A 60948-nucleotide genomic window follows, 5' to 3' on the forward strand; every position below is an offset into this window, starting at 1 on the left:
CAGGAACTGGCCATATGGAATGCTGTTTTTCAGAGGTCTAGGATGCGATGAAGTTGCATGTAATACTGAGTTAACTGCTGTTTGTTTTCTGAAAACCTCTGTATCACCATCATCACCTTTATAAATTCTGGTGTCTAAAAAATCAATACTAGTCCGGCTATATTTGCAGGTTAATGTGATGTTTAATGTATTATCTTTCAGATGTCGAGAAAAGGACAACAAGTCGGTCTCCACACCTTTCCAGATGACGAGGATGTTGTCGATAAAACGCATCCATGTTGACACATTTTCAATCAGAGGGGTAGTGTTGGTCAAAAAGAGGGTTCTTTCCCAAGAGCCCAAAAATAAATTTGCATATGAGGGCGCAAAAGCATCCCCCATGGCAATCCCTTGAAGTTGAAGGTACAGTGTTTCCTTGAAGATGAAAAAATTATGCGTTAAGGCATATTCAAGTACCACCAAAAGAAACTCAACAGGGTTACTCTGAAAAACGGAAAATATCACGTGGCTGGCCCAGGATCCCGTGGCCCGGGGGGCCCCCGGGGAGGGCGCCGGAGTCGTTTTCACCGACCTCCTTCCGGCCTCGCCACAAGCTTTTGCTGGCCGCCGCGGCCATCCCGTCGCCCCGGTTGGCGCGGGACCATCTCATCTGCCGGGCCCAGCCAAACGATACGCTGCCCCTCGCGCTCCCCTGCGGCAAAGCAAAATTTTCGGACTTTGGGAGCGTAGACCGCTTGTGGTCTGTCGAGCTGCCCACTGACAGCAGATGGCGCCCAGCGACCAGACATCAAGAAGGGTGCTGTGCTGCCCTGCGGCAAACAACCAGCAGATGGCGGTCATCGACCACACTCTCGGACTCCATCCAAGCATATGATGGGGCAGGGACAGCGTTAGGGTCAGGCAGCCCAGGCAGCTGCCTAGGGCCCCCGCTCCCCCAGAGGCCCCCAGTTAGCGGCAAATCACGCAGCCGCTATGGGGCCCGTGAGGCATGGGGGCCCGCCTGCCTCCAACGCTAACTCTCCCTGCCGCGGCATTGAACTATGACGCCGATACAGTAAAAAGCAATGATGGAGGAGAGAGCGTCAGCTGACGCTCCCTCTCCCATCATTCCCCGCTCTGCCTCTGACACTGCAGGTGTGCGATTACGTCATATCATCACGCACTCACTGTGTACCAGGCTGAGACAGGAGGCGGGAGCAGCGTGGGCACGAGGAGAGGTGAGGAGTGTGTTGTTTTTTTAATGTAACAGTGAGTACTGGACTGTGGGGCCATTCTCGGGGGGAGGGAGAGATGCGGACTGTGCTATATACCATGCTGCTGTGCTGTATACCATGGTGCTGTGCTAAGAGAAAGAAAGCCAATGCATAAAAGCAGCAATATACCCAAAATACTGGTCAACAATATCATAATGAAATAATCACGAATAGATGCTGCAATCATAGGACTAAATATGGACTAGTCGCACATAGAGCATAAACAAGACAAAGGTGGTCTGTCAGGACCACAATTACGACCAACAAAGTCCATTAGTGAAAATATATAACTCTTTATTAGACAGGTATACAGAAACAACCATTGGTGGTGCCATAAAAACACAAGGACGCTCAGACCCCTAAGATGGTAAAAATTTCCCCATGCAACTGATGATAAACAAGGGATATGGCCATAGAAATTCATATAAATATCGAGACAATAATTCTGCTCAAGGCCGCTGGCCATAATTCATCAATAGGTGCCATAGTAAATATCCCCAGATGCTATGACTCTTATATGGTGCAAACAAAGTAGACAATATTACCTATAGAAAAATCCTGTGCAGGGGAAGAGGGGCAGCGCGTCCACTCGACCTGCGTTTTGGACCTCGTCCTTCATCAGGGGCAGTGACCATGGTGTTGTGCTGTATACCATGTGGGGCTGTGTTGTATACCATGGTGCTGCGCTGTATACCATAGTGCTGTATACCATGTGGGGCTGTGCTGTATACCATGTGGGGTTGTGCTGTATACCATGTTGGACTGTGCTGTATACCATGTGGGGCTGTGCTATATACCATGTGGTGCTTTGTAATATACCATGTGGGGCTGTGCTATATACCATGTGGGGCTGAGCTGTATACCATGTGGGGCTGTGCTGTATACCATGTGGGGCTGTGCTATGCTGTATACCATTTGGTGCTGTGCTGTATACCATATGGTGCTGGGCTATATACCATGTGGGGCTGTGCTGTATACCATGTGGGGCTGTGCTATATACCATGTGGTACTGTGCTATATACCATTTGGGGCTGAGCTACATACTTTGTGGGGTTGTTCTACATACCATGGGGCTGTGCTATATACCATGTGGCTGTGTTATATACTATGTGGGCTGTGTTATATAATATGTGGCTGTGTTATATACCATCGGAGGTACATTATACATTATATTCTATGGGGGAGGCTGTTATATAATATGGGGGGGCTACATTATATTCTATGGGGGCTGTATTATATTTATTATATTCTATGGGGGTGATTGCATCATACTCTATGACTGGGCTACATTATACTATATAAAGAGGCTGCATTGCATTCTATGGGGGGCTGCATTATATTCTATGGGGGCTAGATTATATTGTATGGGGGCTTCATTATACTTTATGAAGGGGCTACATTATATTCTATTGGGGCTGCATTATAGTATATGAGGAGGGCTACATTGTATTCTATGGAGGGGCTACATTATACTATATAAGGGGCTGCATTATATTCTATGGGGGCTGCATTATACTCTAAGGGGGCTGCCATATATTCTATTGAGGGGTTGAATTATACTATATGAAGGGGGGTACATTATATTCTATGGGGGGTTACATTATATTCTGTGGGGTGGCTGCATTATGCTCTAAGGGGTGGCTGCATTATGCTATAAGAGGGGGGCTGCATTATATTCTATGGGGGGTTACATTATATTGTATGGTGGGGCTGCATTATACTGTGAAGGGTGGCTGCATTATACTTTATGTGGGCTGCATTATACTGTATCGAGGACTATGGGGAATACATTATACTATATGAAGAACTATCAGGTGCATTATACTATGGGACATGAATTGTACAACATGGATGACTGGCGGTGTATTTTAATATATGGAGGGCTATGAGGAGTGTATTATACTATATGGAGGACTATGAGGAGTGTATTATACCATATGGAGGACTATGGGGATTGTATTATACTATATGGAGGACTGAGGAGTGTATTATACTTTATGGAGGACTATGGGGCACATTATATTACATGGAGGACTATGGGGTGTAAACTGTAGATGTGCTGCTGATATCATGATACTGTATGGGGACAGATTGATTCATTAGTGATCGTTCTGTCCCCATCATTCTTTTTCAGACGGTGGGAAGAGGCCGGGAAACAGGTGTTGAACGACTTCAATATTGTCGATCACACTCATTTAGCGTCCTGAACTCAGCGCATGTAAATACAATTGAAATGCTTCTGTGTGATGTGCAATATGTTAGCATTTGGAGCCCCATTTTAAACTTTGCCTAGGACCCCACTTTGCCTAAAACCGGCTCTGGATGGGGGGACCCCCATCAAGCAAGTATATGAGCTGCAAACAACCAGCAGATGGCAGTGCAGTCCCCAGGAAAGTGTGGCTTGGCCAGTTTAGTGCAAAAAACTTGCACCCCTCAAAAAATAAAGTTTACGTTTTGACACCCTAAATCGCCTGGTGAGCGTAAGATTGGGCGCTGACACTGACACTCAATGGGTTTTCTGCACATCCATGACCCCTTCCCTCCCCCCTGACACTGGGAGATCTGGGGGTGGCGTGTCCAGTGTGTTTTACATAAAAAACGCATATGCTGTTTTAAAAACGCATACCAACACACTTACAATTCGATCTGTGTTGAAAAAGTCACTTTGATCCCGTTTTTTAGGGTCTATTTTCGTCGCAGTGGAGTTTTAGGGTTTCTTTTGCAAGGCCGTGTTTTTGTGACCCATTCTTTCATCCCCAATAGATTTCTATGGGGCCGCAAAAAATCGTAGGAGTGCCGTACGTCGTATGGCCGTGAGGGCCATATTTACGGCTGTGAAAATATATCGAGCTTGCTCGATATTTTTCACGGCTTATGGACACTGCCTCCATTGAAAATGAATGGGGCCGCAAAAACAACGGAAGCTTGCCCAGTGTGTTAATTTTGCGGTACACCGTGAAGACCGTATTTGCGGAACGCTGTATTTTTACTAGGACATGCCCATGTACTTCCTGCTTATCATTATGAAGTTTATCACTCCATGCCTGCAGAGACAAAATAATACAAGATTGATCTGGAGAGAATCATCGTTCTCGTTCAGGTATGTAGGGGTGCTGAAAAGCCCCCCGACCCCCCCCTCTTTGTTGTAGAGGAGTGTAGGGGAGGCTGCAGTTATAGGGGACCGTGGGTACTGTTGTTTTTTGCTGTGATGGGGCAATACAGAGATGGGAGGGGGTGATAAAAGGTAGAGGGGTTGCATAGAGTTCAAAAGAAGGGTTGGCTGAGTGTGCAAAAGAGGGGTTGCAGAGTGCAAATGAAGGGTTGCATACCGTGCAAAATTAGGGTTGGCAGAGTGTGGAAAAGAGCGGTTGCATAGAGTGCAAATGAAGGGTTGGCTGAGTGTGCAAAAGAGGGGTTTGGCAGAGTGTGCAAAAGAGTGGTTGCGGATTAGTCATGTTTTGTAAATGCTGTTTTCTTTCCCAAAATATGCTATTGCTGATCACCCCCCTTTTTTGCTTCAGGATCATCCCTGCATTTGGGATTCCAGGTGTGAGAGCTATCACGACCGGGACATGAAAGAGTGGGCCTGGGAGGATGTGGCCCAATCCCTTATTCTAAACCGCTGGCAGCGCGCAGATGTCAAGGAGCAAGGCTTTATATGCAAGTACTCAGCACATCACATGATATACTTGTAGTTTACAATTTAAACAGTGCAAAATTGAGTTATGTTTTTTCTTCCACTACAGGGAAATCTATTAAGACCAAGTGGGGATCTGCCAGGGACCAATTAAAAAGAGAATTAAAGGCCAAAGCTGAGAGGGAGAGGTCTGGAGAAGCTGGTGGTAAAGAAAAGAAGCCCTACAGATTTACAAAACAGCTTCACTTTCTGCTTCCTGTCTTTGGCATGCGCTAGTAAGTATACATACATCTATATGTATCCTCCATGTTGATGTTTGTTGTCTAGCTACTTAAATTGTCTGTTCTCATTTTCAGAACTGAAGAAAGTCTACCGGCAGAGTCCACACAATCACAGCAGCAGCAGTCTAGCAGCAGTGGTGCAAGTACTTCTTTTGAGTCAAGCGAACCAAGCATCATTGCAGAAAAGAGTTCGGAATGTCCTGCAGAAAGGGTGGTCACTGTGGACATTCCGGCTCAGTCAAGCAAAAGTGGTTTGGATAAGTAAAAATCCATGTATGTATGCACATTTCGCCCCTATCATTTCGCCCCCAGGAGGATTCGCCCCCGCACATTTCGCCCCCAGCAGTTCGCCCCCAGCAGTTCGCCCCCGGATGTTTCGCCCCAAGCAGTTCTCCCCCGGATGTTTCGCCCCCAGCGGTTTGCCCCCCCGGATGTTTCGCCCCTGGATTTTTCGCCCCCAGCAGTTCACCCCCGGATGTTTCGCCCCAGCAGCTCGCCACTGGACGTTTCGCCCCCAGATTTTTCACCCCCGGCAGTTCACCCCCGAATCTTTTGCTCCAGCAGTTCGTCCCCAAGTGTTTCGCTCCCGGAAGTTTGCCCCTGGATGTTTCGCCCCCAGCAGTTCACCCCCGGTAGTTTGCCCCCGGATGTGTGTACCCTGTTTTGCCCCCAGAATTTTGTGTTTGGATGTTTCGCCAGTTTGTCCTTGTGGTTCATGAATTCCCGTCCGTCATCAATTCACATGTCACAAAAATACTGTACAGAGTGCTGCACTTTTGTGACATTTTAAATCAACTGTTTCCATCTGTAAACCTCACAACTGATTGCATTTTGCCCGCAATTTTAACAAGACATTTTCCAAAATGTTTCTAAAATGTTTTTGTGTTACAAAAACATACCACGAAAAAAATAAATGAATTAAAAAAATGCAGTGAGAATGAGGCCTGATGGGAACGTAAACCACTCTAAACTCAAAACATTTTGTGAACTTTTACCTGACTCAGCACTTACCTGCTTTTTTGCAAGTTTTGTTGCAGATGTAACAATTTTCATGTCAGGTGTCCTGCAAGTTACATTAGACTAGCTTTTATTCCATCTTTACATCAGAATATAGCAGTGTCTAAAATCTCTACAAAGAGAGAGGTGTACTAGCACAAAAAATCAGTCAGCTTCCACAGCAATTCACTTTCTACAAGTATGAATTCAGTTCTATCCAAATGTGGTAAGAAGTTGGTCTACGAGAATCACATTTACGCATTTTCCAAACGGCTGACGATATCCATTCCATCTGGGTGTGTGAAAAATGGTCGACTTGCAAGGGACGTGTTTGGACCAATGAAGCATCTGGTGAAGTGGTGAAAGTAACCAATCCCCACAACCACGCAGCACAAGCAGCAAGACCTGAAGCAATCCGACTTGTCAATGAGGCAGTCACCAGGGCAAGGACAACACAGGAGACACCACAACAGATTCTCCTAGAAGTCATTTAGGGAGCCCATTCTAATGTTGTAGCACTTCTCCCAAAGAAAGCAACACATGAAGAGAACAATACGATTATCAAGGCAACTTGGCAATATTCCAAGGTTGCCCCAAACCCTTGATCAACTTGTTATTCCCCAGGAGATCCAGGGGATCAATATTGATGGTATCCAGCAGCAGTTCCTTCTGCATGACTCTGGTAAGCATTTAACATTTCCATTATATAGAATTATTGCAAAGTTTATGTTGCACAAATGTGAAAAATTATCTATTACAAAGTGCTGATATAGAATACTATGTGTTTATTTTACCTTAAAGGGAAACTGAGGATAGTATAATGTAGGGTGAGGCCTACTGATTCCAACTTTGCCTCACTTGTTTAGTTGCAGTCTGATTCTCTGCTCAGCTTCAAAGTAGAAGTCCTGCCTTTGAGATTCAGTGGTCTGCCATGTTCATAAGCAGAGTGGTAACCTTGTCCACCAACCATGATTTGCAGGTATCCAGCCATTGTCAATCACAGCCAGAGGACAAGGTTGTCGCATCAAAATCGTATCACTAGATGTCAATTTTAGTGTAGAATGTTCTGCTATAAATTAGCTGCAGATTGTCTACTGCAACTACTTAGTGCATGTGAATGGACCTTAAGGATTCATTAACATGTCTTCTAACCTCTGCCCTGCCCCTTTAGCCATGCCCCGTGCCAACAGCCTGAAATGAAGTTCCAATGCTGAATTAGTGCTGGGAAGAGGGTACACCATGCCCCGGTAGGTGCCGGTCACTTACCGAAGCATGGCAGGGGGTAAATTAATATTCACCACCTGCTGCCACACGCTGCTTTGATACAGGACCTGGAATGATGTATGCAATCATGTGATCACTCACGTCTCAGGATCTGCATCGAAGCAGAGTGAGGAAAGCAGCGCAGCAGCAGCAGGCAGTGAGTATTAGTTTCTCCTTGCCATGCTCCAGGAGGAGACAGGCACCTACTAGAGCATGATAGGTCCAGGGGACCCACTGTTCAGGGGCGCATTACACCCCTTGATGGCAGGCCCCTGATGGCCCGGGGCAGTGGCGTCCCTTGCCTACATGGTAGGTACGCCGCTGCTGCACTGCATGTCATTTTTTTTTAACTGTGCATTTTTTCATGAGCATGTGGATGGGATTTAGACATTTACGCTGCATATGACCCCGACCTAATGAACCGTTGAGTTAGTATGCTTTTTTTCACAAATACTTCTTACATGTTTGCTCATTTTTCCTGATGTAAACCTTTTATTATCATGCATTCTGCATTTTGCTAGTTTCTGCTGCTGTTATTCTTTTCACGACTTTGAAAATGTGACATTTTTGAAGCTTGGAAGCATTTTTAAACAGGAATATATCATTTTCCACTGGGACAATACATGTCGTAGAAAAAACTATTGTTTAGCTCCTTCACACCAGATTTTGCTTCAGTTTAACGTTTCTGTTATAAAATCAGAAAATCTGAAGCAAAATGTGAGTTTTTAATGTGAGATATGAACAACGGATGCTTCTGATTAGGAAAATTTATTGTGAATTCATCCCAAAATTCTCTGTCACGTATCCGCCCTTTTTGCGCTGCACCGAGTGCACAAAAATGCAACACAGTGCGTTTGGCGCACGTCGGCGCAGCGCAGAAAGGGCGGATGCGCTGGCAAAAGTGTACCAGCGCACGACCAGCGTACCCAACGCTAAGTATAGCGTATACTGATCGCATGCAGCGTCATGCGATCAGAGGAGGAGCTGACCGGAGGAGGCACGGCCGGGGGCGGAGCTTAGTGGCAGCCCTGCTCTGCGCCCAGTAACGCTAGTGTGAAACTAGCCTATGTGTCCAAGAAAAAATATGCAACTCCAGGTAGAGAAAAGTTAATCCATGTGGCAGAAATGACCAGAGTACATATTAGAGATTTGAAAGCTAAGGTATAAGGAAGATATATAAAAGAAAAAGTGTTGCTACATTACCTTAAGTAGTGGCGGTACCCCATTGCGCGTTTCGCATTTGTTTTTTCAAGGAGAGTGTGTTTTTTAATATAATCAGGTAAAATTACCTTTGGGTATCTTTTATACAGGGTGTCGCTACCTCCTGGACTAGCGCGTCCGCCCCGACGCGCATTTTGGCTCCTTTCTCAAGGGGCCTGCTACCAACCAGGTGTCTCCATTATTTATATCTCCCAGCCGCAGCGTGGTATACCGCGCGACCGGAAGTGACGCTCACCACCCGGATGTGACACGTCACATCCAGGTGGTGAGCGTTACTTCCAGTCGCGCGGACCAGAAGTGACCAGGGTTATCTGATTATATTTGCTGAGTATTATTGTAATTATGGGGATGAGGGTTATTGCCAGGCAAGCGGCATTGTTTTATGGTTGACATCTAGATCATAATCTGTGATGAGGCCTATACAGCTTGCAATATAATTATGGCTATTTTAATATTTGTAGTAGTTTATTATTAGGGCTTTTTCAGTTCTGCCCCTTGTAGCTGCAATATATTGCTGGCAGTCCCTATGGCTATCCGTTTTCGTGGTAGCTGTCTCTTCCTGGATTTGCGCGTTTAATGAGTGACTGTGAGCAATGAGTGTATCTGTACTCTCCTACTTCCCCAGTTTTGGCAGTATGGTTTTAATGAATTTGTTTCAATAAAAATTATATTTTTATACACACAAATAATTGCCTTGTGATCATCCTTTTTCCTATGGTTCTATGAGGTACCGACAGACGCGGAGGGTCCTCTTCAATCCTCTTCCATGCACTTGCACATTGTGTGAATATGTCATCGTTCCCGAGGGAATCCCTTTCATTATCCTAGCTAGGGATTCCCTTGATCAAGAAGACTATCCACATAGGTAGGGACCTCAGCAAAGGGGAGAGAAGCGATTTTTATTTTCTGATGAGCAAACTCCAAACATTGCCTGTTTTGGGTCGGTGTGGTTGAACCCGAGCAGGCAATGTTCAATACGGAACCTGAACTTTCCAGATCGGGTTTGCTCATCACTAGATATAGTATGATATGTAATGGATGACAAAAAGAAGCCATTAAGTGTAACACCACTAGTACATGACAGTAAAATGATGGTCACTTGTCTTAGATCAGGGGTGTCAAACTCATATTCACCAAGGGCCACACCAATTTAATGGTTGTCCCCAAAGGGCCATTTGTTACTGAAAGAACAGATGCACACAATTGAGTGCCGTCCAGAACATGCATTTCTCTGCACAGAGCAGTGCATGCCCCTGTATAAGGCATGTCACGGTGGATCCGCTCTTTACCAAGCGCTGTCACATCTTCCCTGGATCTCACTGAAATCATGGAGAGCTATGGCTGCAGCTTCCCGTCACTTGTCCTTGTCGTTGGTGCTGAAAGTTGCTGATAAACAGCTGGTTCAATGCAGAATACAACTGGACCCTATTCTTGACCTAATCTGAGGAATGGGCATCAACAGAAAAAGGGATCCGGACGTGAGAATACCACTTTTATCTGCTGCTCCATTCTTTGGTGTACTGGCAGAGTGTTCTGTGAGGGCTAATCCCAAAACCCCCCTTCTGAAGACCTGATAAAGAGGTTCTGTAGAAGTTGGTTAACCACCACTTTAGTTCAGCAAAGCCAGTGTCTCAGTTCTGCAGAGATGGTTGGTGGGATTAACCCTGTAGTCAGTCAACAGTCCCCCTGCTTCCATACATAGCCTGCATTAAAGGGGTATTTTCATGCCGAACAGCAAAATAAGGCAGCATGCTTTCAGCAATCATGTTGTGGTAAGCATGCTGCCGATCTTCCCCTCCTGGTACTTACCTAGAGGTCTTCTGCTCATCTTTGCCTGATCTTCTCCTGACTGTGTGGGCTGGCGATCGCCATGCTGGATTCGAGTCCTCTCCTTCTTCCCAGCATCCCCTTCTTCTGCTTGATCTCATCGCGGCACTGCGCATGCACAGCAGTATTTTGGTGACAGGAGAGGCATCTTGCTCCCTGGATTGACTGATGAATGGGGCAGGAGTGACGTCATGTCAGTGAGCGGCCAGGAGACATTCGGCCTCACTGCTGCGGCATTCTTCATGCTTCATGGATCAGTGATCCAGGCAAGATGAAAAGACAGCCAGAAGCAGGAGAAGACGTCACGGGGAACCGCTTGACTGCATTCCGGGACCCAAGAGCTGCAGCTGCGACAGGTAAGTATGTCAGTTTTTTTGTGTTCTAGGGTGATAATACTCCTTTAAGGCCAGCCAATAGAGCTGCTGAAAAGGCAGCCACAAGAATCCCCAGCAATTGGGGTCCTGTATATTTTACCCCCAGGTATGTTCAGCCCTAGATGTTTTGTTCCCTGTATGTTGACCCCAAAAGCTGAGGGTGAAACAACTGGGGTCAAAATGCTAGGGGCAAAACATCAGATGGTGACACTTCCAGGGACAAAATGCTGTAGAGGAAACATGCGGGGGCAAACTGCTGGGGGCGAAAAATTCAGGCGCGAAACATCCGGGGGCGACACATCGGGGGGCGAACTGCTGGGGTGAAACATCCAGGGGCGCACTGCCGGGGGCGAAAAATCCAGGGGTGAAACATCCGGTGTCGAACTGCTGGGGGCGAAATATCTGGGGGCGAACTGCTGGGGGTGAAACATCCGGGGGCGAACTGCTGGGGGCGAAACATCCGGGGGCGAACTGCCGGGGGCGAGACATCCGGGGGTGAAAAATCCGGGGGCGAACTGCTGGGGGCGAAATGTGCGGGGGCGAAACCTCCTGGGGGCCAAATGCTGGGGGCGAAATGTACCCGGGGGGCGAACTGCTGGGGGCGAAACATCCAAATCCCGTCTAGGTAACTGTCATGACCCATGTACATACATGTATGTGTATACATGTATATACAGTCAGCTATCATGACATTTGGGGAAGTCACACCAAGGGGCTGTGTGGCCACACAGCCTCCTGCAGCCCCCTGCCCAGGCCCACGGACTCCCGCAGCCCCCTCTACAGCACCACACACCCTCCTCCATCCACTGACAGCTTCCCACAGCCTCCTCCATCCTCTGACAGCTTTTCACAGCCTCCTCCATCCTCTGACAGCTTTCCATAGCCTCCTCCATCCTCTGACAGCTTCCCACAGTCTCCTCCATCTTCTGACAGCTTCCCTCAGCCTCCTCCATCCTCTGACAGCTTTGCACAGCCTCCTCCATCCTCTGACAGCTTCCCACAGCCTCTTACAGCCTCTCACAGCTTCCCATAGCCTCTCACGGCTTCCCACTGCCTCCCACAGGCTCTGACAGGCCCCTGCACTGGCCCACAGGCTTCAGCAGGCTCCCAAAGCCCCCTACAGGCCGCCACAGGCCTCTACAGGCTGTCACAGGCCCCTACAGCCCCCTGCAGGCTGCCACAGGCCCCTGCAGGCTGTCAGAGGCTCCCCAGGCCCCTGCCGGCTGTCACAGGCTCCCCCAGGCCCCTTCAGGCTCCCACAGGCCTCTGCAGGCTGCCACAGGCACCTACAGGCTGAGGATGGAGGGAACTCAGCACAGTCTATGGTGTCAGCTGTGGGGGGGCACGGAAGGGATACAGGCTGTCCCTGTCGGGTGGGGGGAGGGGGAGCTGACATGCAGGAGGGGAGGGTTAGTAGAGCTGTGCTATCACTCTACTATGAACACTAATAGGACATAGAATAAAAATAATTGTAAAATACAATAATTACCTTATTCATTATTTTTTTTTCTTTCCCTGTTTGTCATTAGGTAACAGAGCGTATCCCACAGGTAACACTTGGGGCAGTCACCCCAGCTCGCTGTGTGTCTGTGTAGAGGGATGTGTGTCTTTGGGGCAAGGACTACAAGTTTCCCTAAGGGGCGACATCACTATGGAGGGACGCTGCTCTCCAGCCTCCATTATAATGTGGAACAGCTAGTCTCTTCGTCCTTGGTTTGGTTAAGTAAAAATCCATGTATGTACAGTTGTGGCCAAAAGTATTGACACCCCTGCAATTCTGTCAGATAATACTCAGTTTCTTCATGAAAATGATTGCAAACACAAATTCTTTGGTATTATTATCTTCATTTAATTTGTCTTAAATGAAAAAACACAAAAGAGAATGAAGCAAAAAGCAAAACATTGATCATTTCACACAAAAGTCCAAAAATGGGCCAGACAAAAGTATTGGCACCCTCAGCCTTGGTTGCACAACCTTTAGCCAAAATAACTGCGACCAACCGCTTCCGGTAACCATCAATGAGTTTCTTACAATGCTCTGCTGGAATTTTAGACCATTCTCCTTTGGCAAACTGCTCCAGGTCCCTGATATTTGAAGGGTGCCTTCTCCAAACTGCCATTTTTAGATCTCTCCACAGGTGTTCTATGGGATTCAGTTCTGGACTCATTGCTGGCCACTTTAGAAGTCTCCAGTGCTTTCTCTCAAACCATTTTCTAGTGCTTTTTGAAGTGTGTTTTGGGTCATTGTCCTGTTGGAAGACCCATGACCTCTGAGGGAGACCCAGCTTTCTCACACTGGGCCCTACATTATGCTGCAAAATTTGTTGGTAGTCTTCAGACTTCATAATGCCATGCACACAGTCAAGCAGTCCAGTGCCAGAGGCAGCAAAGCAACCCCAAAACATCAGGGAACCTCCGCCATATTTGACTGTAGGGACCGTGTTCTTTTCTTTGAATGCCTCTTTTTTTCTCCTGTAAACTCTATGTTGATGCCTTTGCCCAAAAAGCTCTACTTTTGTCTCATCTGACCAGACAACATTCTTCCAAAACGTTTTAGGCTTTTTCAGGTAAGTTGTTTTGGCAAACTCCAGCCTGGCTTTTTTATGTCTCGGGGTAAGAAGTGGGGTCTTCCTGGGTCTCCTACCATACAGTCCATTTTCATTCAGACACCGACGGATAGTACGGGTTGACACTGTTGTACCCTCGGACTGCAGGGCAGCTTGAACTTGTTTGGATGTTAGTCGAGGTTCTTTATCCAACATCCGCACAATCTTGCGTTGAAATCTCTTGTCAATTTTTCTTTTCTGTCCACATCTAGGGAGTTTAGCCACAGTGCCATGGGCTTTAAACTTCTTGATGACACTGCGCACGGTAGACACAGGAACATTCAGGTCTTTGGAGATGGACTTGTAGCCTTGAGATTGCTCATGCTTCCTCACAATTTGGTTTCTCAAGTCCTCAGACAGTTCTTTGGTCTTCTTTCTTTTCTCCATGCTCAATGTGGTACACACAAGGACACAGGACAGAGGTTGAGTCAACTTTAATCCATGTCAACTGGCTGCAAGTGTGATTTAGTTATTGCCAATACCTGTTAGGTGCCACAGGTAAGGCCTGTTTCACACTTCCGTTTTTGTGTCCGCCAAACGGATCCGTTTCCATTTTTTTGACGGAAACGGATGCAAACGGATCCGTTTTTAAAAAAACGGATCCGTTTTTTGACGGATCTGCGGTAACTGCTATGGGACAAAAACGGATCCTGCAAAAAAATGACGGATCCGTTTTTTTACGGAAACCAACGGATTTTGACGGATTTGAAAAAACGGAAGTGTGAAACAGGCCTAAGTTACAGGTGCTGTTAATTACACAAATTAGAGAAGCATCACATGATTTTTCGAACAGTGCCAATACTTTTGTCCACCCTCTTTTTTATGTTTGGTGTGGAATTATATCCAATTTGGCTTTAGGACAATTCTTTTTGTGTTTTTTCATTTAAGACAAATTAAATGAAGATAATAATACCAAAGAATTTGTGTTTGCAATCATTTTCAGGAAGAAGCTGAGTATTATCTGACAGAATTGCAGGGGTGTCAATACTTTTGGCCACAACGGTATAGTCTAAGTAGCTGTCATGACACATGTACAGTACATACAGTTGTGGCATGGTACCCCCTCATCCCTATCGTGGTATGCATGGTGCCCTCATCCCCCAATCCTGGTATGCATGGTCCTCTCACCCCCCAATCCTGGTATGCATGGTGTCCTCACCCCCCTATCCTGGTATGCATGGTCCTCTCACCCCCTAATCCTGGTATGCATGGCCCTCTCACCCCCCAATCCTGGTATGCATGGCCCTCTCACCCCCCTTTCCTGGTATGCATTGCCCTCTCACCCCCCTATCCTCGTATGCATGGCCCCCTTACTCCCCTATCTTAATATGCATGGTCCCCTCACCCCCATTTTGTGGTATGCATGGTCCCCTCACCTCCCTTTCGTGGTATGCATGGTCCCCTCACCCTCCTTTCGTGGTATGCATGGTCCCCTCACCACCCTTTCGTGGTATGCATGGTCCCCTCACCCCCCTTTCGTGGTATGCATGGTCCCCTCACCCCCCTTTTGTGGTATTCATGGTCCCCTCACCCCCCAATCCTGATATAAATGGTCCCCCTACCCCTATTAAACTGAACACATAAAAAAACATTTATACTCACCTTTCGTCCCTGTGTCCAGCGCTGTCTGGTTCTGCTGGAGGCCGGAGTCTGGCACCGGAGTACGCGCATGCCCATACCCGCTGTCCGGCGCCATATTGCTGAAGACACACTGCACTGTGTCTTCAAGAAAATGGCAGCGGTAAGTGCGGACTGCGCAGGCGCCGATTCATGACTGGAGTGGGCGTGTTGTGGTGCCGGACTCGGCGTCTGCGCAGTCCTCGCTTTCCGCTGCTATGTTCTTGAAGACACACTGCAGTGTGTCTTCAAGAAAATGGCGGCAGAGAGTGAGGACTGCGCAGGCGCCGAGTCCGGCGCTACAACCCGGCCTGTCCGGACATCACCTGAAGACGCAAGACCCCACCAGTAACAGAAACACCGGGTTCGGTAAGGTGTTGCGGAGATCGCGGTATGTGTTCAGTGCTTACGCACTCTGTGGGGGATGCGTCAAGACTGCGCAGGCGCATCGTGCTTGCGCAGTTTATAAAGGCTTCAGACAGAGTGACGCTCCCACGATTATATTACAGATGTTTCTATCTTAGGTTTTGTCTGATAATGGCCAGTGTGAACATGCTCCTGCACATTGCATGTATACCAACTTATACTCCAGTTCTTTTCTTTTTGGTTTTGAGTAACTTACATCTTCTTGGCCCTAATTCAAAGTCTGTAACAGGGTCCCCAACTTATTATATAGCCTTTGGGATTGTTATATTGTATTATGTGGCAAAGGGGACATTGAGTCTGTGTCGGATTGTGTAAATGATGGAGGTGCTGTGCGGTATAGCATATAATTCATATGTATGCTATACAAAGACATTCTGGAGTGATAAGCAAGAGTCCAGTCCGATTTTGCACGAAAAAAAACAACATATCTAATCTATCCTATAAGAAAATAGAAATTCTAGTAATAGCAAAAAAATAAAAATAAGTTGAAGGCCATACATCGCCTGTCACATTTAGAGTGAGAAAATGTGCACTTGGCAGCACGCTGTTGTCAGAAGTTGATGTCCCTGAAGTGTGAAGGACTGTGTTTCACTATATATGGGGGGGATCATTCAGCATTCAACCTGCAGTGAGTCTCTACCGCCATGATGCTCCAATTGTTTGCCGTTCTCCTAGCAGGTAGGCTTTTCCCTTTCAATAAATTATTAGCTGCAATTACCACGTTTTGAGAGAATCTGTCTACAGAACTGGATATTGTATTGTTTTGCAAACTTTTATATATAGTAAGAATATTGAACTTTATGAAAATTCTTCTTTTAGTATTTATGTTCTCATTTGTTGAAATGTTTGAGGAGGGTGTAACGAATCACACAGGGGAAGGGGATGTTGACTTCGCTCAACTCGGGGGAGGGGAGAGAAGGACCCAGCAGGGATCGGCTCTCTGGCGCCACCACTTGCCCCAGGTCAGTCAGGGAACTGCACCGAGAGCAAATAATTGCCGGAAAGGCTTCCCTTATAGGTACGAGTGAATGAGGCTCTCCCAGTGAGGGGGTATATATCACTAGTCCAGGCTGGGGATATCTCTATATATAAAACTGAATGTATGTGTGTGTGTGTTTATCACCAACCAATCACGAAGCATCTTTCATTTCAACAGAGCTGTTCAAAAGATGCTGAGCTATGATTGGTTGCTATGAGCAACAGTTTTCCTTGCAACCAATCACTAAGCATCTCTCATTTCACCAGAGCTGGTTAAAAGGAGCTGAGCTGTGATTGGTTGCTATGAGCAAGTTTTCCCACTTGACAACACCTCAGCAGACACTGACATGGTGGGAGAAATCTAACATGGGAACATAAGCTTCCAGCCATTTTCTGCCCCCCAGATAGGAGCGCAGGGAACATGACAGGAATGAACCCCCCTCCCGTGCCCATATGCACATCATACATCCTCCATCATATAGGCACATCTTCCCTCTTAAAGGGATCATTGGTATGGAAGTCAGAGCAAATCCATCCTGCGCTTTGGTTTTGACCCCAGGCCTCTCTTAAAGGGATCTCCGGTATGGAAGTTAGGACCGCTCCCCTCAGCTCTGTGGTTCTGACCCTAGTTTCTCTTAAAGGGATCATTGGTATGGAATTTAGGGCAAATCCACTTTGCGCTTTGGTACCGACCCCAGGCCTTTCTTAAAGGGATCTCCAATATGGAAGTCAGGGCAGTTGCCTTCAAATGCTCTGGTACTGACCCCAGGCTCTCTTAAAGGGATCTCCTGTATGGAAGTTAGGGCAAATCCCTCAGCGCTCTGATTCTGACCCCAGGGTTCTATTAAAGGGATCATTGGTATGCAAGTCAGGGCAAATCCACTCAGCGCTCTGGTTCTGATCCCAGGCTCTCTTAAAGGGATCCCCGGTATGGAAGTGAGGGCAAATCCACTCTGCGCTTTGGTACTGACCCCAGGCCTCCCTTAAAGGGATCTCCGGTATGGAAGTTATGGTAAATCCCTCAGCGCTCTGATTCTCACCCCAGGCTTCTATAAAAACAGGGTTCCCCAACTCCAGTCCTCAAGGCCCACCAACAGATCATGTTTTCAGGATTTCCTTAGTATTGCTCAGGTGATAATTGCTTCACCTGTGCAATACAAAGGAAATCATGAAAACATGATCTGTTGGTGGGCCTTGAGGACTGGAGTTGGGGAACCCTGTATTAAAGGGATCATTGGTATGGAAGTCAGGGCAAATCCACTCAGCTCTCTGGTTCTGACACCAGGCCTCTCTTAAAGGGATCCCCGGTATGGAAGTTGTCACGGTCACGTGTGTCTGGACGCAGCGGGTACCGCAAGGCGAACCCATATGACACACGTGACCCTGGATACACCGCCTCCTGTGGGGCGAATTTAAATAATAAACATGTGCAGCCTTTTTACACCGCCTCCAACTGGCGAATTTAGACATTACATGTATATACAAGTCTGGAAACCCCGCCTCCAGTAAGGTGAATTTAAACAATAAGGGAAACCTGGGAAACAATAACAATGGTGGGCCCTGCGATAGGGACCTCCTGAGCTCCCCTGAGCCAGTGTCCCTGCACTCCTAACGTTCCCTATGCCGGTTCCGCACTGGGCGCGCACAGGAACCTAAAAACCCTAGCTCGCCCTGACCTAAACCCTCACTAGGGAATTAGTCGGTGGGGAAACTAATCCCACCACTGCACTAAAACACACATGAGGAAAGATGACAAAACAGGGGAAACACCACTTAGCTTTCCTCTGTTGCGTACGCTCCTAGCAACAGAGCCCACCACCTGCATGCATCTTCTCCTCCACCTGGATCCATCACCATAACCGGATCCATCACCATAGTGCAGACTTGGAGCAGAGTCCACCACCAGTTGCAGCTGCCCAGTAAACAGAGTCCCAAGGATGAGTCCAGCTTCTGCCAAAAAGTCCAGCATGCTCGAGTCCAACTTTTCTGTCAAGAAGTCAAGCATGCTTGAGTCCAGCTTTCAGCAACCAAGTCCAGCATGCTGAGTGCAACTCTCACCATAATCGCCACTCCACCAAGCAATGCAAGCACTTCCTGCTGACACCATAAACTGCGACTCCACCACGCCATGCCAGCCCTTCTTGCAGACTCCAACGATTAACTCCACCAATCCATGCCAGCACTCCTTGGAGACTCCATAGCTGACTCAACCCCTCTGGCCAGGGTGCACAGGACTCGTGTTCAGCTCCTTCCTTCACCCAGGCTTACTTGAAAATAACTCACAATATCACCAACAAGTGATTGCACACACCTGACACTCTTTTATAGAGCGTCACACCTGACCTATAATACGTGCACATTAAACCAAAGAACTAAAGTGCACTACCGCTCACCACCACCGGGGCAACTTAGAATGAACGACACCACGTGTAATAATTCTAATGGCCACCAGGGGCAATCACACCACTTTGTTCATTTAAAACTGTCAGATCCACTTCAGATCATGACAGAAGTTAGGACCGTTCCACTTAGCTCTCTGGTTCTGACCCCAGGCTGACGGGATCATGTGGCTTATTAGGGGTAGTAGTCCAGTGGCTCTGGCTGAAGAGATGATGTGGGATATTAGGGATAGTAGTCTGGTGGCTCTGGCTGACGAGATGATGTGGGATATTAGGAGTAGTAGTCCAGTGGCTCTGGCTGATGGGACGATGTGGGATATTATAGTGAATGTGGCTATGCGGAGTGGGCGGGGCTCTACACTCAGCTTTATATATATATATATATATATAATCATTATAATTTGTTATAACTAACCGTAGTTAGTTACTATGCCCGGGCAGCGCCGGACTCTTCAGCTAGTATATATATATATATATATATATATATATATAAACCTCCCGGCCGTAACTGTCAGAGTTCCTCACTAAAACAGTACAGTTTGCTGCCACCAATTCCTCTTTCGAAATAAGCCCCATCTGACAGAAGGCTTATATCAGGTCAGAAACCAACCCGGGTAGCATATAATATCCAACGGAGCGTGCGGACGTGGGGATTTGTGTATCGAGATAAAAGAGCAGCCCAAGATTGATTTTATATTTAAACACTGAAAGGCGCACTAGAAATATACAGAATATAAATATTTAGAATTGAGAGCCCTCAGTGGTTGATACCTTTTAGGGTACGTGCACACACTGTGGATTCTGCTGCGGATTTTTCCGTGCGGATTTGCAGGTAATCTGCAGGTAAAATGACTTGCATTTTACCTGCGGGTTTACCTGCATTTTTCCCCTGCGTTTTGACACCTGTACAATGGAGCAGGTGTCAAAACACAGTGGAATCCGCAGAAAGAATTGACATGCTGCGGATTTGAACCTGCAGCAAATCCGCAGCATGTGCACTGCGTTTTTGAAAATAGGTAGACTTGAATGGAAATGTAAACGCAGCAGAATCTGCTGCAGATCCGCAGGGCCAGATCTGCTATGAATCCGCAGCAGAATCCGCAGCGTGTGCACATACCCTTAATGGTTAACTGAAAAGATGGTAACACATTGCAAGCTTTCGAGACTACTCAGGTCTCTTCATCAGGCTAGACTAATACAACATCTGAAGAATCGCATATTTATAAAACAGCACAGAAATAATGCAATAGATAAGACAAGTAATGTGATGCAGAATTGTCATTATAGGAGATGGCTAAACATAAATACTGGAACAGTTCATAGATAATAAGTGTGAAAGTTTTATTGCCCTCTGATTGGGGTCTTGTTCTGTGTTGTGTGATGACCCCAGAAGGTCTGAAGAGCAAATTCCTTAATTGATGTAAAAAGACATAAATCTGTTATGATTGAGTCACCGTAGGAGGCAAAAATAGAAATGCTAGCTAAGTCCAGAAAACCAGAGAAGTTGGCAGCTATCGGATTGCAGACCCCTGAACCTATCAACACAACTAGCAGTAGCCGTGGGGGTCTCCTACGATGCCCTAGGCCCCTCGATCACAGCCGGAGGACTACATAGCCTAAAGACAGAAAGGGAAATCTAAACTGCCCCAGAGCAGACCCCAAAGCAAAAGGCAGCCCCCCACATATAATGACGGTGAAGCAAGAATAAAGAACAAAACACAGACAGAAAGATAGACTGAGCAAAGATGGGGCCCACGCCAGCTTAGATAGGAAAGGACAGGAAGGCTGCTGTCTGCAATCCGTGAAAAACCCTATGAAAATAAGAGCCAACCAACTGACAGTAAAAAGGCCCTGAAGACGCTAGGCTTCAAAAAAGCTATGTCAGTACTCAGGAATATTCTGAAGACAGAGCAACAGGCAAAAGGAGATTCAGCTCACCCCAGCAGGGAATGGCAGAATCCAGAAAAGCAAGGAAAACAAAGCACTAATGCAAAAAGGCAAAGCAGAAATCTTAGCTTTAGATGAGCAGGAATCAGACTGGTTTCCTAGAAGTCCACAGAGAAATCACCCGCAGGCCAGAAGGGCGTCGGCAGCCTTATATCCAGTCATTAACTCCACTCAGCCAGTCATCATCATCAGCCCCAGGTGTTTGACAATCAGGCTCACTACCTTTCTTCACCAGAAGAGGGAGTTCCTCGGGCCTCAGTAGTGAAGGGGAAAATGAACTCACAACATAAATCCATGCGACACATTCATTCCTGCACTGAGTGTGTCAAAAGTTGTCATAAATTTGTACTCCCGGACTCTTCTGTGTCTCTGAGACTTGGTTATCTTTTAATACATGTAATTTAATGTCCATCATGCTATGACCCGGGTTACAAAAATGTTTTGGCACAGGTAGATCCATTCTTTTTTCTCTTTTTGTGTGACAATGAGAATTCATCCTTGTTCTCAGTTTTTGTTCTGTCTCCCCCACATACAGACCCCCAGATGGACATTTAGTACAAATAATTAGGTACACCACATTAGATGTGATGCAGCTGAAAGTACTTGGGATCTTGTAGTCCAGATGTGAGTTGGGGATCTTTATCTAGTCCGTGGTCATATATGGACAGGGTTTACATTTTTTCTGGTTGCAAGGAAAGGTTCCCGCAGCTGTTGGGGAGAACAGGGAGCTTCTGACAATGATGCTTCTTAAATTTGGGGGTTGCCTAAAACACAGCAGTGGGGGGTCTGGAAATATGGATTGTAATTGGGCATCTTTTTGTAGTAGAGGTTGTAATTTCCGTGCAGCTCCCCTTAGCACCTCCAGATTTGGATTGTAGGTGACCACTAGAGGCACCCAGTTATTTTCATCTTTAACTTTGTAATGTAGCAGGTGATTCCTTGATATTCTGGTGGCTCTTGTAATTTGGTTTTCAATTGTTCTTGGATGGTAGCCATGATTCAAAAAGGTCTTTCTGAGGCGACCAAGGTGTTTGTTCCAACCCCATGGTTAGAGACATACCATTGTATCTGATGGCTTGGCTGTAGCCAATAGAGATTTTTATGTGTTTTGGATGGAAACTGTCCCATTTAAGGTATGTTGGACGGTCGATTGGCTTCTGATGTTTTTATTTCATTGTTCTTTAGCTTAATGATGGTGTCTGAAAAGTTAATATCAGTGCTGGAGTAGTTGAGTGTTAAGTTGATGGTGGAATGAAATTGATTAAAATGTTCGTGGAACGCCTTTAGCTGTTGCACAGACTCCGTCCAGATGATTAAAATATCATCAATGTAGCGGTAGTAGGCCAGAGGCCTGATGGGACATGAGGACAAAAAGTCGCTTTCAAGCTTGGCCATGAAAAGATTTGCATACTGTGGAGCCATTTTAATTCACATAGCTGTGCCAGTCTTCTGTATATAGATCTTGTTGTCAAATTCAAAGCAATTGTGAGTGAGGATAAATTTTGTGAGTTTCACCACAGAATTCGCATCATTCCCGGTGTTTTCCATGAAGACTTTGCAGGCATTTAATCCATCCTGGTGTGGGATATTAGAGTACAAAGACTCCACATCCATGGTGGCCAGGATGGTTCCTTCTGGTAGAGGACCTATTGCTGCTAGTTTATTCATTAGGTCAGTTGTGTCTTGTTTGTAGCTGTCTTATCTATTGCGTTATTTCTGTGCTGTTTTGTGTATAAATATGTGATTCTTCAGATGTTGTATTAGTTAGCCTGATGAAGAGACCTGAGTGGTCTTGAAAGCTTGCAATGTGTTACCATCTTTTCAGTTAGCCATTAAAAGGTATCAACCACTGAGGACTCTCAATTCTAAATATTCTTTAATTATACAGAGTTCTTAGTAATACTGTATTTGATCAAATATAGCATAAAAGCCATCCCACCATCGACAAGGTGACTCTGTGGTCGGGGCAGTCCTACACTGTCTAATATGAAAAACCTTATCATGTGTCAAAGTTGATGTCAGTGTGTGAATAAGGGCAGACAAAAGGATCAGGTTCCAAACAGTGGACACCAGTCAGGAGCAGCCTTTAAATACAATTTCCAGCTCAGGAGAGGTAGGGCACACCCCAGCTTGAACAGAATGCAAAAATACAAAGAAAAAAAAAACACAAAAATTAAGCTTGGTTTGAGTAGGTATATATGCAGCATATAAACGCATGTTCACATTGGCCATAAAGCATACAAAACCTACAAAAGACAAAATTAGAAAAACCCTGCTGTAATTAAATAAATAAAAAGCAAAAGTGCATTTAAGTTGTACAGAGTTCTTACTAATACTGCATTTGATCAAATATAGCATAAAAAGCTGTCCCACCATCAATAAGGAGACTCTGTGGTCGGGGCGGTCCTACACTGTCTAATATTAAAAACCTTGTCATGTGTCAAAGCTGACATCAGTGCATGGATAAGGGCAGACAAAAGGATCGGGTCCCAACCAGTGGACACCAGTCAGGGGAAGCCTTTAAATACAATTTCCAGCTCAGGAGAGGGAGGACACACCCCAGCTTGCACAGAATGCAAAAAATACAAAAATAAAAAAAGCACAATTTGAACACCACAATTGATCATAGAAAATATGTTTTGTGTTCTCATGCTGACTTATTTGTTGCATACTGAACAGCCTCATAAGCAAACAACCTACACACACATATATTGTATTACCAGTCTGAAGTGGGTACCATGCTACACTTCTAATTGTAGTGTTCATAAAGAACATTATAGTTTTAAAGGTCACATTGGCATATCCGTTTAAAGATGACTTGTCAATAGGTCAAAAGTGGCAAGTTTTTCCTCTTATTTTATTCCTGCTGCTCCACTATGTATGCTGTTTTATCGGGATGGTTGAGAATAGTGAGTCAGGTGGATTGTATTTCATACACAATACACAAACAACATATAAGTCGTTCTAGAGGTATATACAGTTGTGTACACTCTGCCAAGATGGTCATGCATGGGAATGGGAAGTATGTTATTTTATCTCCAAAAAGACTTTCATCTGACAAATGTGAAATGACTCTAACAAGATACATCCTAGCCAAAGGGTTAGAGCTCATACTCACTGGCGAGAAATACGGACGAGTGCAATCCGATAAAAAAATCGGATTGCACTCGGACCAATAGGTGACATCTCATTTGTAATTTTTTTCTCAACTGAAATCAGACTTGAGAAAAAAATGGAAGCATGCTGCGTATTTCTGCCATTCTCGGACGAGACTCGCCAATACAAGTTAATGGGTGCGAGAAAAAAAATCGGACAGCACTCGCACCATGCGAGTGCTGTCCAATTTATACGCACTGGTGTCATTTGAAAAGCCAGCAATTCATGTCCGGCTACTGTAAAATCACACTGACAGCTCACAAAACACTAGATATATACATATAGAATACATAAATATATACACATGTCAGTGACACACACATTATATATATACTAGCTATGAACCTGTTCTACGCCCGGGTGGCGGGCATTTTTATTGGTATATGGTCTCCCATCCTGGTATGTGCTGCATCCCTCATCCCTATCCTGGTATGTATGGTAACCTCACCCCCCAATCCTGGTATGCATGCGTGATGAAGGAGCAGCCGCCATCTTAGATATGGGGCCACATGTCTGAGCTTGGCATCCATTTTGGTCTAAGTTCAGGAATTACAGGCAGCTTCTATACCCCCAGGTGCTGTGTATTAGTAAATACAAGCAGTGTTCCAATGTACAAGTAGTGTTCCAATGCTAAATAGGCAGGGCCATTGGTGTGATAATGAGGATAGGCCCAAAACAGAGCTTCAAAGCTCAGGTACGGAGTCGTGCCAGCAGGGGGCCGGAAAAAGCCTAGGGCTTCAATTAGAATGTACCTGCTAGCAGAAGCAGGAATATACATCCTTTGTGTGTCCCAGACGCTTTGGCTCCATCCTAGGAGCATGGATTATTAGCCCACCCTTTGACACAGGGGGAGGAACCTAGCGTGTTTAAGGATTGGCAGCCCCTGGCAGACATTCGTTCTTTCACACAGAAGATCCGGACGATGACTATCTAAGAAGGACCTGGGGACAGACCTGCCGCGGGGAGCAGCGGCCCATGCTTTGGGGGTCTGTCCGGCAACTAAGATTCTTGTACCTGTGGACTGCAGAGCTCCCCGGCAACCGCATGCACCCTACAATCTGGTAAATTGACCTCCAACTCAATATCTTAAGTCTTGTACCCTTATTGTTATATCTTTTCTCTGACTGCAAATTTACTGTATATTTCTGTAATTATCTAGTGCGCCCTTAAGGCAATTAAACTATAAACTTAATCTTGGGCTGATGCTTTTACTCTGATCACGAATCTTAGAACCCCCAGCGGGTAAAAGGACCTCCTCCCCGGCGACCATTTGCTGTAGGTGCAGTTCCCTTACTGACCTGAGAGACAAAGGGGGCGCCGGAGAGCTGTGCCTGTGTAGTTACATCACGGTGGTGACGTGGGAGGAACGGGACTGTGTGTGTTCCTCCACAGCATGGTACCCCCTTATCCATATTCTGGTATTCATGGTTCCCTTACCCCCAATCCTAGTATGCATGGCACCCCCTCATCCCTATTGTGGTATGCATGGTATCCCCTCTTCCCTATCGTGGTATGCATGGTCCTCTCACCCCCCAATTCTGGAATGCATGGTCCCCTCACCCCTCTATCCTGGTATGCATAGTCCCCTCACCCCCCTATCCTGGTATGCATGGTCCTCTCAACCCCCTTTTCCTGGAATTGCATTGTCCTCTCACCCCCCTATCCTGGTATGCATGGTCCTCTCACCCCCCAATCCTGGTATGCATGGTCCCCTCACCCCCCCTATCCTGGTATGCATAGTCCGCTCACCCCCCTATCCTGGTATGCATGGTCCTCTCACCCCTCAGTCCTGGTATGCATGATCCCCTCACCCCCCCTATCCTGGTATGCATGGTCCCCTCACCCCCCTATCCTGGTATGCATGGTCCCCTCACCCCCCTATCCAGGTATGCATGGTCCTCTCACCCCCCTATCCTGGTATGCATGGTCCTCTCACCCCCCCTATCCTGGTATGCATGGCCCTCTCACCCCCCTATCCTGGTATGCATTGTCCTCTCACCCCCCAATCCTGGTATGCATGGTCCTCTCACCCCCAATCCTAGTATGCATGGTCCTCTCACCCCCTTTCGTGGTATGCATGGTCCCCTCACCCCCCTTTCGTGGTATGCATGGTCCCCTTACCCCCAATCCTGATATGAATGGTCCCCCTCACCCCTATTAAACTGCACACAAAAAAAAAATTATACTCACCTTTCTTCCCTGTGTCCAGTGCTATCCTGTTCTGCCGGAGGCCGGAGTCTGGTGCCGGAGTATGCGCATGCCCATACCGCGCTGTCCAGCGCCATATTGCTGAAGACACACTGCAGTGTGTCTTCAAGAAAATGGTTGTGGTAAGCGCAGACTGCGCAGGCGCCGATTCATGTCTGGAGTGGGCGTGTTGTGGTGCCAGACTCGGAACCTGCGCAGTCCTCGCTTTCCGCCACCATGTTCTTAAAAGCACACTGCAGTGTGTCTTCAAGAAAATGGCGGTGGAAAGTGAGGACTGCGCAGGCGCCGAGTCCATCGCTACAACCTGGCCTGTCCAGACATCACCTGAAGACGTAAGACCCCGCCGGCAACAGCAACACCGGGTTCGGTAAGGTGTTGCGGAGATCGCGTTATGCATTCAGTGCTTAAGTATACTGCGATCTCCCGGGGGGATGCTTCACTCTTTGGGGGATGCGTCACTCTGTGGGGTCCACTCTGCGCAGGAGCGTCACGCTTGCGCAGTCTATAAAGGCTTCAGACAGAGTGACGCTCCCACGGGTAAATTATAGATATTGTAAGGTAGCGCTGTCATTCGGGTAGGGGATTCTCGCTTGGCAGCCAATAAATCACATCCGGCACAGGTTTTCCGTAAAACCATCACAGTCAAAGCGGTTTATTTAGGCATCATAAACCATGACAAGCAACATAAAGTTCATATTAACAGCATAGCATCCATGACAGAGCTTCACTCTGTTATCCCTGTGGTCACACAGGTTGTGCCATGTCCTGCACACAGGCTCTTAGCCTCACAGTTACCGTATTTTTCGGACTATAAGATGCACCGGACCATAAGACGCACCCCAAATTTTCAGTAGGGAAAAAAATAATAATGTGTCAAATGGGGGTTCGTCTTACAGTCCGAATTCAGCTTACCTGGGAAGGGATCCGGCACATGTGGAGGAGTGGTCACAGGGGTCATTCAGTGGTCCAGGCTGGTGCGGTGGCGGCAGCTCTGTGCTGGAGCAGGTTGGTTGTGCTGGGGCAGCTGGGCTGTGCTGGGGCAGCTGGGCTGGGCTGGGGCAGCTGGGCTGGGCTGTGCTGTGCTGGGGAAGCTGGGCTAGGTGGGCTGGGGCAGCTGAGCTGTGCTGGGGAAGCTGGGCTGGGCTGGGGCAGCTGGGCTAGGTGGGCTGGGGCAGCTGGGCTAGGTGGGCTGGGGCAGCTGGGGCAGCTGGGCTGTGCTGGGGCAGCTGGGCTGTGCTGGGGCAGGTGGGCTGTGCTGGGGCAGGTGGGCTGTGCTCCGGTGCAGGGGCGGCGGCTCCGATGCAGAAGCAGCGGCTCCGCCGGCATTTCTTCGAAGCCCAGAGGCCCCCGCACATCCGTTGCTGGCTGCCGCCATGTTGCAGTGGCCTCCGGGAACATGGACGCCGGGAAGATGGCCGCCGATCCGGGTACGGCGCATGCTCAGGTTCAGATCTCGTTACGAGATCTGATCCTGAGCATGCGCCGTCCCCGGACCGACGGCCATCTTCCCGGCGTGAAAGTAAAGGGGCCGAATAATATTGCACGCTCCACTTTTCAGTTTTTAAATTACCACAAAAATTTAAAATAACCAACAAATTTTATTCAACTTCACAATTGTGTCCCACTTGTTGTTGATTCTTCACCAAAAATTTACATTTGGTATCTTTATGTTTGAAGCATGATATGTGGGAAAAGATTGAAAAGTTCCAGGGGGCTGAATACTTTCGCAAGGCACTGTATATAATTTTTAAAAATCTAAATTTTCTATTTATATATATATTATATGTAGATATATTATATATATGACATGTGTGTATATATATATTTTTTTTACGACATATATATGTATATATATTTATATTGCACAGTAAAATTGAACAAAAGCCGTTAATTCATTTGTCGGCTTTTGTAAAATCATTACAGAACCCGAAAGGATATGAGACATGGTTTACATAGAGTAAACCATTGCATATCCATAAGATTTATATATGTCCCTAACTAATAATGTTAGTAGTATGTGTGTGTTAAATTTTGCAGCTGTAGGTGTTAAATTTAAGGATTAATTCACGGAAAAAACTGGCGTAGGCTCCCACGCAATTTTCTCCGCCAGAGAGGGCAAGTCAGTGACTGAGGGCAGAAATTAATAGCCTAGAGAGGGACCATTGTTTTTGGCCCCCCCGGCTAAAAAATCTGCCCCCAGACTCCCCAGAAAAGGTGCATCTGTAAGAACCGCTCTCTTTCCATTGCCCTGTAGCGGGTGGCATATGGGGTAATAAGGGGTTAATGTCACCTTGCTATTGTAAGTCTGGTTAATAATGGAGAGGTGTCAATAGGACACCTATCCATTATTAATCCACTAGTCATAAAGGGTTAAAACACACACACACATTAAGAACAAAGACTTTTAATGAAATAAATAAACACACATTTTTTCCATCTTTATTACACTCCCAATCCAATTCGAAGCCATCGTTTTCCTGTAAAAAATCCAAAATAAAAAAGCAACAATGTTGCAGAACCACTCAGCACCCAGAATATGTTGTGCAGTTATATGTATATATAATAGGTTCCATGTGAGATGCATGTCCCTAATGTATCAGCAGTGTCCGCCCTCCCCCCACCTTTGTAATTCCCACAGTAAACCTCCGCAGGCTCCGGCCACCTGCGGCTTTTGTAATGCATGTCTGGCCTGACGCTTGTCTATTGGCCGGCCCTCTGTATCCGTGTGATATATTCTGTGTCCTGTGAGTAAAGTGTTGTCAGACTGGAAATACATGGAGAAGCAGTGATCTTTTATATGCGCCCATGCACTCAGAGGAATTCCAGCCAGCGTAATTCATTCAGACTCCAGCCAACGCAGAGCGGACCTCCGAAAACACGGGGTGGTACTGAAAGAGGTACCCCAGCTTGGAAGATCCCGTTACACTGGTGGCAGACAGCGGGATTTGATACCCCTTCTACAGGAGGAAAGGAATGAATGGAAAATAACTACCAGAAGTTAAAGAGGACTACATTAAAAGATCTGGTGGAAGCCCGAGGGTTGATCGCCAGCAACAAAACAAAAGCGGATTTGATAGCAGCCATCATGGAACACGACAGTGCAGCGCCCCCCAATGTGAACGTGGAGGAGACCGAATTCCAGAGGGAGGTAAAGAACAGACTGGCGTTCTATGGCTCAAACCCTGCAGTAGAGATCATACGAGAGGTGATGGCTGATGTGCGTACTGATCTGAAGGAAAAGATGGCCGAGCGGACCAGGATAGAGCTAGCCAAGATGGAAATGGCAGAGCGGACCAAAGTGGAGCTGGCCAAGATGGAGATGGCAGAGCTGAGAGAGGAGAGTCAGCGAGCAGGGGGAGCTCTGGCCTTCGACCAGGTACCTTCAACAGTAAGCCACAAAAAGATCCAGTACAATGCCTTCCGACAGTTAGGGGAGGCAGAGGAAGACATTGATGGCTTTCTGCAGGACTTTGAGCGGCAGTGTGCCCTTCATCAAGTAAAGCCGGAGGAACGGGTTCAGATTCTGGCCAGCAAGCTGACAGGCCGGGCAGCGGATGCCTATCGCACGGTACCTGATGAGGACTGTATGGACTATGAGAGGATCAAAGAAGTGATCTTGGCCCAGTATGCGCTGAAACCAGAGGCCTACCGCCAAAAGTTCCACGGACTTATAAAACTCGTAACCGATACCCACGCTAAATGGGCCTGTAAATTACGGCGGTCACTGCTACAGTGGGTACAAGGGAGCCAAGCAACCACTAAGGAGGACGTCCTCCAGCTCTTCCTGTTAGAACGATTCTTTAATGGACTAAACCCCGAGACACAGGAATGGCTTCGGGACAGGCGGCCAACCACTCTTGAGGAAGCCGCTCGTCTGGCCGATGAACATCATGATGCCAGGAGGCCGCAGTTCTCTGGATCAAAGGTGGTCACTAGGAGCCCGCCCATGGACCTGGAGGGCCCCAAACCACCGAAGATTGTAGGGGGATCAGCTAGAAACCCGGCCTACCACAGTCCCCCTGGGGCGCGATGCCACACCTGCAGTCAGCTGGGCCACCTGCAAAGACAATGCCCCAACCGGACTCAGCATACCCAGTGGCCAAAGGCGGGAACAGCTACCTTCAGCCGGGCTGCTGTACACTGCTACCAAGGCGAAGCTGACCCGGCATTGGGGGCTACGACTAACCAAGGGGTGGAAGAGATGAGGAAGTGCTGCATGAAGTAGACCCCGTGCAGGCAGCCCGGGCAGATAATCGACAACGGCATCGACAGGTCGTGTGGGTTAATGGGAAACGTATGCAGGGACTAAGATTCCGGAGCAACTTTGACCCTTGTGAAGCCTCATCTCGTCCGGGACCAAGAGAAGACGGACCGGACAGTGGCAGTCTGTGTGGCAGGGGGAGCCATACATCGACTACCCACTGCCAGGATTCACCTGAACTGGGGAGTTGGGGATGGCCTTGTTGAGGTCAGCTTGATGGAGGATTTGCCTGCAGATGTCTTGCTGGGAAATGACTTGGGGCCCATGTTGTCTGCATTCTCGGTGGCCCCTCTGGCTGAGACCTATCCTGTGACCACCCGGAGACAAGCTCGAGCTGCGAAGGCGGAATCACACTCAGAGGAGGCCCAGGTAAGACATCCCAGCCCTGCATGTATTCCCATAGCCAGACACATTTCTTGGGCCACCCGAGATGAATTTAAGAGGGAGTTACTTGAGGATCCTTCATTGGAGGGATATCGTGGGAAGACACAGGAGGGGAGAGGAGTACTAGAAGGGGAACAGTTTGTATGGAAGCAGGGACTCCTCTACCGGATCACAGAGCAGCACCACACAGGGATGAGCCCCACTATAAAACAACAGCTGGTAGTTCCCAAGAAGTATAGGCAGGAGCTACTGCGAATCTCTCATGATATACCCTTGGCCGGGCACTTCGGCGTCAGTCGCACCAGGCATCGTCTGACACAAAACTTCTTTTGGCCAGGGGTAACCTATGATGTTCGTCAGTACTGCCAGACCTGTGACAGTTGTCAGCGCTTTGGCAAGAGGGGGGATCGATGCAAGGCCAAATTACGCCCCCTCCCCATTGTGGAGGAACCATTTAGCCGAGTAGCGGTCGATTTGATAGGGCCGTTAGCCAAACCCAGTCCGTCCGGGAAAAAGTATATATTGACAGTGGTAGATTATGCCACACGGTATCCAGAGGCGGTTGCGTTACCTAACATACTGGCAGAGACTGTGGGGGCCGCCCTGCTCCAGGTTTTCTCACGGGTTGGATTTCCCCGGGAGATTATCTCGGACCAGGGTACCCAGTTTACAGCAGAGGTGACCAACCAACTGTGGAAACTGTGCGGTGTAAAGTCCATTAGAAGCGCCCCGTACCACCCGCAAACCAATGGGTTGTGTGAACGCTTTAACGGGACATTAAAACAGCTCATTGGGACTTTTACCAGGACCTACAGGGACTGGGAGAAATTCTTGCCACACCTCCTGTTTGCCTATCGGGAGGTTCCCCAAGAATCCATGGGGTTCTCCCCGTTCGAGCTGGTATATGGGAGACGGGTAAGGTGACCCCTAGACTTAGTGCTGGAACACTGGGAAGGGGAGGGCCTCATAGAAGGGGTACCTATTGTACCCTATGTGCTGGAATTCTGGGACCGCCTACAGGAGCTGACACAGACTGTACGTGAGAACATGCAGGCGACCCAGCGGCGCCAGCGCATATGGTACGATCGGAGGGCCAGAGAGCGCACCTTGGAAATAGGACAGAAGGTCCTGGTGTTAGAGCCCACTAAGCAGAATAAGTTTCAAGCTGCATGGCAGGGGCCCTACCAGGTAGTGGGGAAAATAGCCGACACAACCTATAATGTTGCCGATTGTGACGACCCCAGGGTTATCCGCATGTTCCACGTGAATATGCTGAAGCCCTACCGGGAGCACCCTGAAGAGGTAGTGGTCATCTGTGCACCTGAAGCAGAGGATTTAGCCGGACTTCCCTTGCTGGATGTCTTAGGGGAAAGGACTCAGTCTAAAACATGGGACCAGGTACACTTGGGTGAAGACCTAGGCCCCCGGGAGAGACAGCAGGCGGAGGCGTTGTTGAGGCTGCGACAGAGGATGTTTTCAGAGAGACAGGGTTACACTCGCCTGGCACAACACAAGGTTGAGACCCAGGATCAGACCCCCCTGCGACAAAACCCCTTCCGCGTCCCTGAGTCTGTACGAGAGGGGATGCGACAAGAGATACAAGAGATGTTGCGTTTAGGGTTCATTGAAGAGTCATATAGTCCCTGGGCATCCCCCGTAGTGTTAGTGCCCAAGAAGGATGGGACTGCATGGTTTTGTGTAGACTATCGTAAGCTCAATGAGAAAACAGTGACGGAGGCATACCCCACGCCGCGTGTGGATGAGTTGTTAGACCGGCTGGCGGGGGGCAAAGTATTTGACCACCATCGATCTATGGCTACTGGCAGATTCCCCTTAGTCCTGACGCTATTCCCAAGTCGGCATTTGTCACCCCGTTCGGCTTATTCCAGTTTCGAGTTATGCCATTCGGGATGAAGAATGCCTCGGCCACCTTCCAAAGGCTGGCTGACCAGCTTCTGGATGGTCTCCAGGACTATGCTTGTGCCTACCTGGATGACATCGCCATCTACAGTGCGACATGGGAAGATCATCTAAATCACCTAGAAACAGTATTGGGCAGGATCCACCAGGCCGGAATCACCCTGAACCCAAACAAGTGTCACGTGGGCAAAGCAGAGGTTCAGTATTTAGGGCATTGGGTGGGAAGTGGGAAACAGCGACCAGAACCAGCCAATATTGAGGCCATAGCCAAATGGCCCATGCCACGCACTAAAACCCAGGTCATGGCGTTTCTAGGGACAGCGGGGTATTACAGGAAATTCGTTCCCAATTACAGCAGCGTAGCCAAGCCCCTCACTGATTTGACCCATAAGAACCAACCCCGCCAGGTAACCTGGACCTCAGAGTGTGAGGAAGCCTTCCGCCAACTAAAGGACGCCCTCACCAATACCCCTGTATTGGCCGCACCCGATCCAACTACACGTTTCCTTGTTCATACAGACGCTTCTATGTTTGGATTGGGGGCAGTACTGAGCCAAGTCGGGCCGGACGGCCAAGAACATCCGGTAGCTTACCTGAGTCGGAAACTACTGCCCCGTGAAGTAAGCTATGCGGCCATCGAGAAGGAGTGCCTGGCGGTAGTATGGGCACTCAAGAAGTTGCAACCATATTTGTATGGATGACAGTTTTCCCTCCTAACGGACCATAATCCCCTAGTCTGGCTTAATCGGGTCTCTGGAGACCACGCCAGATTGCTGCGGTGGAGTTTAGCCCTACAACCTCTGGACTTCACCATCCACTACAGACCCGGCAAACAAAATGGTAATGCCGATGGACTAAGTCGACAAACGGAACTTGTGTCAACCCCATAAACTTCAGTCATCCCCAAACCGATCCGTTGAGGATCAGACTGTGTATGCCGATCGCGTCGCTGAAAAGGGGAGCCGTGTTACAGAACCACTCAGCACCCAGAATATTTTGTGCAGTTATATGTATATATAATAGGTTCCATGTGAGATGCATGTCCCTAATGTATCAGCAGTGTCCGCCCTCCCCCCACCTTTGTAATTCCCACAGTAAACCTCCGCATGCTCCGGCCACCTGCGGCTTTTGTAATGCATGTCTGGCCTGATGCTTGTCTATTGGCCGGCCCTCTGTATCTGTGTGATATATTCTGTGTCCTGTGAGTAAAGTGTTGTCAGACTGGAAATACATGGAGAAGCAGTGATCTTTTATATGCGCCCATGCACTCAGAGGAATTCCAGCCAGCGTAATTCATTCAGACTCCAGCCAACGCAGAGCGGACCTCCGAAAATACGGGGTGGTACTGAAAGAGGTACCCCAGCTTGGAAGACCCCGTTACAAACAATATCCCATACCTGTCCACCGTACAGTCAAGTCCCACGCCGCAATCCATCTGAAGGGGTTAAATAGTTTACAACCGGGACCGGTGCTAATGCAACCGGCCCAGCGGTAAACCACGGAGGAATGAAGGAAAAGCTGCGCAACCTCCCCGCCTGACCGGAGATGAACTCATTAGCGTGGGAAAGTTTCTGAACATTTTCCCACGCTGGTGAGTTCACCTCAGGTCAGGTGGGGACTCTGCGCAGCCTCATAACACAAAACCGTTTAGCACAGCTATATACAGTCATGGCCAAAAGTTTAGAGAATGACACAAATATTAATTTTTACAAAGTCTACTGTTTCATTTTTTCTAATGACAATTTGCATATACTCCAGAATGTTATAAAGAGTGATCAGCTTAACAGCAATTACTTGCAAAGTCAATATTTGCCTAGAAAATTAACTCTATCCCCCAAAACACATTTCAACATCATTGCAGCCCTGCCTTAAAAGGACCAGCTAACATCGTTTCAGTGATTGCTCCATTAACACAGGTGTGGGTGTTGATGAGGACAGGGCTGGAGATCAATCTGTCATGATTAAGTAAGAATGACACCACTGGACACTTTAAAAGGAGGCTGGTGCTTGGCATCATTGTTTCTCTTCTGTTAACCATGGTTATCTCTAAAGAAACACGTGCAGTCATCATTGCACTGCACAAAAATGGGCTAACAGGGAAGAGTATCGCAGCTAGAAAGATTGCACCTCAGTCAACAATCTATCGCATCATCAAGAACTTCAAGGAGAGAGGTTCCCTTGTTGCCAAAAAGGCTCCAGGGCGCCCAAGAAAGACCAGCAAGCGCCAGGACCGTCTCTTAAAAGTGTTTCAGCTGCGGGATCGGGGTACCAGCAGAGCAGAGCTTGCTCAGGAATGGCAGCAGGCAGGTGTGAGTGCATCTGCACGCACTGTGAGGCGGAGACTCTTGGAGCAAGGCCTGGTCTCAAGGAGGGCAGCAAAGAAGCCACTTCTCTCCAGAAAAAACATCATGGACAGACTGATATTCTGCAAGAGGTACAGGGAGTGGACTGCTGAGGACTGGGGTAAAGTCATTTTCTCTGATGAATCCCCTTTTCGATTGTTTGGGACATCTGGAAAAGGCTTATTCGGAGAAGACCAGGTGAGCGCTACCACCAGTCTTGTCTCATGCCAACTGTCAAGCATCCTGAAACCATTCATGTGTGGGGTGGCTTCTCAGCCAAGGGAATGGGCTCTCTCTCAGTCTTGCCTAAAAACACAGCCATGAATAAAGAATGGTACCAGAATGTCCTCCAAGAGCAACTTCTCCCAACCGTCCAAGAGCAGTTTGGCGATCAACAATGCCTTTTTCAACATGATGGAGCACCTTGCCATAAAGCAAAGGTGATAACTAAATGGCTCAGGGAACAAAACATAGAGATTTTGGGACCATGGCCTGGAAACTCCCCAGATCTTGATCCCATTGAGAACTTGTGGTCAATCATCAAGAGACGGGTGGACAAACAAAAACCTTCAAATTCAGACAAAATAAAAGCATTGATTTTGCAAGAATGGACTGCTATCAGTCAGGATTTGATCCAGAAGTTGATTGAGAGCATGCCAGGGAGAATTGATGAGGTCCTGAAGAAGAAGGGTCAACACTGCAAATATTGACTTGCTGCATTAACTCATTCTAACTGTCAATATAACCTTTTGTTACTCATAATATGATTGCAATTATATTTCTGTATGTGATAAAAACATCTGACAAACACACATAAAAACCAGAGGGCAGCAGATCATGTGAAAATATAATATTTGTGTCATTCTCTAAACTTTTGTCCATGACTGTAAGTGGTGGTGCAGCAGGTAGGATCCTAGTCCATAATCATATGAATATAGAAACTTGGCACACACAGTATATATGATTTCCAGTGAAAAAGTGATTTTTAATATACAGTACATACAGTATAAACGTTTCGGTCACATTGACCTTCATCACAGTACTATGTATTGTACTGCTGTCATTTGCATAATGCTCAAAAGAGGGAGAGACAAAAGGTAAGTGGTCCCCCTGGAGTAGGGATAAAAGGCAAAGCTTTGCAGAGTCGGTCCGGTCAGTATGCAGCATGTAGGGCAATGACACGGCATCCACCGCGGGGGACCACTTACCTTTTGGCTCTCCCTCTTTTGAGCATTATGCAAATGACAGCAGTACAATACATAGTACTGTGATGAAGGTCAATGTGACCGAAACGTCTATACTGTATGTACTGTATATTAAAAATCACTTTTTCACTGGAAATCATATATACTGTGTGTGCCAAGTTTCTATATTCATCTTCGCAGCCTCAGTGACTACTGCTGATGTCAGTGAGGCTGCGCATATCCAACGGATATGCAATGGTTTGCTGTGTGTAGACCATGTGTCATATCCTGTCAGCTTTTGCAATTATTTTACAAAAGTCGACAAATGAACTAACGTGTGTGTGACATATACTGTATATATATATATATATATATATTACACCTATGCTATGTGTATATATTTATTCTATCTATTCTACTCTTTGCTGTATGCGGCATCTGCCGGCTTTTACTATGTCTATCTATCTATCTATCTATCTACACTCACTGGCCACTTTATTAGGTACACCATGCTAGTAACGGGTTGGACCCCCTTTTGCCTTCAGAACTGCCTCAATTCTTCGTGGCAGAGATTCAACAAGGTGCTGGAAGCATTCCTCAGAGATTTTGGACCATATTGACATGATGGCATCACACAGTTGGCGCAGATTTGTCGGCTGCACATCCCTGATGCGAATCTCCCGTTCCACCACATCCCAAAGATGCTCTATTGGATTGAGATCTGGTGACTGAGGAGGCCATTTGAGTACAGTGAACTCATTGTCATGTTCAAGAAACCAATCTGAGATGATTCGAGCTTTATGACATGGCGCATTATCCTGCTGAAAGTAGCCATCAGATGTTGGGTACATTGTGGTCATAAAGGGATGGACATGGTCAGCAACAATACTCAGGTAGGCTGTGGCGTTGCAACGATGCTCAATTGGTACCAAGGGGCCCAAAGAGTGCCAAGAAAAAATTCCCCACACCATGACACCACCACCACCAGCCTGAACCGTTGATACAAGGCAGGATGGATCCATGCTTTCATGTTGTTTACGCCAAATTCTGACCCTACCATCCGAATGTCGCAGCAGAAATCGAGACTCATCAGACCAGGCAACGTTTTTCCAATCTTCTACTGTCCAATTTCGATGAGCTTGTGCAAATTGTAGCCTCAGTTTCCTGTTCTTAGCTGAGAGGAGTGGTACCCAGTGTGGTCTTCTGCTGCTGTAGCCCATCTGCCTCAAAGTTCGACGCACTGTGCGTTCAGAGATGCTCTTCTGCCTACCTTGGTTGTAACGGGTGGCAATTTGAGTCACTGTTGCCTTTCTATCAGCTCGAACCAGTCTGCCCATTCTCCTCTGACCTCTGGCATCAACAAGGCATTTCCGGCCACAGAACTGCCGCTCACTGGATTTTTTTTCTTTTCGGACCATTCTCTGTAAACCCTAGAGATGGTTGTGCGTGAAAATCCCAGTAGATCAGCAGTTTCTGAAATACTCAGACCAGCCCTTCTGGCACCAACAATCATGCCACGTTCAAAGGCACTCAAATCACCTTTCTTCCCCATACTGATGCTCGGTTTGAACTGCAGGAGATTGTCTTGACCATGTCTACATGCCTAAATGCACCGAGTTGCCAACATGTGATTGGCTGATTAGAAATTAAGTCTTAACACACAGTTGGACAGGTGTACCTAATAAAGTGGCCAGTGAGTGTATATATATATATATAAATAAATCAAGAAAAATAGGCAGCACTCCAAATTAAATGTGAAAAAATTGGATACTTTACTGATCCTCAGGTGGCCAGGGGACTTTTCTGATGCTATATTACATGATATGCAGAGTATGACTGTTCATGTGGTAGCATCATGATGATTCATAGCTACATAGCCTATACTAAAGGTTCGTCTCATTTTCCATCTTCAGAAGTGCACTGCTCCTCAGCCTCATAGTTTGCTGCCGCTTTGGAGGATTGCAGGAACTCTGCAGCTAGCCGGATCCGGCCATCTTTAGACCAGCGTTTGTCAGCTGTAGGCCGGGGTCACACTTGCGAGAAATTTGCACGAGTCTCGCACCTCAATTCCCGACACTGCCGCCGGCACTCGGGACCGGAGCGCTCAGCTGCATAGAAATACATGCAGCCGCACACTCCAGTCTCGAGTACCGGCGGCAGTGCTGGGTATTGAAATGTGAGACTTGTGCGAGTTTCTCGCAAGTCTTACCCTGGCCGTATAGCAAGTAGCTAGACAGCAAGCTTCTCATCTAGGAAACCTTGGCAATGAGCTATAAACTATACATTTATTTAATAATCCCTCTGTTCTGGAAAATAGGTAAATTGCAAAGCTGCTTTTTTTTATTTTTTTTTATAAATACTTAGCACTTTCACCAATTTAATAAGAAACAACTTCTTTTGAAGGAACCTGTCATTTCCAAAAACGCTATTTACCTGCAGTTATACGGTTTATCTGCAGTTATATAGTGTTAAAACCCCATTTGGCTGCCTTCCTGGAACAGCGGCTACAGGGAGAAAATGCACTGTTATCCTTCCTGTAGCCGCTTGCTTCAGGTCGGTGCGGGAGTGGTTATATTCCCAGCTCATTATACTGTGGGCACTGTAATCACTTCTGGCACTTTGACAGCCTGCTCTTGAGATTGGGTGTGCAGCGTGTGTGCAGAGCAGGCTGTCTAAGCGCTGCTGGAGTGTAAATATAATCTGCTCACTATGTAGCGGTCAGTGACTGTAACCGCTCCCAGCACTACCCTGAAGACTGGAAGTGAGTGGCTACAGGGAGCATATTAGTTTTCTTTCTCCTTGTAGCCATTGTTGTAATAAGGAAAACAGGCAAGAACAAGATTTTAACTCTATTTATCAGCATATTAACCCTTTATCTGCAGGTAGATAACATTTTTGGACATGACGGGGATTCCCTTAAAGTGTCTGGCATGCATTTCACACATTATTTTCATTTGTGATTGACTCCATTAAAATATCTTTCCCTATGTACTGATTTTGTTCTAGGACTGAACGTGGGAGGGAGGGTGGTTGCCATTCTTTTTAAATGGTACTGATTTTAGAATTCTAAGAGGTTTTGTTCTTACCTATGTGCAATGAATTATCTATTTAATATACTGTGTATGTATGTATATATATATACATACTCAGTGGGTGCGTTAAGTATTCAGACCCCTTTAAATATTTCACTCTGTTTCAATGCAGCCATTTAGTAAACTCAAAAGAGTTCTTTTTTTTTTTTCTCATTAATGTACACTCTGCACCCCATCTTGACTGAAAAAAATCCCCAGAAATGTAGAAATTTTTCCAAATTTATTAAAAAAGAAAAATTGAAATAACACATTATAATAAGTATTGAGACCTTTTGCTCAATATTGAGTATAAGCACCCTTTTGAGCTTGTACAGCCTTGAGTCTTCTTGGGAATAATGCAACAAGTTTTTTACACCTGGATTTGGGGATCCTCTGCCATTCATCCTTGCAGATCCTCTCCAGTTCCATCAGGCTGGATGGTGAACATTGGTTGACCGCCATTTTCAGGTCTCTCCAGAGATGCTCAATTGGGTTCAGGTCAGGGCTCTGGCTGGGCCAGTCAAGAATGGTCACAGAGTTATTCTGAAGCCACTCCTATGTTATTTTAGCTGTGTGCTTAGGGTCATTATCTTGTTGGAAGGTGAACCTTTGGCCAAGTGTGAAGTCCTGTTAGGCGTCAGGTTCCGGCCACTGCACAGCAGGAATCCCGAGCCTTGCATTCGGCAGTCTTCCATTTCTCTCCGGCTGCACAGGAGGCTGCTCAGCAGACTCGTCGATCCAGGCACTCTGCTCAGACCAGCTCTGTAGGTTTAGTTGCTGCTGCCACCTCTGGTCCAGCTATAGCAACGCAGGCTGGCCAGCAGCGAGCTACTCCAGGGACTAAGTCCTCCTTTTGGTCCACCGAGCATGCCCGTGGGACGATCTCTCATTGGAGATCGAAGATCACATGCTCAGGTCCTTCTCCAGCTCAGATTGGACCATCAGAAAGGTCAGTAAGGTCCCGGAAGGACGCGGCTATAAAAGGTTCGCATGGCCGCTCGGCCGTGCGCAAGTATATACTGCATTATCAGACTATGAGGAGTGAGTGTCGTATGCATGTATGAATGTCTCTGGTGAATGACTCATTAAGAAACCCCTACCCTTGGTACGCATGTGTTGTGTAGCCTAGCCTGTTAAGCGCCCAGGCTTAGGTGTAGGTAGGACAGAGTCTGAGACAGGCATCAGTGTCCACCTATGGCTTGGCACGCCACGGTGCACGTGATCTACACTCCATAGTCAGTGTCTACAGTGGCGTCTGCAGGTGCGACGCTGCGAACTCAGGAGGTCTAGAGGGACTCTGACCCCGTGTCCTTGGGGCAGAGTTCTGTGACCACATTCTGAGCGCCCCCTTGCCAAGCTCTGTGAGTGCTAACAGACTCCGGCATTTAAGTTTCGCAGTACTGCGGCTCTGTGACGTAACAGAGACTGCTCCTGTTCACACCGGGTGACGTTAACCCGCATATGACCTTTGTATACCGCTATATACGTCCGCCATTACTAAGCGCAGTTTACCACCTCTGCCCGGTGGACCCCAGGCTGCGAACGCACCTACTGTCATATTTGGTGCGTTCCGCCAGCCCGTAACATTATACTAGCAACAGGGTCTGGCTAGTAATGGCGGATGAACAGCGACTGCTGCAGTACATCCGGCAGCTGCAGGGCAGGTTAGCGGCTCTCGAGTGTGGCGCCCCTGAGGCTCAGTCGCCACAGAGGTACTGCACCTTCTCCTAAGGTGTGGTACCCCACCATCCAGGTAAGTTGGGAACTCCTGACCACGCTCCAACACTCGCACCCCACACAATAGAGTAGTTCAGCAAAGCCACATTGCGGCTCCTTGCTTAGAGAGAAGCAGAGCACCTTTGGTGGTTCCCTGCTTGGAACACTAAACGTGCTGGGAGGTGGGTGGAGTTGAGAATACATAAAAGAGTGGGAAGGTTTAGGATTACTGGTCAGTCAGTCAGAGGAAGTCACTCGGAGAGGAGTGAGGGAAGGAGATCCCTGGAAGAGGGATGGAGGAAGGAGTGCTGCAGCAGACCTGAGTGACCCAGGTCTGCTGGCACGGGAAAGGAAAGAAGGAGAAAGACATTGAACTGAAGCCTGAGCTTCCATAGGAAAGAAAGACAAGTGCGGAACGTAGGAGAATAAGGGAACACAGAGGACGTGGGTTAGGAGAGAACCCTGCCTAGAAGTTCTAAGCGCAAGGCCAGGGCCCGGTCCCCAAGGTTGTATGGACACTAATGGTTCTGCAGCAGACACCGGTGGAGTAGTGGGCTGTAAATGCACTACTCCCATCTAAGACTTGGGGGCACAACAGCAACACGGATAGAGAGCCGGGACTCAGGAGTAGAGAGTCCCCGAAGCAGGCTACAGCTGTGTGCCGTACAAGTAGAGTTCTTGGGAACATCTGTCAGGAGGAACTCCAGTGTAACTCAGTACTAGGAGGAGATCTTCACACTTAAAGGCGCTATAGAGGAGACGTTCAGAAAGGTACATTTTGGCAGAGTGTTGGAAGGGAGCATTCCATCTTGCCTGGAGGTTGACCGAGTCCCTGACCCGGAGGGCACGGCACAGAAGCGGGCACTACAGACTGTGAGTAAAGCTTTGGAACTTCATGCCCTGGTGTCCTCCGTTCCTTCCTGCGTCCGCCTGCCTGGCACTGCTGCATCCCCTGCGCCAAACACTGCACCATCTAGGTGTCACTTCACCTAGCCCTGGGGCTACAGCTCCACCTGTGGGGAGCTTCACCATCTTGGCTGCAACACACCACCAGCCCCAGAGGATCTGCATGCAGCGTCGGCCTAACATCCCTCTTGCCGAACACCACAGGTGGCGTCACGAACTATTCCATTAACTACATTCCACCAGTCACATTCCCCACCATTACTTGGGCACCCAGGGCCATGGACCGGGTCACCGCTGCTGAGACACATCCCGCTGACACCGGCCCGGTACCGAGTAACCCCGCAGCCCTGGGAGGGCGACCCACGAGCGTTCAGCCTCAGCTGCGGATGTTACTGCGGTCGCTGTTCAGGCAGCCACAGAGGCTGTCTCCCGTGTGACCACTGCCATCTCTGCCCCGACTTTGTCCCATCTCCCGCTGCCCGAGAAGTTCTCGGGCGATAGTGCTTCTTGTAGGGGTTTTGTGAGCCAGTGCTCTATACAGCTGGAGCTGCTGGCAGCATGATTCCCCTCCAAGTGGGCTAAAGTGGGATTTATTATTTCCCTCTTGTCGGGCAGGGCTTTGGAGTGGGCTACACTGCTGTGGGAGCGTGATGATCATGTGGTGCAGAGTGCCTCATGGTTCTTGGACACTCTGAAGCAGGTCTTCCTGAGACCGCGAGTCACCCATGACACCGCGCTCCGGCTGCTGGCATTGTCACAGGGCTCGTTCATGGTCAGCCACTTTGCCATCCAGTTCCGGACGCTGGCCTCGGAGTTAGAGTGGCCAGATAAGGTCCTCATTCTGGCATTCTGGAGAGGTTTGGCTGGCTATGTGAAGGACGCTCTGGCCACCAGGGAGATTCCCGCTCCTTTGGAGGAGCTTATCACCGTCTCCACCCACATAGACCTTCGCTTTGCCGAGCGAAAGTTGGAGCGGTCCAGTGTAGACAGAGGTTTAGGGTGGCACCCAGTTTTGCTAAACCTCTGGAATCTCCCGATCAGGCGTCCAAGTGTCAGGGGGCTTCCCGTGAGGGATCCAGGCCCCAGCCCGCTCGAGCCCCTGTGATCTGTCATGGTTGCCGGCAGTGCGGTCACTTTGCCAACCGGTGCCCACAGCGGCTGGGAAGATGCTCGTGCCTAGTGGCCGTAGGAGGCGGCTCACTAGAATCCGCGGTGTTTTCCTCCAAGTTGTCCTTTAAGGGGCACTTGGGTTTGGTTCTTCCACTCTGAAGGTGGAGGTTTGCGTGGATTCCGGAGCGGAGGGCAATTTTGTGTCATCTGCCTTCGCTCAACGGCACGCGATACCACTGGTTATGATGTCCAAGCTAGTCACCATCAGAGTAGTGAATGGTGCGACTCTGCCCTCACAGTTTACCCACCACACCGCTCCACTGTTACTCTCGGTGTCTCCATCTCATCAGGAGACAATATCCCTCCTCGTCATGCCCGAGGGTATCTACCAGGTCCTTCTAGGGGTCCCCTGGTTGCGGTATCACTCTCCCCATATAGAGTGGTCCTCGGGGAGAATTCTTGGTTGGAGTAAGTCATGTGAGGGTAGATGTCTGAGGGAGTGCGTCCAGGTTGCCTCCACCGAGGTCCCCGCAGATGTTTCCTCGCTTCCCAAACACTAATCGGCAGTATGCGGATGTGTTCTCCAAAAAGGCGGGGGAGACCCCTCCACCGCATCGCCCCTATGACTGTCCTATTGACCTCTTGCCTGGTGCTGAGCCTCCCTGGGGTTGAGTCTATCCCCTATCTCTCTCTCTGGAGACAGAGGCCATGTCTCAATACATCAGGGAGAATCTGGCAAGAGGATTCATTAGGAAGTCAGTGTCACCAGTGGGGGTAGGATTCTTCTTCGTCCAGAAGAAGAGTGGGGAACTACGTCCTTGCATCGATTACAGGGGTCTTAACGCCATCACCGTTAAGAATAACTATCCTCTGCCCCTGATATCAGAGCTGTTTGATAGGCTACGGGGAGCGAGAGTGTTTGCCAAACTTGATCTGCGGGGGGCTTACAACCTGATTCGCATCCGTGATGGGGACGAATGGAAGACGGCATTTAACACGAGGGACGGGCACTATGAATACCTGGTGATGCCCTTCGGGCTCTGTAATGCCCCGGCCGTCTTCCAAGACTTTGTGAACGATATCTTCCGGGATATGCTCACCACCTCGGTAGTAGTCTATCTGGATGATATCCTCATCTACTCTCCAGATATTGACTCCCACCGGAGAGATGTTTGCAAAGTTTTCGATCTCCTGCGGGCAAACTCCCTCTATGCCAAGTTGGAGACGTGTGTGTTTGAGCAGGAGTCCTTGCCTTTCCTGGGCTATATCATCTCCGCCCAGGGTTTGGCCATGGATCCTGCCAAGCTACAGGCGGTGATGGATGGGCAGGAACCCCATTCTCTCAAAGCAGTGCAGTGCTTTATGGGGTTCATAAATTACTATCGCCAATTCAACCCCCACTTCTCGACTTTGGTAGCGCCCTTGGTAGCCCTCACGAAGAAGGGTGCAAACCCCAAGTTGTGGTCGGAACCTGTCTCCAAGGCCTTCTCCTCTATTAAATCTCATTTCACTAGCGCTCCCATTCTACATTGCCCCAATATGGATAAACCATTCTGGAGGTGGATGCCTCTTCCGTCGGTGCTGGAGCGGTCCTGTTCCAGAAGGACTCACAAGGTCGGAAGCACCCATGCTTCTTCTTCAAGACCTTCACACCGGCGGAAAGGAATTATTCCATCGGGGATAGGGAGTTGCTAGCAATGAAGTTGGCCTTTTCAGATTGGAGACACCTCCTGGAGGGGTCTCGCCACCCTTTCCAGGTGTTCACCGACCACAAGAATTTGGTTTATTTACAAACAGCCCAGCGGCTGAATTCTCGCCAGGCCAGATGGTCCTTGTTCTTCTCCCGATTCCACTTCACCTTGCATTTTCTCTCCAGGGAGAAGAACGTCCGGGCCGATGCTCTCTCCCGCTCCGTGGTGTCATCGGAAGAGGAGGAGCCTCGGCTGATAGTCCCGTCTGAGAGCCTGAGGACCGTGGCTCTGGTCACCCTTGAGTCTGTACCTCCGGGCAAGACTTTTGTCCCTGCCCGACTGCGACCGTAGGTCCTCTCTTGGGCTCATTCGACCAGGGTGGGTGGACATTTTGGGACCAAACGGACCTCTGAGCTTCTGGCGAGGACATGCTGGTGGCCGCATATGGTCTGTGACATCAGGGACTATATTCAGGCATGCGTCTCTTGCGCCCAGAATCGGTCCTCTCGGCAGTGGCCCGATGGGCTACTCTACCCCCTGCCGGTAGCGGACAGACCCTGGGAGATGGTCGGTATGGACTTTGTGGTGGGACTGCCCAAGTCCAGTGGCAGCACCGTCATTTGGGTTGTCACTGACCATTTCTCCAAGATGGTGCACCTGGTGCCACTCTCTGGGCTACCTTCTGCATGGGGCCTGGCAACGTTGTTTATTAAGCATGTTTTCTGCCTGCACGGCATGCCGGATAAGATTGTCAGAGACCGGGGTCCTCAGTTTGCGTCTCGGTTCTGGAGAGAGCTCTGTTCCCTGCTCAGCATCGAGCTAAGTCTCTCCTCGGCCTATCATCCCGAGACGAACGGGTTGGTAGAGAGAGCCAACCAGACCCTGGTCACATATCTACGACATTTTGTCTCGGCCAGGCAGGATGACTGGGCATCCTTGCTGCCGTGGGTGGAGTTCGCTTTGAACAACGCTGTGGCTGACTCCACCGATCAGACCCCATTCCTCCTAAATTACGGTCAGCATCCGCGCATCCCTGTGCCCATGTCCGTGTCATACACCGACTCTAGGGTGGCAGACTGGGTGGTGGAGGCACGTGACATTTGGGATCACATTCAGGATGCTATCTGGGCCTCCAAGGAGTGAATGAGGACCTCCGCTGATGCACACCGGTGCCCTGCTCCGACCTTTGCTCCTGGCGACTTAGTGTGGCTCTCCGCCCGAAACATCAGGCTGCGGGTTGAGCCTGCTATGTTCGCACTGCCCTACATTGGTCAATCAAGGTCCTTGAGCAGATCAACTCTGTTATGAATGAGTCACCGGAGGAGGAAAAAACAAAAATACAAGCTAAGTCCAGAAAACCGGAGAGGTTGGCAGCTAGCGGATTGCAGACCCCTGATCCTATTCACAACAACTAACAGTAGCCGTGGGGTGTTCTTATGGTGGTCCTAGATACCTCGTTCACAGCCGGAGAACTAAATAAACCTAAAGAAAGAAAGGGGAAATCTAAACTGCCCCAGAGCAGACCCCAAAGCAATTGACAGCCCCCAACATGTATTGACGGTGAAAACAGATGAAAACACAAACACAGACAGAAAGACAGGCTGAGCAAACGATGGGGCCCTCACTAACTTGATAGGACAGGAAAGAAAAGCAACTGTCTGCAATCACGCAAAAACCCTGCCAAAAATAATGTCCAACACGTCTGATAGAAAAGGCCCTGAAGTCACTAGACTTCAAAATCACTATATCAGCACTCAGGTATATTCTGAAGACAGAGCAAAGAGATCAACTGATCAGAGACAAAAATGGAGTTCAGCCAGTCCCAACCAGGGCTGGCTGAACACAAAGACTAAGTAAACAGACAAAATCTCATGGAACAATAGCAGAGCAAAAACTTAGCTTTAGTAGACAGGACTAAACTGGAGGCCAGAACTCAGAGCAGAGAGGATCACCAGCAACCCAGCAGGGCATCGGCAGCCTTATATCCACTCAGAGATTCCGGATGTCCAATCACACTCCACCAGTTCAGATGACAGGTTTTTCCCATCCAAATCAATTTCACTACCTCCTTTCACCAGCAGAGGGAGTTCATCAGACATCAAAGGTGAAGGAGAAAATGAGCTCATACCACAACCCTGTGGTCTACCGACTGGCCCTTCCACCACACTTGGCTATCTCAGACACATTCCACATGTCCCTCCTTAAGCCTGTTCACATGTCCCGGTTCTCCGAGTCATCTGCCAGGACATCAGACCTGTCTTCGGATGAGTTTGAGGTCAATGCCATTGTGGGATGCAAGGTGATGCGGGGCAAAAAGTTTTATTTGGTGGATTGGCAGGGTCATGGTCCAGAGGCTCGGACCTGGGAGCCAGTGGAGATCATCCACGCTCCGCTCCTTATTGCGGCATTTGAGCATAGCGAAGCTCACAGAGGAGGGGGCCCTAGGAGGGGGGGTAATGTTAGGCGTCGGGTTCCGATCACTGCACAGCAGGAATCCCGAGCCTTGCATTCGGCAGTCTCCCATTCCTCTCCGGCTGCACAGGAGGCTGTTCAGCAGACTCGTCGAACCAGGCGCTCTGCTCAGACCAGCTCTGTAGGTTTAGTTGCTGCTGCCACCTCTGGTCCAGCTATAGCAACGCAAGCTGGCCAGCAGCGAGCTACTCCAGGGACTAAGTCCTCCTTTAGGTCCACTGAGCATGCCCGTGGGACGATTCCTCATTGGAGATCGACGGTCACATGCTCAGGTCCTTCTCCAGCTCGGATTAGACCATCAGGAAGGTCCCGGAAGGAAACGGTCTAGAGGGACCCCTTGCCGATCTCTGCGAGTGCTAACAGACTCCGCGTATGATCTTTGTATACTGCTATATACAGTGGGGCAAAAAAGTATTTAGTCAGTCAGCAATAGTGCAAGTTCCACCACTTAAAAAGATGAGAGGCGTCTGTAATTTACATCATAGGTAGACCTCAACTATGGGAGACAAACTGAGAAAAAAAAATCCAGAAAATCACATTGTCTGTTTTTTTTTCATTTTATTTGCATATTATGGTGGGAAATAAGTATTTGGTCAGAAACAAGCAAACAAGATTTCTGGCTCTCACAGACCTGTAACTTCTTCTTTAAGAGTCTCCTCTTTCCTCCACTCATTACCTGTAGTAATGGCACCTGTTTAAACTTGTTATCATTATAAAAAGACACCTGTGCACACCCTCAAACAGTCTGACTCCAAACTCCACTATGGTGAAGACCAAAGAGCTGTCAAAGGACACCAGAAACAAAATTGTAGCCCTGCACCAGGCTGGGAAGACTGAAACTGCAATAGCCAACCAGCTTGGAGTGAAGAAATCAACTGTGGGAGCAATAATTAGAAAATGGAAGACATACAAGACCACTGATAATCTCCCTCGATCTGGTGCTCCACGCAAAATCCCACCCCGTGGGGTCAGAATGATCACAAGAACGGTGAGCAAAAATCCCAGAACCACGCGGGGGGACCTAGTGAATGAACTGCAGAGAGCTGGGACCAATGTAACAAGGCCTACCATAAGTAACACACTACGCCACCATCGACTCAGATCCTGCAGTGCCAGACGTGTCCCACTGCTTAAGCCTGTACATGTCCGGGCCCGTCTGAAGTTTGCTAGAGAGCATTTGGATGATCCAGAGGAGTTTTGGGAGAATGTCCTATGGTCTGATGAAACCAAACTGGAACTGTTTGGTAGAAACACAACTTGTCGTGTTTGGAGGAAAAAGAATACTGAGTTGCATCCATCAAACACCATACCTACTGTAAAGCATGGTGGTGGAAACATCACGCTTTGGGGCTGTTTCTCTGCAAAGGGGCCAGGACGACTGATCCGGGTACATGAAAGAATGAATGGGGCCATGTATCGTGAGATTTTGAGTGCAAACCTCCTTCCATCAGCAAGGGCATTGCAGATGAAACGTGGCTGGGTCTTTCAACATGACAATGATCCAAAGCACACCGCCAGGGCAACGAAGGAGTGGCTTCGTAAGAAGCATTTCAAGGTCCTGGAGTGGCCTAGCCAGTCTCCAGATCTCAACCCTATAGAAAACCTTTGGAGGGAGTTGAAAGTCCGTGTTGCCAAGCGAAAAGCCAAAAACATCACTGCTCTAGAGGAGATCTGCATGGAGGAATGGGCCAACATACCAACAACAGTGTGTGGCAACCTTGTGAAGACTTACAGAAAACGTTTGACCTCTGTCATTGCCAACAAAGGATATATCACAAAGTATTGAGATGAAATTTTGTTTCTGACCAAATACTTATTTTCCACCATAATATGCAAATAAAATGAAAAAAAAACAGACAATGTGATTTTCTGGATTTTTTTTTCTCAGTTTGTCTCCCATAGTTGAGGTCTACCTATTATGTAAATTACAGATGCCTCTCATCTTTTTAAGTGGTGGAACTTGCACTATTGCTGACTGACTAAATACTTTTTTGCCCCACTGTACGTCCGCCATTACTAAGAAGCAGTTTACCACCTCTGCACGGTGGACCCCGGGCTGTGAACGCACCTACTATCATTATATTATTTGGTGCGTTCCACCAGCCTGTAACAGGTCCAGAGCACTCTGGAAGAGGCTTTCATTCAGGATCTCTCTGTACTTGGCCAAATTCATGTTTCCATCAAATGCAACCAGTCGTCCTGTTTCTGCAGTTGTTAAACACCCCATAGCATGATGCTGCCACAACCATGTTTCACTGTTGGGATTGTATTGGGCAGGTGATGAGCAGTGCCTGGTTTTCTCCACACATACCGCTTAGAAGTATCACCAGAAAGTTCTATCTTTATCTCATCAGACCAGAGAATCTTATTTCTCATAGTCTGGTAGTCCTTCATGTGTTTCTTTAGCAAACTCTATGCGAGCTTTCATATATCTGGCACTGAGGAGAGGCTTCCGTTGGGCCACTCTGCCATAAAGGCCCGACTGGTGGAGGGCTTCAGTGATAGTTGACTTTGTGGAACTTTCTCCCATCTCCTACTGCATCTGTGGATCTCTTACCTCACTCACCAAGGATCTTCTCCCACGATTGCTCAGTTTGGTTGAACAGCCAGGTCTAGGAAGACTTCTGTTGGTCCCAATCTTCTTCCATTTAAGGATTATGGAGGCCACTGTGCTCTTAGGAACCTTGAGTACTACAGAAATAGATAGGTGTGTGCCTTTACAAATCAAGTCCTATCATTTTAATTAAACACAGCTGGACTCCAATGAAGGAGTAGAACCATCTCAAGGAGGATCACAAGGAAATGGACAGCATATGACTTAAATATGAGTGTCTGAGCAAAGGGTTTGAATACTTATGACCATGTGATATTTCAGTTTTTCTTTTTTAATAAATTTGCAAAAATTTCTACATTTCTGTTTTTTTTTCAGTCAAGATGGGGTGCAAAGTGTACATTGAAAAAAAAAATTAACTTTTTTGAATTTACCAAATGGCTCCAATGAAGCAAAGAGTGAAAAATTTAAAGGGGTCTGAAAACTTTCCGTATCCACTGTGTGTGTGTGTATATATGTATATATTTTTTGTGTGTGTGTCTCTGTTATACCCATATGCTTTTCCTTCTTTTGTTGTATCCGTTATTATCAGGTATAGGGCTTCTGAAAAACCCAATTTATTTCAATTTATGTGGGGTTCTTCTGTCTTCAAATTGGATGTGTTGGGTTGTGTAGACAATAGTAATATTAAAGTTTCATGGACAAGTCTTTTTAATTTTGACTACAGTAACATATTTTGATTTTGTCCCAGTATCCTGCGCCTGTGCCTCTCCTTACAATCGGGCACTCTGGAATTTCCACAGCTTGATCAAATGCGCCATTCCTAACAGTGAACCTCTAAAAGAATTTAATAATTATGGTTGTTATTGTGGACTTGGAGGACACGGGACTCCCAAGGATACTCTGGACAAGTAAGCCTGATTTCCGTGTGGATAAGAATAAACAAGGGAAAAGAACCAATCACACAATGCCTATATATAATACAATAATCTCAAAAGAGTATATAATAATAAAAATATCAATATCAAAAGTGTGATAGAATCAATCCCCCAAACAAGGGATGGCAGACCATCCGGGTATAGATAAAAAGAATTCAAAGATGGGTTGAAATGAAAATCACCAGGATGAAAAAGATGGTAAAAAATAATAACAATAATAATAATAAATAATACAATATGTTGAAAATAAAAATGCCTTTATTGAAATGTTGGCACAACAATTAAATGCATTAAAAATATATATATATATATATATATATATATATAAAATAAAATAAGATAATAGCATATACAACCACAAAAGCAATATATTTATGGACAATGGAAGAACCAGTCCATAGCAAAAGGTTCTTATACAACCCATATAGCACCAATTGGCTTACAGGTATTTTATATTTTGTGTCTTGCACACGCCTCACGGCGATTTGTATGTATAATTCCTTTGCACAACAGCACTTTTTGCACTCTGGGCACACTTATTAGATATTTTATGTCACTTTATTTATGCACTTCTTTGTACCTGGATCATTAATTAAGCCTTTTGCTATGGACTGGTTTTTCCATTGTCCATAAATATATTGCTTTTGTGGTTGTATATGCTATTATCTTATTTTATTTTATATATATATATATATATATATATATATATATATTTTTTTAATGCATTTAATTGTTGTGCCAACATTTCAATAAAGGCATTTTTATTTTCAACATATTGTATTATTTATTATTATTATTGTTATTATTTTTTACCATCTTTTTCATCCTGGTGATTTTCATTTCAACCCATCTTTGAATTCTTTTTATTGATTTCCGTGTGGGTGGTATTCAACTGACATTGGGAATGCAGCTAATAGAGTGACACAATGAGTGTATTTTATGGATCCATGGGATGATGTTAGGAGTTTATAGTCTTCTAATATATTAATTTGTTGTTTTTCTCTGTATACCATATGCCATGAAATAGGGGAGAAATTCCCTCCAAAAATACTACAGGGACTCCAACATCTTTATCGAGGTCCGATATTAATTATGGTCAGCTTTTACTATTAATAATTAATATATAACTTAGTGATGCCTTAACTTTATCTGTTCCTTATACTATATACTGTATGTACGAACAGCTAACTGAGACAAAACCGTGAATTAAAAAAGAATATTTATTATACACAAGTCTACAGTCTATTAAATATATATTGGCTGGCTCAGCTGGGGGCCCTAGGCAGCTGCCTGATCTGCCTGCCCCTAACACCGGCCCTGATAGAGGCCACCGTAGACCTTGATTTGGCTCTGCTTGGTAATAGATTAACAACAGTATGTTTCAAAATGAGTTTAACGTATATTTGTTTATTGAAAGGAAAATGTTCTATAGAATTCCATAGACTTCCCTTAAATGTTCAACATGTCATGTCAATCATAAAATTAAGGAAGTAAAAGTCATACCAAGGTAAATGGCATGAGATTGCAGAGGCCAGTGATTGGCTGCAGTGGTCATATGTTGTAGAGAGGAGGTCACAACCACAGTCCAGTAAGCAAAGACTTGAGCAGCGGGGACATGGTGCAGCAGCAGGGGCTTCTACAGTTAAGTAATGCATTTTTTTACTGTTTTAAAGTATTTCCTACCTTTTTCTCAATTTTGGATGAAAATAGGACCCTTCTTAATTGGATTCACAACTTTTTTTTAAAATGTAAATGTCAATTTAGTGTCTTATACATTTGTTTTCTATTACTTTAAAAGAGTTGTCCACTACTCAAAGCACATTCGGCGCCGGCTCTCCTTTGATATTGTTATGCCACATGAGCCTTGCAGCCAGTCAGGCTGTCACTTCCATTGGACAAACTTAGAATGTCTGCGGAAGGAGTGAGCATTGCAGCAAGTTAGTGGCCACTGATTGGCTGCAGGGCTCACGTGGCATAACAATATTACAGAAGCCTCTGTGCCAACATTGCTGCTGTGGGGTATGGTGTTTTTATTTTAGAATGAGGAATATGGTATTTAAGAAGGGATTTCTTGAGTAGTGAACAACCCCTTTAAAGGGAACCTGTCAGCAGGATTATGCATAGTAACACACAGTAGTAACATACACACAGTGTCAGATTGGCGTGTTATACTCAATAAATTGATACCTTGGTTGATGAAATCCATCTTGTGGCTGTTGTGTAATCTTTATTTTCAGTTTTGTGCTAATGAGATCCTCAGGCTCTAAGGCGGGGTTCATGTATGTGGTGCTCTGATTATATATTCATAATGACAAAACACAATAGCAACGGTATACAAAAGCATCCTGTATGTAATATATTTACACCCAGGTGCTATCAATGTTGGACAGTCTAGGATCAATTGCTATTATTCATAGAACAAGAATGTGGAGACCACAGAAAATTGCGTCCAAAGATCCATATCGTTATATTAATATATCATCTTTATTAGAAAAAGGACAAAATTGGACAAATGGGGGACCTGTGCAAACAGCAAGCAAAAGTGCAAGAGTGCAAAAACGCGCAGGGCTAGCCACGGTCAACACTAGGCTATTATCATGGACTATAATCAAGATATTCAAATCTATTTAGAGGCATGTGTTGTACCCAATGTACTCAAATAGAAAAATTATGCCACATGTATTCAACGGAGCGGCTAATTATTCCTCCCACTGGAGGACATATGTGACGCCCACCCGCATGGGGTTAATACCTTGCCCCCTGAGGAAGGAGCCCAGCGCTCCGAAACGCGCGTTGAGGTTACGTGCAGGACCGCCCGGTCATCCTGAAGGCTGCATTTGAGGTAATGATGTTTCAGGGTATTAACCCCATGCGGGTGGGCGTCACATATGTCCTCCAGTGGGAGGAATAATTAGCGGCTCCGTTGAATACATGTGGCATAATTGTTGTGCTTTGTGGTAGTAATATTAGAGTTTTACTGGCTTTTAGCCGCATGATATATTGAGCACATGTGAACAATGCCTGATGGGCACTTGTTCATTTTGTGTGGTGATCTCAGATAAGCCGTGCGCAGCCATTTCTGCGGTGCATTGCAGCTTATCCCCCACATTGCCTAACCATTTTTCTATTTGAGTACATTGGGTACAACACATGCCTCTAAATAGATTTGAATATCTTGATTATAGTCCATGATAATAGCCTAGTGTTGACCGTGGCTAGTCCTGCGCGTTTTTGCACTCTTGCACTTTTGCTTGCTGTTTGCACAGGTCCCCCATTTGTCCAATTTTGTTCTTTTTCTAATAAAGATTATATATTAATATAACGATATGGATCTTTGGTCGCAATTTTCTGTGGTCTCCACATTCTTGTTTTATATATTCATAATGCAGACTGCTGACAGGTCACTGATCCCTCACTGACCTGTTATATTTTGCATAATGAATACCATCACATACTGAATAATAAAAAAAAAAAAAACACTTCTTCAGGCAGGTGCCGGCCATGGCACCTGCGCTGCAGCATAATCGCATGGTTACTGTGCACTTAATCCCTTTTGCAGATTTACTTAGCACCTGCGCTGCAGCATAATCGCATGGTTACTGTGCACTTAATCCCTTTTGCAGATTTACGTAAGCAAGGGAAAGAAAAGTCATTTTGAAAATGGCGCCTGCACAGTAGCAGCTATTGGTTTGTATAGAGATCCAACAGCTGCTATTGCGCATGCGCCATCTTGCTGGAGAAGAAAAAAAAAGTCGTCCACCAAGATGGAACCGCCCGCGCATGCGCAATAGCAGCTGTCGGCGATCTCCGAGATTCCACATTATGCAAATCTGAATGTAACAATTCACTGTATTATTTTTACAGGTGCTGCCAAGTCCACGACAACTGCTATTCACAAGTAAAGACATTATCTAGTTGTGGTGGCCTTGTAGATAATCCATACACCAAGAGTTATGACTATAAATGTTCGGGGACAACTATTACCTGTACATGTAAGTGGATTGCAATGATGACCGTAAGAGATATATAGCTGGTCCATTTTCCGCTGTTCCACCAATTTACTGACAATACAGATGCCAGAATTGAGATAATTGAAAATTTTTGCCCAATGAACAGTTGCACAAAAGTGTTGCGACTTTTGGTGTATTTACAACTCTTTGAAAAGTGTGCAAGGCTTAGCTGAGGGAAGACTGGCAGAGCACAGCTTCAGTATTCAGATTCAGCAGGGGCTGGCTGGCAAATTTTAGCCTGGAGGGCAAGCTGACAGCAGTGGCCCATCCTTATAGTGTTAACAGTATGAAATTCACCCTTGAGTGGGCTATATACATAGAAGCACTGAAAGTCCAAACCCTACTACACAGATATGGTATCAAGACCAAACTTAGTGTAACATCTTATTCTGGTGGATTCCACCTGAAAAAGAGCTGAAAAACGGCACAAAAAATGAACATACTGCACAGCAATGTATAAATGACATTGCTGTGCATGTGTTTAGTGTTTGGTTACCTCTTTTCACCGCTTCAGGGTTTGGAAAATGTGAATAGGCTAAAAGAAGTGACACGCTCATTTTTTTTGCTAAAGTCACTCTCACACTATTGTGTAAAAGAAAGAAAAAAGACTTCAGCGGCGGGGCCACCATGGAAAATTACAGCAAAGCCACCAGCGAAACTGCTTTAGGAAAATGAGCACTGGCATTTTCCTGAAGCGTCTTTGCCTGACCAGATGTTGTGTGCACATACTCCTAAGGGGGTTTTCAGAAACACTGCCAATGATTCATACACTGTCAAGATTCCAGTCTATTCCCAGCGTGAGCGGGCGTTCTAGTGATCCCAGGTATGTGATTTTCACAATTGTGGTCAAATGCCGACTAGAGAAGCAGCTGAGACTGTAGTCGTCATTTGACCACAAGTATGCGGATTGTACAATTGTATTAACTATGCAGGAAATGGAGGGGAATCGTGACAGCGTGCTATCGCGAATCAGCAATATGTAGGGACAGGTGGACTACAGAAATTTGCCTATAAAACCCTTAAACCCCGTTAAACCTAAAGAGGCAATAACAGATCCAAGTGTACTGCATAGATACAACAACAATCAAGATTACTACAACTACTTGTAGATACTGAAAAAAATGAGCCACAGTATAAGTATGCATGCAACGTATAGGAGCATATTCACAATGGCAACTACTCTGCCGTAAATAAAACATAATAGTGGTATGAATAACATAGGATACTTTGTAAGCATTGCTTTTGATCAAAAAAGCGTAAAAGCCATCTCACTGCGACAAGGTGTACTCAAATTGGGACGGTCCTATAATATATCTAAGGCCGGTGACACACTTGCGGGAATCTCGCACGAGTCTCGTGCGAGTCTCTCGCATCAACTGCCGCCGGAAGTCGGACTGCACAGTGTGACCCATAGAAGCGCATTTGCGCGAAACGGCTGTCATTTTTTGCACCCCTTGTTCCCATTCTCCCGTCGAAGATGTTCCAATAAAGTCTGAACACGAGCCTGGTGAGTGCCATTCACCTTTCATTCATCCATCTACTTCACACTAGAGTATAAAATCTGATGCAATATGCTAATGACCCTCGGCTCCAGCTTTGCTGCGAGTGTGATCCGAGAGTCAGTGCCCTGTGCTCCAATCTTCTTGCATGAGAGCATTGTTGCATAGCTGCGGAGGAGACTGAGATAGTAATTTCTCCATCTCCCACATTGCATGTCTTGGCGTATATCAGACTGCACTGGGATCAGATCTGAGTGCATTCCGATGTCTCACACGCACCCATAGACTGGTATGGCTGCGAGTGAGCTGAATCTTGCTGCTGAATCTCGCTGCCAATCGCAGCATGCTGTTGAAACGCCATGAGAAAATAATCGCAGATCTACACTGTCTCATAGTATAACAATGAGCCGAGTGCTATCCGATAAATCATCGCATAGCGCTCAGCCGTGTTATACGCTCGTGTGAACGAGACCTAATATTATAATTGTAACTGAAGCAACAATACTGCAAAGTTACTTGCAAAGTGTTGTGAAAAAAACAGTTTGTGGCAAGTTGTCTTCATAACATTCATTCCTATTTACCATTTCATTATCCACAGTAAAATAGACAAAACAGTCCACTTTAAGAAGTCTTCCATTGTAGGGAATCTGTCACCCCCTCAGACATATAGGACCTATTAATATGGGCATACATGTAATAGAAATGTTAAACTAGTCCTACCTGTATGCCTCATATTAATGGTCTTGTTCTGGAGAAATGTTATATTCTGTTTTTATGCTAATAATTTCTTCAAGGCTTCGGGGCATGCAGTGTCTGGAAGAAATTCCGGCCTCCAGTCCTCATTACGATACTACCCCCTCCCATACACGTCAGTTCTGGCCCTGTAATCCCGCGCCTGTGACCTGCACTCCCTCAGAAATACATACCTCATCCTCCCTTCTATGGGCTCTGCATTTAGGGATCTTCTATACAGGCGAGACACTGTGACCTCCGGTGTGCGTGCCTATAAGGTGCTCTCCCCACTTACTCCCTTCGTAGTCATCGCCATGTACACATGGTTGCTAGCGATGATTATGCAGGGAGGAAGTGGAGAAAGCATCTCATTGGCACGCACACCGGAGGTCACAGTGACTCGCCGGCACCTCCACTGAAGATCCCTGAATGCAGTGCCCATAGAAGGGAGGATGAGGTATGCATTTCTGATGGAGCGCAGGGCACAGGCGCGGGATTCCAGGGCCATAACTGATGCTGATGGGAGGTGGTAAGTATTACAATGAAGACAGGAGGCAGGGATTTCTTACAGCACTGCACGCCCCGGAGCCTGGAAGAAATTATTGACATAAAGACAGAATATAACATTTCTCCACAACAAGACCATTAATATGAGGCATAAAGGAAGGAGGACTAGTGTAACATTTCTATTACCTGTACGCCCATATTAGTAGGTCATATACGTCCTTTGACAGATTACCGTTAACTTTTCTTCCCTAAATCTGTGTATATAGTGTAGTGTAGTGTCAGGGCTCGCCTCGCACTCATCTGCGTAAAAAAAAAAAATCGCTTTGATGTTGTTCCAGAAAAGTAGGACGAGTGTCATGGGAGTACAGTGCGATTTGTTTCACATGACATGCATATGCAATGTGTTTTTTTTCTTTGCAACTATTATTCTACAATCATTTACAGTGTTCTATGCTACAGAATAGTAATGTACCCATAAAAATGGGACGGCACTCGCATGGTCCCAGTGCCATCCATTTTTTTTTCTCGCATCCACTGACTTGCATTGGCAAGTGTCGTCCGATATATGTGGTCACTCTCAGAAGGCTGTGAATTTTCTCTCAGTCCAATTCCACCTGAGAAAAGAATCAGAGATGAGCACAGAATCATTGACTAACACCAGTCAGTGCAGTCTGATTTTTTTTTTTGAATTGCACTCATCCGATTTAAACTCAGATGAGTATAATTCCTCAGTGTATTAACACTTTCAGCTATCGCTGCTCTCTCCAGTATCCAGCACTGTTCTTCTGCTTGTCTCAGTCAATTCTCTGCAGACTGTCCGGCTCACACTGTGCTCTTCATGACCTGGGAGTGGCTTTTACAATGTAAATCTATGGAGCGTCAGAATGAGGCCCCATATCCTCACATTGTAAAAGACCACCATGTTATCTAGAAGGTGTAAATTGCCATCATGTAACTAAAGAGGAGCGGAGTGGCACTGGATACAAGAGAAGACACTGACACTGCAAAGCACACAAAAAAAGTTCTGCTTCTTTAAATCAGAATATAATTGGCCTCCAGGTCTATCCTAACTGTGTAGTGGACCTAGTTACATATTGACATAGGGTGAGAAACCAGCCTAAGGGTTGTTCACATTAAAATCACTGCACTCCACCAAGTGAGTCCATGATGAAAAACAAGAAAGACTAAAAAAGGAAATGAAAGGTCCTCTGCGGAGCCATAGAGTACAATCGTCAGACGTAGTACACGCTATGCTTCCGCATTTCTATCCTTAAGACAAGGATATGCTTGTAGAAGTGCAGTAAAGCTTTACTACACACCTAAAAAAAAAGCATATACCTGTATTTTTTGCACCCCAAATTTTGGGGAAAAAAACTTTATTAATAAAATGGGGTCTGTGTAATAGGGGTCTTCCCTGCTGCAAGAAGCCGGTGGAGACAGAAGTGGGGCAATACTGCAGGCCCTGAGTGGGAGGATGGGGTGTCCCAGCCTAGTATTATGCCACAAAAGTTGGGTAAACTCGAGTATAAATGTACTCCTGTCTAGGACTGGAGAGCGTTTTCCATTGCTGACATATGGGCAGCTGAAAGAAGCGTCAAATTCAATGTGATGCATATACCTCTTAATTAGTTTTGTGCATCTTACTCGAGCCAACTCTGGATCAATACTACTGGTATAAAATGTTAGTCTTGGTGAATTTTTGCCCTAGTGTTTATAATGGTTCCTCACTGTCCCCTAATGGCCTTTGGTCGGAGGACATAGTTGCCCATCAAGGATTCGCCAACAGTCAGCTCACACATTGCGTGTATAACCAGGTTAAGAAAGCTACAGTGCTTCATACATTTTTTTTTTGTTCACGTTTATTCTGTAAAGGTGTAGAAATAATTTTGACTGACTGAAGCAGTGTGCAGTCCAATTATCAAAAGTTTCGAAGGATATTAAGTGGGCAACGTATTCATTACTTTGACTCTAAGGAAGTCTTAAATGTGTATTGCAGTTTAGAGATGCATTTTATTTGTACACACCATAAAATAATTCTTGCCATTTTGTGTCTTCCAACAGCTAATAGTGATGCCTGTGCTCAATTTATCTGCAACTGTGATCGAGTCGCTGCCAATTGTTTTGCAAGCTCTCCATACAACCCGTCACACAAAGACTTGGATAAAGACAAACACTGCTAAATGATAATGCAAAGAGAAATAAAACAAAAGCATGAAACCAAATTACTGTTTTTTTTTTGCCTGTCCCAATAGTGGTCATCCAGCCATATTATGGGGTCTCAGATAACGTCATAGGCTAAGTTGGCATATTCACTCTCTGCATCAGATAGGTAAATACATTTACAAGGTCCCAGTCCACATAAGTCTATGGTAGATACAGTGAGTGCTGTTAACTGTTTTCGTATCTTTTGTTAACTCCTTTCCAACATCGGGCGTAATAGTACGCCGATGTCGGACTCCCTCCCTTTGATGTGGGCTCCGGCAGTGAGCCCACATCTTTCCCGGGACATGACAGCTGTTTTGAACAGCTGACATGTGGCCGCAATAGCCGGGGGTATAATCACAAACCACCAGCTGCTATTAACCAGTTAAATGCCTCTGTCAAACTTTGACAGAGGCATTTAACAAGAGCTTCCGGCAATCGCACCAGAAATACGCACGCCGGTGACCCGAGTCACTGGATCGCAGGTCACCGGTTTGTCGGCATGACAACTGGAGGTATCCTGGAGTCCTCTATCGTTGTCAGTGCTGGATTGCTTTGAGCGCCACCCAGTGGTCGGCGCTCATAGCAAGTGAGCAATTCTACTACATAGAGGCGATCTGACCATCGCCTCTATGTAGCAGAGCCGATTGGGTTGTGCCAGCTTCTAGTCTCCCATGAAGACTATTGAAGCATGCCAAAAGAAAAAAGATGTTTTTAAAAATATTAAAAAAAAGTTCAAATCACCCCCCTTTCGCCCCATTCAAAACAAAATAATAAAAATGAAATCAAACATACACATGTTTGGTATTGCCGCATTCAGAATCACCCGAGCTATAAAAAAAAAAGGATTAACCTGATTGCTAAACGGCATAGCGAGAAAAAAAAAGTCAAAACGCCAGAATTACGTTTTTTGGTCACCGTGACATTGCATTAAAATGTAATAATGGGTGATCAAAAGATCGCATCTGCACCAAAATGGTATCATTAAAAACGTCAGCCCGGCCCGCAAAAAATAAGCCCTCACCCAACCCAATATCACGAAAAATGAAGACGCTATGTGTCTCGGAAAATGGCGCAATTTTTTTTTTTTTTTTTTTTTTACAAAGTTTGGAATTTTTTTCACCACTTAGATAAAAAAAAACCTAGACAAGTTTGGTATGTATGAACTCGTAATGACCTGGATAATCATAATGGCAGTTTTAGCATCTAGTGAACCTAGTAAAAAAGCCAAGCAAAAAGACAGTGTGGGATTGAATTTTTTTG

The 60948-nt window shown here is 46.6% G+C and overlaps 1 protein-coding gene across 1 annotated transcript; it reads left to right on the forward strand.

Annotated features, from left to right (window-relative positions):
* Positions 1-4249: 4249 nt before the first annotated feature.
* On the forward strand, positions 4250-59705 carry PLA2G1B (phospholipase A2 group IB). The gene is made up of 7 exons (XM_073582841.1): positions 4250-4353; positions 4801-4913; positions 5000-5095; positions 5247-5314; positions 50473-50708; positions 54600-54727; positions 59545-59705. Exons 1-7 carry the CDS (start codon positions 4250-4252, stop codon positions 59661-59663), a joined length of 864 nt encoding a protein of 287 aa, XP_073438942.1. The 3' UTR covers positions 59664-59705.
* Positions 59706-60948: the final 1243 nt, after the last annotated feature.

Source organism: Dendrobates tinctorius, unplaced genomic scaffold (genome assembly GCF_039654945.1).
Source record: "Dendrobates tinctorius isolate UK_male_01 unplaced genomic scaffold, ASM3965494v1 ptg000073l, whole genome shotgun sequence".
Lineage (NCBI taxonomy): Eukaryota > Metazoa > Chordata > Amphibia > Anura > Dendrobatidae > Dendrobates > Dendrobates tinctorius.

Coding starts and splice junctions, on each gene's coding strand:
- PLA2G1B (XM_073582841.1), top strand. CDS start 4,250: ATGCCCATGTACTTCCTGCTTATCATTATGAAGTTTATCACTCCATGC. Junction 5,315..50,472: donor GTCTAGCAGCAGTGGTGCAA/GTACTTCTTTTG, acceptor TGGGTTGTGTAG/ACAATAGTAATATTAAAGTT. Junction 54,728..59,544: donor GACAACTATTACCTGTACAT/GTAAGTGGATTG, acceptor GTCTTCCAACAG/CTAATAGTGATGCCTGTGCT.